The sequence below is a fragment of the Hibiscus syriacus genome, unplaced genomic scaffold (genome assembly GCF_006381635.1).
Source record: "Hibiscus syriacus cultivar Baekdansim isolate YM2019G1 unplaced genomic scaffold, ASM638163v2 tig00111582_pilon, whole genome shotgun sequence".
Lineage (NCBI taxonomy): Eukaryota > Viridiplantae > Streptophyta > Magnoliopsida > Malvales > Malvaceae > Hibiscus > Hibiscus syriacus.
The window spans coordinates 877,207-949,295 of NW_024063126.1; the positions used below are offsets into that span (position 1 = coordinate 877,207).

The 72,089-nt window shown below is 34.4% G+C and overlaps 2 protein-coding genes and 2 pseudogenes across 2 annotated transcripts; 3 read left to right on the forward strand and 1 right to left on the reverse strand.

The window, feature by feature from the left end:
• Window positions 1–4,570: 4,570 nt before the first annotated feature.
• On the forward strand, window positions 4,571–15,061 carry LOC120165165 (annotated as a pseudogene).
• A 2,496-nt stretch (window positions 15,062–17,557) lies between these two features.
• LOC120165185 lies at window positions 17,558–23,545 on the forward strand (annotated as a pseudogene).
• Window positions 23,546–52,263: 28,718 nt separating this feature from the next.
• On the forward strand, window positions 52,264–56,588 carry LOC120165207 (homogentisate phytyltransferase 1, chloroplastic-like). Its single transcript, XM_039174776.1, has 11 exons — window positions 52,264–52,563; window positions 52,714–52,797; window positions 52,885–52,959; window positions 53,327–53,410; window positions 53,876–53,965; window positions 54,521–54,622; window positions 55,201–55,296; window positions 55,406–55,477; window positions 55,565–55,660; window positions 55,807–55,911; window positions 56,356–56,588. Exons 1-11 carry the CDS (start codon window positions 52,264–52,266, stop codon window positions 56,395–56,397), a joined length of 1,146 nt encoding a protein of 381 aa, XP_039030707.1. The 3' UTR covers window positions 56,398–56,588.
• Window positions 56,589–62,756: 6,168 nt separating this feature from the next.
• Window positions 62,757–63,412, reverse strand: LOC120165263 (transcription factor bHLH146-like). Its single transcript, XM_039174820.1, has one exon. It carries the CDS (start codon window positions 63,406–63,408, stop codon window positions 62,857–62,859), a length of 552 nt encoding a protein of 183 aa, XP_039030751.1. The 5' UTR covers window positions 63,409–63,412; the 3' UTR covers window positions 62,757–62,856.
• Between the last annotated feature and the right edge of the window lie 8,677 nt (window positions 63,413–72,089).

Genomic DNA, 72,089 nt, shown 5'->3' on the forward strand with positions numbered 1-72,089 from the left:
AAATTAAAATAATAAAATTATAGGGTCTTAGAGGAAACTGAAAGTAAGAAAATAGAAAAATAGTCAAAACCATTCTGCCATTTAAGCTCTAAATAACGTGGATTAAACTAGAAAAACATAAAGTAATAGTGGAACATAAAGAACATAAGATACAAATATAAGAATCAACCAATCAACAATTAAAATTAAACTAAATTAAATTAAAAGTTATACGGAGAACCTGAAAAACAAATATTAGTAAAAAAATAAGATAAATTAAAGATTAAATGAACATTAGAGTAGATAATAAAGTCAAGGGGATTTAAATAAAATAAATATAAAATCTAATAACCAAATCAAGAGAACTAAAGTGTAGAAAGAGTCAAATCGTGATTGATCGGAAATAAGGGTCGAAACCATTATTTTCCCAAAACTTCGAGACGAAACTACGCTGTTTTGAGAAGTTTATAAAACTCCCTTTTTTTAACTCATTTTCTCATTTCTTCTCTTCTCTCTTTATTTCAATGGACATCGCCATCTACAATGGTCGTTGGGTCTCAAAATACACCGTTGATTTTGTATTGACCTCTTGTCTCTGATCTGGGATTATATTTTTCAGAAAATGCGTTGTTTGTCACAAAATGACTGAAAATCTTTCGGCTTTCTCTTTCCCGATCTAACATCGTCCACCGTTGGATTACCTTGAACTTTTAGTATGTTGTTCACTGTCCTCCCCTCTGTCGTCTCACCGTTCGAATTCAAGAAAGGAAGTCACTATCGGTGGCGAAGGGAAGGTAAGCTTCTCCATCTCTTTTATTTGTTTTTTTTGCTCTACTCACTCTTTGTTGTTCACAGGTTATTTTCGAGATGATGTGTTTGCCAGGGTTTTTTTCGAAATGCAAAAAAGAAGATGCAATACGAGAAAACGAGAAAAAAGTGAAGTAAATTCTGGAAAAAAACTTTTTTATTGAATCTGTTCTTTTTTTTATAGTAGTTGTCTCTATGATCTAACTCTCTGTCCTAACTCTCAGTCCCCATTTTTTTGTGTTTGATTTTTGCATGATTTATACATGAAAATCTTTATAATCAGTCCTGTGGAATCAGGGATCTTGGTTTTTTTACATTGAGTTGAAAGGGATTTAAATCTTGAAAATTCTAATTTTTTAAATCTTTCCCTTTTTGCAAGAGATTTTCTTGCCAAAGATTTGTTGTAGGAACCTAAAAATTCGACGTGTGAAAGGTTGATTGGCGCGTGAATGTGCGGGGGAGATGAACCATTGGCATGTGTCGTGGATGCGCCAGCTGTCAATAGATTCTCCTGGAAGCATGTTGTGTGACGGTTGGAGTCCTGGGAAAACCTTAGGGTTCCTAACATTGTTAAGGTTGTTGGCTTTATTAGGCTTTCCCGTAATGGGTTGACTTGTATTTGAGTTGTCAAAATTATACTATTTGGGTTTATTGGACCTACTAAAAAATAAAAATATTAGTACCCGACATTAATAATTATTATACTAATAATAACAAATAAAGTTAATAATAATAATAATAACAACAACATACTATATAAATTATACTAATAAGTAATAATAGCATATGACACTAATATTAACTACTTAGCAAATATTAAAAAGAAAATAAAACAAGAAAAAGATAAAATAAAATGTTTGAATTAAATCTCGAACAAAAATGAGTGTCTACAACCATTGAACGTAACTCACAAACCTCACGTTCCACACCAATGGTCACAGACCAATGGCGACTCGAGTTGTATTTTGAGGGGCCAAGAACTGGCTATTTAGGCTCCTGTGACTGCTGGCCTGAGTGGTTGAGAGGAGCAAAAGGTAAACGATGATTGCGCTATGACATACTCTCACTCGAGAAATTTCCATTTCAAAATGTTGCCTAAGAGGGCCAATGTGTACTTACTACAATAATTTTCATAATATATTACACAAATAAATTATTTATCTATAATTGAATTTATAAAAGAGATAAATAGAAGAAAATTTAAAATATGTAGGGTAAATTACGCATTTAGTATGTAATACCCCAAACCCTGGATTAATAGTTCGAGCTAACCCGAAACCTTTAATTCAAGCCCAAACAGACCCACTATATTAGTTCTATAAAATTAAGAATTGGGCTTGGTTTGACACAAGTATTGGACTTTTGGGATAAGTTTAATAAAAAGTAAAAACGAAGAGGACCTAAAGTGTGATTTTCCCTTTTCTCAAATCAAGAGCTAAACCCCCTTAATTTTATTTGATATCAACGTGAACCATCATATCTTAACTCTCCAAACACTCTTCCTCATCCCTCTCATCCCTCTCTTTATTTTCCTTTCCTCCAAGTGAAGATTTAAGGAATTCAAATTCTAGTTGAGTTTACCTCATGTAAGAAAGATTCTTCCCCATTCAAGAGTTTCATTTCAAGCCCCATATGTCAAATTTTAAGTTTTGAACTAAAAATGAGTTTTGGGTTTTATGAAATAAAGGATTCTAGTTTGTGTTTAGGGTATGATGAACTTTAAGAAATGTTTCTAGACTTCTAATAGCCTCCTAAATAAGTTAGTAACATCTTTTCCTTATGCATTAGTGAAAGAAGTTGGAGAAGATTCCAAAGCAAGAGGAAGGAAAAGTTGTCACTTGGGTGATTTTGGGGAGTTTTCATAAGTTAAATCACCAAAAACTCCCCAAGGTAACACCCTTGTAACATTCCTATACCAATTGTAAGCCTTACCATGCACTTATGTAGCTTGCATTAGCTTTTGAAGGATTAAGAGCATGTTCATGATAAATCTCACATTTATGTATTTTTATGCTATATGATGACTCTTTATAACCCTTATAAGTTCAAATAAGACTCTAATAATTTTTGGGAACCTCCTTAGGACCTTTAGGATGATTTTGAAAGGTTTAAGATGCCCAAACAGGGCATTTTCGGGTGTCAGTATCGATATTATTCTTATATTGGAAAAAATATATAAGTTTTTATGTGAAAGTATCGATACTAATGTATGGAGTATTAATACTCTAGGTTCGAACTCGATACCTGGAAGAGGGGTTTCGATACCAACTTTCCAGAATACCATTTTGGTATCGATACTCATGGGAGTAACAATACTAGGGGTCGAGTATCGATACTATCTATAGGGATATCGATACTACCCTCTTATTCTCCAGGTTGTTTTAAGCTATTGGTATCGATACTTTAATGGAAGTATGAGCTTTTAGATGAGCCTTTGCTTGAACTGTTTAACACTAGCCGCCATCTTTTGATTACGTCTCAGCTTATGTAATAGTGGGCATGTATTGTAAATGAACATGTGTATGTCGAGTCGAATTTATGTGTAAAATGTTTTGTAAACTTTAACTTCAAGTTATTTTTGGGGGCTCTCGAGTTGTAAACATTTATGTGATTATGTAAGTCAAATTATGGATTTATTCAAATGAATGTGTTGTTTTAAACAAAAAATTTTGGTTAGTCACTTTAGTGGTCCGTGTGACGTCATGGTCCGCCGATCTTCGGGGCGTATTGGATTAGGACGTTACATAGTACCTAAACTATCAATTTTGACCCGTTTTAGTACATAAACTTTCAATTTTTCAAAATCATACCTAAAATTTAGTTTTTGTTTATAGTACTCGCTGTTAAAAACTTTAACTTTTGTTTATTTTAGTACCCGTTAAAAATTTAACATTAAATTTGAAAAAAAAATAAAAGTTTAGGTACTAAAACGAACCAAAACTAATAGTTTAGGTACTAAATGCTTTAAGTTTTTAACGGAGAGATACTAAAATGAAATGAAAACTAATATTAGGTATGCTTTTGACAAAATTAAAAGTTTAAGTACAAAAACAGACCAAAATTAATAGTTTAAATATTAAATGCGTAGTTTTCCATATATATATATATATATATATGACATTGCTAATCTATCCCACTTACCTCAAAATCACTTTAGTAACTTAACTATTAGTGATTCTATATTTTAGTTACTAAATTTTTTAGATTATACGTAATATTACATTTTAATTTTATTTGACCACACTATTATTAAATTATTTAGTCATACATTTTTATTTTTTGGTCAATAATGATGTGATATCATTTATAATAATTTATTAGTATTATCAGTTTTTAACGACGAGTGATCAAAATAAATTAAAATGTAATGTTAAGTTATGTAAAATTTTAAAAAAGTATGGAATGACTAAATACATAATTTATCTTAATAAATTTTAAAATGGTATTATGGGTGTGTTTGGTTCACGGAATGTAAGATTATCAATAAGAATATGATTACTGGCGGGAATACGATTACTGAGAATATTGTATTTTATGTTTGGTTCGTTTAGTAGGAATGTAAGATTAGATTATTTGGTTAAAAGAATAAAATATTATTAGAATGTATATTTTACCAAATTATCCTTATTATATATTTATTTTTTTAACAAGTTAAATTCTACTATAATATTACTATAATTAAAAAAAGGAGTGATTTGGCTTATATAAGCAATTTTAGAAACGGGTAAGTTAAATGATGATTTAAATTTGTATAGGATAAGGAAGGTAGAGCCAAATCCTCCTACTTAGCTGGACTGGAATATTGCTCACCATTCTTTACCCTCCAATTTTCAAACACTTCACTCGCACTCTTTCAACCATGCTCCTCCGCCGTCCTCACCGCCTCCGTCTCCTCTCCTCCACCACCACCAATCGAAGTCCTTTTCCTCTCACCGTCCCACTCTCCCACCCAACTTATATCATCTGGTCCTCCAATACCTCCCTCGGCAAAACCCTAGTTTCCACTGGTATTTCCACCTCCTTCCTCCTTTCCCCTTCCTCTTCCAACCCCAAAAAGCTTCTCTACCTCAAACCTCTCCAAACTGGCTTCCCCTCCGACTCCGACTCCCGCTTCCTCTTCCAAAAACTCTCTTCTCTTTCACTCCGCCGCAAGCTCCCCCTCTTTTCTTCCCATTCCGTACTTCTCTCTTCCCTCCCAGCCGCCAAATCATTTAAACCGAACGATTTCTCTCTTAATGTGTCACATGAGATGTGTGAATTGGGGTTTTATGAGGATAGGAAGGCCTTGGAGGATGGAAATGTAGCTCCGGAGCTTGTTTCGGAGACGCTGTACGCCTGGGAGGGCGCTCTGTCTCCACATTTGGCTGCGGAAAGGGAAGGTGCATTAGTGGGGGATTCTGAGTTGGTTAAGAAAGTGGAGAGACGTTTGAAGACGGATTATTGGAAGATGGTGTTGAGAGGGGAAATTGGATGGTTTCTGTGTGGTGGAGACTGCCGGTGGGGTTGCCAGTCCCGGAGCCTCAGGGACTCTTCAATGTGATCTTTATCGGTATCTGCTTTATTCTTCTCTGACGTTTCCTGTTCATTTCCTTTGATCCTGTCTACTCCGTGCTCGCATTCTTTAGGTAGTGTTATGCTTTAATGTAATTAGTCCTTTCAGGTTCTTAGCTGATTGGAATTATACAATTTAACGTCTTTTGGAATTGTTTTGTCAATTTGAAAATTACTGTTGGCGGATTTATATTTAATTGTGAATTTAAGAATCATCTGCTGAAGTTGTAATCCATATTGATTGCGAATTGTTTTTGTTGGAAAATTGGATCATATTTATATTTATGGCTGTAAATGTTACCTTCTTACACGTGATTTATCCTCATGCATTTCTTGTTGAATGTGTAATCAGGCCCTTACGCTTTCCTGGTGTTCTTGTTGGAGAGGGCGGTTGGGTGGTATATCTGGAACTATTTCAGCTTATGAGAGTTTGAAACTACGAGGTTATGATGTTGTTGCTATTGTTATTGAAGACCATGGCCTTGCAAATGAAATACCATTAATGTCATATTTGCGTACGAGGTAGTTAAAGTTCTTTAACTATGTTTCCCCCCCCCCCCCCCCCCTTCACTGGGACTTCGACCCTTTACTTTTTCTGTTGTACACAACTAGAAGTAGTCAAAAGTTGAGGCAATATCTGCTTTGGTCATGCTATGTAATGGGTTATTAATTTGTATTCTTTATTCTTTATTCTTTCTAGAGTGCCTGTGTTTGTGCTGCCACCCATTCCACAAGATCCATCAAATGACCTAATGGAATGGTTTGATGAATCTTCCAATGTATTTAATTCTTTGAAAGATATAATGCTGGAAGCTTATTTAGAAAGAATACGGAGACTTAATGAGATGCCGAGAAGAGCTGGAGATGTTTTCTGGTGGCCATTCACTCAGCACAAACTTGTACCACCTTCTAATGTTACAGTCATTGATTCACGCTGTGGTGAAAACTTTTCAGTGTACAAGGTTTGTGAAATTCATATGATATAAGACGACCAGTAGTCCAACTCACTTCTATTTTCTGTGTTATACTCTACTTTTCCACTTAGCCTTTAAGTTTTTTGGCTTTTCTTTCTAAAGTTAATTGTCAAGTTCTGATGTAAAATTTAATCCTTGCTTTTCATTTCTACATTAAATTACAGGTTCGGAACAAAGAGTACATAACCCAACAATTTGATGCATGTGCTAGTTGGTGGACTCAAGGACCTGATGCTACTTTACAGGTCATCTTTATGTTTTCTACTCTCTTTATCCTTTCTTTTTCTCTGATGATTTATTTTGTCTCCTTAGTCTAGTATCTCTCACTTTTCCTAATGTTGAGGCCTCTGTTAAACATTTTGCATATATTTTTTTTGCTTGTAAAGATTGTTTGAGAAAAATAAATGTAAAACTCAACTTTAGACTTGGGAACAGAGTTTCTTATTTTCTTTCCAGTGGGTTAATTTGCTATTTAGAATGCCCTCATATTCATCTTGATATAGAATGCTCAAAAGTAGGCATTTTGTATGAAGATATGAATTTTGAAGTAAATTGAAAAACTCATATTGATCATATCCATATTGAATACTTAAAGCTTGTTATCAGCTTATTTTCAACTTTTTATTGATATGGGGATATGACCCTTCAAGGATCCTCCAGTTACACAAAAAAACTTAGATAGATTGAACACAACTGTGCTAGACACATACTTTAATCCAATACTCACACTTGAGTTTGAGTAACATAGTTTAATTCTTTACCAGGCATGAGGTGTAATCTACTATATCTACTTTGCAGCTGTCAGCTGTCTGAAAATTTTCTTTAATGCTGTAATTCATTTAGGTGGTTTCAGACTGAACTTGCAAGAGATATGGGTTATGCTGCTGCAAGATTTGGGCATGTAATGTTCCCTGAGAATGTGTATGAGCCAGCTTTGGAATGTGCAGAACTTTTGCTTGATGGTGTGGGGAAAGGTACATACTCTGTTTCTCTTAGATATTTATTGGCTTTCGCTTCTCTCATGTTATACATTATTGGTTCATCTGAGAACACTGCCTATCACTTTCCACATTGTTTCTTTGAAAAGTGTAAATAAAATAAAGGAAAGAAGCTGATGATAGCTGTCAATATACATATATAAACGGTTGTAAAGAGCTCATATTGTTGATCTCTTTTCTTTGATTTGATAAAGATATGATAATTTGATGCATGGATGTTTTCTACCTTTTTAATTATGTTTGAATGTTGGTTTTTTTATTTAACTGCAATAAATTCATAGGACTTAGGATTTTTTTCTCTGTAGGTTGGGCCACTCGGGTGTACTTTTCAGATAATGGTTCTACAGCAATTGAAATTGCTCTGAAGATGGCATTTCGAAAATTTTCTTCTGATCATGGAATCTTTCCTGAGCTATTGAAGATAGCCCAACTGAAAGTTGTCACGAGCTAATGGTGGGCTTTTTCTATGTTTTGGTGCCTTAACTATGCATATCATGCATTTTTCCAATAGCTAATGTTAGAATGGCTTGTAACATGTAGAATGAAGCAATTCTGCTGATATATTAGTGCATGTCTGGAAAATTCTCCCCCTAGAATATTTTAAACAAAATTTTGGGGTGCATGATGGAGATTGGAGAGGGTTATTTGGTTAATTCTAAGCACAAAGGCGGGTGAATTTGTTTGTTATGAAAGGGAGTATTCAATGTGGTTGTGCTCCTTTTTTTTGTTTTTCTTGAACTCTTAAGTATTGTCTTTTTGCGTGGATGTTCACAGGGTATGTGTCCATGCATGACATTATGCATCTGGTCTGTATCTGTTGTATGCATTGCATGCATGTGTCATATATATATAAGTGCATGTTTGTGTTTGGCAATCATTTGGCCAAAACAGTGGCTATATTATTCTTCACTGCAGTTGTATCTAGAATGCATTCTTGCACGTGACACTGAAACTTTTTCTAACAAGAGCAAGGAAAATGTTAGTAGCAGTTCTAATCTTTTAGTTCTTATCTTTTCTAAGTGCGTGCTTCATGTAGCCTGATGGTAATTCTTCTGGCATTAGCTACATTCTGTATATATAGTAAAATAAATCTTTCCACCACCTGGAGGCAGTTATATGGATCACACTACATTGTTTTGCTCTATTTAGGATTATACCCTGATTAATTAAAGTTTTTTTGTGGCTTTGGGTTTCAGCCATGTTTTCTATTTTTCTCCTTTTTAGATGCCCCCTCCCAAAAAAAAAATCACATCTTACATGCTCAAGAGTCATTTTTATTTTCTGTTGCAGAAGTAGTAACTGAAATGGCCTTATTTCAGGTCCTAGCTCTTAAGGGATCTTATCATGGCGATACTTTAGGTGCTATGGAAGCACAGGCACCGTCATCTTATACTGGATTCCTGCAGCAGCCATGGTATGGCTTTTCTTTCTTTCTTTCTTTCTGTAAAATCATGTGTCATAGTTTTTCATATTTATGGGTATTCGTAATGGAAGCATTTACTTCCATTGCCTGGCTGGATCTTTAACCAAAAAACCAATTTTTGGTTTGATTTTCAATACATTTCTTTTCATGCTTCAAAAGCATTGCTATACATGCAGGAAAGAAATATGAAAGTAGAAAATATTGTATATACCATATGCAATAGAATTATGGGTATGGCCAATGTTTAAGAAGTAATATTCTGAATTCGACAGGTATACAGGAAGAGGGCTTTTTCTAGATCCTCCAACTGTGTTTATGCACAATGGCAAATGGATCCTTTCACTTCCTGAAGTGTTTCATTCTGGAACTCCAGAACCAGAAGATATTAGTAAGAAGAGTTGGTCTTGACACCCGCTTCCCTTCCCTCAACACCCCCCCCCACAAAAAAAAAAAAAAGCTTTGGGGGGGAGAGGTATTGAGTTATCAATACCTTTAAGGTATTACTTTCTAATATATATTTTGGTTGTGGCAGCCTTTAGGTCTCGTGATGAAATATTCCTTAAGAGCAGGGACAGTTCAAATCTTGCTGGCTTGTATTCATCGTATATTTCTCAGCAATTATCTCAGTATTCAACATTATCTGGGACTAAGCTAATAGGAGCTTTAATTATAGAGCCAGGCAAGAAATATATTTCTTTAATTTTACTGTTTGACATTATTTTTTTGTTGTTTGACTAGTTTTTTTTCTCATCAGTTGAGAATTAATGGTTTCATTTTTATCTTTACAACAAATGTTTTGATTCATACCAAGAGTTTTCGCTTAATCTTGCCTAATCCATAATTTTCTATTCATGTGACGTTTAACCTCACGAAATGATTGGATTATTCTATAGTTATCCAAGGTGCTGGAGGAATGCATATGGTTGACCCACTTTTCCAGAGGATGCTTGTCAATGAGTGTCAGCAATGTAAAATTCCAGTAATCTTCGATGAGGTCTTTACGGGTTTCTGGCGATTAGGAGTAGAGGTTTGTCACTTTTAATTGGATTTTATTTATTTGTTTCTGTTTTTGTTGGAAAATCATGTTGCTGAGTCTTGGTACATTAATCACTATTTAATGGCAGGCTGCGGCAGAACTGCTTGGTTGTGTACCCGATATAGCCTGCTTTGCTAAGCTCATGACAGGGGGGATCATCCCTTTAGCTGCCACACTAGCAACTGATGCTGTTTTCAATTCATTTACTGGAGATTCAAAGGTATTATATAGTTATTTAATGTCTTCAGAAATATTGCTTCAACGTTTCTTCTAATAACCAAGTAATTATTCTGTCAATAGTGTTAATTTTAGTATTTAATTAGGAACTAAAAATAGAGTGACATTGATAAAGACAGCATCTCAGGGAAACTAATAGCATGTCAATGAAAACTTGAAGGGAGGGTTCTTAGTATTTCTAGTTTCAGAAAGTTCCATGAAGAACTGGTAGAGAAAGTTGAATATTAGAAACTTGCTTTGTTTACTTTGTGCATCCAAGCACCTAAGAAAGTGAAACTATTGGTCAAAACTAATTTTAGTTTTTGGAGTGGTGGAGGTAGCTTTTACAGAATTGTTTAATAATTAAAGAAAGGTGCATTATGTTTAGAATGATGAAAGCCTAAAAGTCATGCATTTAGCATGAATTTGTCCTTATTGTTTTTCCTTATTTAACATTAGCCTAGGAGTCAGTATGTGCGAATGTATGTGCGAATGTATGTGCAAATGTATGTGCGAATGTGGATTGAAAGCTGACTTGGTAGCTGATTTCATTGTGATTCTTATCAGTATTGTTTTGAATTTTTTATAGTTAGCAGATTCGGATTGTTTCTGGTGGGAGAAACACTAATTATATTGCAAAGCCTCTGCATTTAGCCATAATCCTTATATTTATTTGTATTATGCTGATAGTATAAGTAGAGCTCCTGCATTTATGTGGTTTTGTTGCTTTCAGCTTAAGGCTCTTTTGCATGGACACTCATATTCGGCACATGCAATGGGGTGCACAGCAGCTGCTCAATCTATTAAATGGTTCAAAGATCCAATTACAAACCTTAACATCACATCTAAAAATTCTCAGAAAATTTTGCTTAGGGAGGTATGTTAAAATTTTATCTTTTTCTTTTTAACCTTTTACAAGTTTAGTTCCCATACCTTTCTATATTCTAAGATGATACCGAGGTGAGAACTTTCTAGCAGCGAAGAACATTATGGTATCCTCTTATGGTTGGCAATTCCTCATATTGTTTTACTTGGGGCTTTTAAATGACATCTTTCTTTTGAAATGTTCCTCTAAGAAACAAGGACCGACTGTTGGACATATCAGTGCAGTTAAATTGAAATCGAGGGAAAAATGGTTTAAGCTCCAAATGTTCTTAAAAATAAAGTTTATAGCAAGTTAGAATCTTTTTTTCCCCAACCGTGTGTGATGAAATTATGGAGTCACATGTTTTTTAATCATATGTTCTCACACTTCGCTCAAATTCTTGCAGTTATGGGATGCAGAACTCGTTCAATGGATCTCATTGCATCCTTCCGTATCAAGGGTGGTCGCACTGGGAACACTTTTCGCTCTAGAACTACAAGCAGATCTGATCTGATTCTGGGTATGTTTATTTCTAACTATTTTTTTTGTCTCATTTAATTGTCCAGAACCACTATCCTACTTGTCTAGTTTGCGGTTCTTTAAAACCTGTAGTTTGCTTGAAAATTTGAACAAGCAGAAACTAGATGTTTTCGGATGCTAGACGCTTTCCTTGAAAGGCAATAGCTTAATCCATGTTGTACAAACTTATTTCCTAGTACATCAAGACCATCCTGGAAATTTCATGACATTGATGAATGATAATTGAGTTTGAGGTTATCCTAAAATTTCATTCCCAAAACCGACAGAACTCCAGCTGTGGATCTTGCCTAGGTTTTTTTTGATAAAATGGGAGGCCTCATTAAAACCCCCTTCTTAACCTCAACCTACGAAATAGCTCAATAGGCATTGGAAGGAGGAAAAAAGTACCTCAAAGTTTTATTACTAAAATACCAAGTACATCAAGAGTACATATCAACCATTACAACCAGAATACATCCACAAAACTAATGACCAGAACATATACCAGAAAACACAACATTAACCAATCCCTACATAGCAGCAAACTCATCCGCTTCATAATTTGCAGCTCGCTTAATATGCCTAACAATAACACCCCTATTCGTCATAGTACTAACAATTTCTTTCACCTCGGACTCAAACAATGGAGTGTAAGAACCGGGTTTTTTAATTCACTCTAACGCAACTAAACAATCGGACTCTAATGTAAGCCTCCCTTTTGAAACCCTTCCAGACTCCAAGAAGAATTCCAATCCCCTTTTAATAGCCAGCAGTTCTACCAATATTGGAGGACCGGGACCAACTTTCTCGGAAAAGGATCCCAACACCACACCATTCTCATCCTGGCGCAACTTACTAATGCCACCTCTTTGCCATTGATCATCCATAGCATCATCCACATTGACTTTGAAATAACCTGGAGGAGGAGGAGACCAACATACACGAACAGAAGATACCCTCTTTGGTTTCGGGTCAGCGTCTGCTAAAGTGAGATCCCCCACAAGGCTATCAAAGGGGATTGACAGATTGTGATATTTAGAAGAAAACCATGTTGCCAACGTGCATCTTGTTAGAAAAAATAGAAGAACCTGATCTAACTTCCCTTTATTAACAACAATTTCATTCCTCTGCTTCAAAATTGACCACAATATTTTCCCTGGAATAAAAGTCCATACGGTCGAATGCGGAACTAGCTCAAACTAGGCCGAGATTATAGCAGCAGGGCTATCTGGGACAGCAAAAGAAATCTTCCATAACCTCAGAAAGCTCAACCATAAATCACACGACACATTACAGGATACAAACAAATGGTAAACAGATTCTGGAAACAAACCACACAACGGGCATGATTGATCCTCGATCCCTGGCACCCCCCGCTTAATTAACTCCACTTTAACTGCCAACTTTTTATGGACCACCTGCCAAACGAAAGATTCCACCTGGAGTGGAGCGACACCAAGCCACACATACCTTGACCAAAAATAATTGACATCAGACCTATTAAACAGAAGCCGAAGGCAAAACTTCACCGAGAAACTTCCATCCCCTTTCCCTGTCCAAACATAGTTGTCTTCAATCAAATGCGGGGAATGAAATTGCATAACATAGAAGTAAGTTCAAGCCATTGTTCCATCTCCCAATCTGCAAGGTTCCTTCTCATTTGAATGTCCCAAAACCATCCCGATGAACTTACAATCCTCCCTTCTTTATTAGTCGATAATGAGCAGTCTTGGAAAACGAACTTTCAATGGCACACCATCTAACCAAGCATCATGCCAAAATGAGATAGATTCACCATTGCCGACTCTAGATTGCATATTTCCCCTAAAACAAGCACCAAAATCATCACTCGAAGAGCAGTTTTTTACTACCCCTTCCATATCCATGAGGCTCTTAGGGAAACCAAGTTTTCCATCGCAAATGATTTCGGATCAAGATTGTTAACACAACAAATTACCCTTTTGCACAACGACTCTTTCTCACTAACAACTTCCATATCCATTTCTCCAAAAGTGCTCTATTCATGAAGTCCAAATTGGCTATTCCTAAACCGCCCAACTCCTTCGGTCTACACACCAAGGACCAGTTTACCCAATGGATGCTTCTTCTCTCTTCGAACCCCCCCCCCCAAACATAGGAACTTAGCCATAATGGAATTAAACTTATTCAGCACACAACTAGGAATCCTGAAATTGACAAAAAAATATGGCAAAGACACAATATGATTTAATCATCACTACTCTTCCGCTAAAGACAAGGTCGCCACCTTCCAACCAGCCAATTTCTTCTGAAACCTCTGTATGACAGGTTCCCATAACAACGTTCAATTTCTCTTTACCCCTAGAGGAAGCCCCAGATATTCTGACGGAAACGACCCAACCGAGCAACCAATGATATTTGTCCAATCATTAAGGGTGTCTGCCTCTATATTAGTTCCATAAATCTTACTCTTCAACATATTCAATTGCAGTCCAGGCATCATTTCAAAAATAGTTAAAACCCTACTAACATTCCTCAACTCCCCAATTGAAGCATTGCAAAAAATTTTAAGGTCGTCAGTAAATTGCAAGTGTGAAAGCGTGAAGGAACGCTCGTGGCTGCCAATCTCGAACCCTCTGAATAACCCAACGTTCACAGCCTTTAATAGTAAATTCAACAACTCTCCCACAAATTAAAAGCAGAGGGGAAAGAGAACACCCCTGGCGAAGTCCTTTAGAAATCTGAAATTCTTTCGTAGGAGACCCGAAAACTAAAACGGATATTGTTGCCGAAGACAAACACAAGTCGATTCACGAACACCATCTTTTCTCAGGGCCCATCCGGTCCATAATTTTAATCAAAATCCCCCAATCAACTGAATCATACGCTCTTTTAAAATCCACCTTAAAAAGACACCCTTCATCCCCTTCTTTCTCCAAAAATCGATATCCTCGTTCGCAATAAACGAGCAGTCCATAATCTGCCTTCCTGGAATAAATGCGAATTGGGATGGGTCCAATAATCTTATCAATACATGCTCTCAACCTTCTCGATAATACTTTTGAAAGTATTTTATACGGCCCTCCTACAAGGCTGATGGGCCGATAATCCTCCAATCATTCTGGATTGACCTTTGGGATGATGGTTATAAACGAGTGATTCACCCCTTTTTCCCACCCCCTTCCCCTAAAGAAGTCTGTGAAGAAGCTCATTATTTCACTTTTCAAACTTGGCCAGAATTTTTCAAAGAAACCCATGTTCAAATCATCAAGTCCAGGTGCTTTGTTGCTATCCGAGGCTTCAGGCCTACTTGATTTTGATTTGCTGCAAGCCTTGAAGTTCCAGGCTCTAAACATGATCCTAATGGTGTGCTGATCCCTTTTTCCTTTTTTTTTTCTTTTACAGGTATGCATCTTTGTATGCAAAATCTCTGGTTCAGATGCTCCGGGAAGATGACATCTACTGCCGACCCTTAGGAAATGTCATCTATGTCATGTCTGGTCCCTGCACATCCCCTGAATTCTGCACCCAACAACTCCTCAAACTCCACACAAAGCTTGAAGAGTTCACCCAGGTCAAACCAAATATGGAAATCATTTAACTGGTATCGAACTTCTCTGCTTTCCCCCCTGCTATGCCTATATGTAGGCATTTTCTGATTATGAATTCACAAATGGGACTTTTTGTTGATATTGATATGATATTTATGCCATCCGTGGCATTTGAGCCTGTTATAAAGTTTGAACACTTTTAGCATTTGTCATTGTTATAACATTTTCTTTTCAAAATTTTGAACATATTTGGTAGGGGTTTCAAATAACCGAACTAATTCGGTCAACCGACCAAACCGAATTAGTTCGGTTAATTCGGTTCGGTTACCGAATTAGTTCGGTCGGTTAACAGTTAAGAAAATTTTTAGAATTCGGTTAACGGTTAATTCGGTTCGAATTCAGTTAATTAACCGAATTAACCGAAATTAAATTTTAAATATATTATATATAACATATGGGCTCCGCCCAAACCATTTAAAACTCAATTAATAATTTAAGATCCAATAACTTTTAAACCTAAATCAATATTAATTAATTAAAAAAATTATATAAAATTTTTATTTTATAATTATATATTATTTAAATTAATTGTAAACTGTTTTTTTAATTAAAAAATATTAAATATATTATATATAACATATGAGCTAAGCTCAAACCATTTAAAACCCAATTAATAATTTAAGATTCAATAACTTTTAAACCTAAATTAATATTAATTAATTAAAAAATTTATCTGAAATTTTTATTTTATAATTATATATTATTTAAATTAATTATAAACTTTTTTGAATTAAAAACATTTAATTTTTATATAAATTAGAAAATTTTTAAAAAAATTCGGTTAATTCGAAAATTAACCGAATTAACCGAAATTTATTCGGTTCGGTTAATATGTTCGGAAAAAAATTCGGTTCAGTTAACGGTTAAAGGAAAAAAAAGTTTAGTTAATTCGATTATGATTAATTAGGTTCAGTTCGATTTTAACCGAATGAACAGACCTAATATTTGATGTCATTTTATTATTGCTTTTGCGCTGAAATAGGTTACAATTGCAAAATTGGATTAAACTTCTATAGTCAAAAGTAATGGCATCATCCATAGTGTATTAGCGTGGCAAAGGTGTCATTTTCAGTTATAATGGTAAATTACGCGTTTAGTATTTAAATTATCAGTTTTGATTTATTTTAATATCTAAACTTTCAATTTTTTCATAACCATGCTTAAAGTTTAGTTTTTGTTTCATTTTAATACTCTTTCAAAATTTAACGTTAAGTTTTAAAAAAAATTGTAAGTTTAGGTACTAAAACGAATTAAAAATGATAGTTTAGGTACTAAATGCGTTAAGTTTTGAAAGATGGGGTACTGAAATGAAAGAAAAATTAAATATTATACATGATTTAAAAAAAATTAAAAGTTTAAGCACTAAAACGGATTTGAAACTAATAATTTAGGTACTAAATGTGTATTTTATCTTAGTTATAATTATATACAGGGACAAATATCAAAACAACACATGAACATTTATAATGTATGTAATGTAATATATAAATTTTTTATTTGTGTAATTATACATACAAAACTTTGATTCTGATGTAAGAGTACGCATAAAATTCTAATTTTGATTCGATTATATATATGTACATATTTGAAAATAAATGTATCTATTCATTTTTTTATATTAAATAAATATTATTTTATATAATATGTAAATGTAAAATAGTAATGTATTGATAATAAGCTAGTAGAGCACATTCATACGCTTAGTAAATATTATTTGCTGTAATTGAATTTTGTTATAAACATACTTTTGATGGATTAAAGTGTGTGGAATTAAAAAATTGCAATTAAATAGTTAGCCACTTAGCAATAACATTTATATTATTTTATAATTGAATTACAAAATGAAGAATTAAATACGATTATAGCAAGTCTGGCAACGGTATAGGACAAATTAAACACATGATCGACCAACTCCAAAGAAAGAACAAGTGAAATCAAAGGAAAACAAACAAGAGATGAAAAAAAATAATAATCGATAAAATCAAATTAAAAGAAGAAAAATTAGGAAAAGGATGAAAATCCCCAAAATCTAAAAAAGACTCCCACGTACACAGTTTTTGTATAAGAATGTAAATGAGGCGAGATAAATCGTGAGTTATTTAAATTTGATTCGATCAAAATTTGATAAATAATCGATCTAAATAGACTCGAACTTGAATTAAGTTCTTAACGAGTCGAAACGATCTACTTGATACTAGATTCAAAAAGCTCACAAGCAATTCGAAAAAAATGATATATTAAAATTTTATTTAAAAAAAATGAACTATTAATAATATTAATGTTTATGTATTGTTTTTAAAAAAATGTAATATAGAGTTTTCATGTACTTAAGATTTAGATTAGAGTTTGAACTTTAATTAAATTAAATTTAAGATTTTTTTTTAATTAAAATCTTTTCAAACTTTAATTCATAATTTTGATTTTGAATTCGAGTTTCAAACTGAGTCGAGTTTATTTTAAAATTTTAGAATAGAAAAAAAGTAGAGTTAACATCAGTAAGCTGGACTCGACTCGCCTTAATTTTTTTTCCTTCACCACAGTCGCCGTTATTTACCCCTTAAACATCATCGTATTACCGTGAATAGAGCGGTATCGGATATTACTCCCCGGACCTCTTTTGTCAGCTAACAAGAAGTGGTGCGCACTTGAAGAAAATTCCAAAACCAAACGCAGTTTTTTCCTTTCAATTTTACTTCATTCATCATTCAGCCATCACCACAAACGATTTTCTCTTGGATTTTCCTTTCCCTAAATTCAACTCTTCAAATGCTTTGTAATTATCCACTTAAAACCTGAACTTTATTTCCCACCACCTTTTCCCTTTAAATCTCTGTTTATCAGTTGCTCGATTATAATTGAGACCCGACCGATTGTGGAGTAAGAGCCTAATTTTTTATTTTCCCGATTTTGAGTTTTCAACCTTTCAAAGGGGGATTTTTTTGGGGGGGGATGAGTAGTTTGAATTTGATATTCATTTCGAAGAGTTGATTTTGTTATAACTGCAGATCTGAGGGGGAAAATCAAGGTTTCAATTTGGTGCTCGGAAAATGCAAAGACAGCCGCGGTACATGACGAAGAGTAATAGTATCCCTCGAGGGAAGAGGAGTTTGGAAGGAGATGAGGACCAGGAGCCAGAGCCAAAGCGCCCCGCTTTAGCTAGGTATTTTCTTATGTTTATTCCCTTTTCTGCTGTGTAAGTACTACTTTGTTGCTTGCTAGGTTTGTGTGTATCCTAGTTGTTGCTTTTGTATTTGTATTTTTTCATCGGACGGGAAAAAAGAAGCAAAAAAGCGCGTTTGGATTGAAAGAAAAATATTTTTTTTTGAATAGTTAACAATAAACATTGTTTTCAACAATTGTTTTCTTTCGTAGAACGTCTATGTTAATTCTAATTAAAATTTGTTCATTTTATAGTCATTATGATTTAGCTGCAAGTTTCTAGGGAGCAAATTGCTAGTGGTAAAAGCATTAACAAATCATGGTAATTGGCGAAATCAAAATAATTTTTTTTTTTAATTTTCTTTCATTCGATTCTGTGATACACTGGGGAAATTTAAAATCTTAGTATCATGGTTATGAAATGATTGGGTCTTCTCTCTCTATTCGGCCTAGTGCTTTTCTCAATATATTGCATGTTTATGTTATGCAGTGTAATTGTAGAAGCCCTTAAGGTGGACAGCTTGCAGAAACTTTGCTCATCTTTGGAACCCATTCTTCGTAGAGTTGTAAGACCTAATTCCTACTCTTTGTGATCAATACACTTGTTGTGGAGGATTTCAGGTTATGATAGAGGGTCTATGCATGATCAGAGCATCTGCTTTTCATTTTTTTTCTTTTGATATGTCGTATAACCAATATTAAAGACACTGCATTAATTGTGTCACAATGCTCTTGAGATACATTATTCTTCCTCTGGTTGGAGTTCTTCTGAATTGGAGAGCCTTACATGTTTTGTGGATATAGGCTTACACATGGACATGCATCTATTGCTTTGACACAGTTACTGTTTATTTACACTACACAGACAATTCTTTTTTAAAATGTATGACAATCAACACTCTTCAAGGTTTCAGTTTCTTATGGGACTGGTTTGAATCTTGTACATTTCTGTGATTTGAAGGAAGAATGCTGATTGTCTTGTGTAACTTGTTCAAATGTTTTTGCATATATCTAAATGCCATATAAGGCTTTCCTCCTTTCATTTTGTCTTTGGACTATACCAACTTTCACCTCACTGTTATCTTGTTAGGTATGAAGGTAGGTCATCGATTAGAATTTAGTGTGATTGATCACCTCTTGGTGCCTTCACAAATTGCATGATTCTTCAATATATTTTCAGTTAGATTCATAAGTGTGATTAGACCTTTTAGATGATCTTCTCACAATCGTTAGCGATGGCTATGCCTTTTAGGATGTTACTCAATCTTCCATCTCCAGTCCCCTCTGAAGAGGTCAATTTATGTAAAATATATATATAAGATTTGACCATATTTTCTAATTGATCAATTAATTTACACACAAGTGCTCAATGCCCATCTTTTGAGGGTGATTATTTTTCTATGGTTTTTGTATCGTATACACTCATTGAACAAGGTATGGTGGTGCATGTGTTGTGTATTCAATTTATGCAACCAATTTAGAGCCTTAATTCTAATGCAATTTGAAGAAAATATATTGTGTGTTCTGTTATTTTCCCTTTGGGTTATGCTATTATCCTTATGTCTTATTATGTCTGCAACCGATGCTCTTGCAGGTAAGTGAAGAGGTGGAAAGAGCTTTGGCAAAATTAGCCCCCCCTACACTTAATGGAAAGTAAATAATTAATGTTGATCATATATGATTTAATTATTTATAGTCCTTGCTTTGTAGGGTTGCATTGGTCAAGTAACTGTTTAATTTTGGATGAACTTGAGCATTATTAATGCACGGATGCATACTTGATGAAAGCCATACAATATGCTGGGTTTCGCCATAACTTTTACTAGATTTTGGTTGGTTGATGGAATTCTACTTTTCTTGAATAAGCTCAATCCTTTTACAAGAAGCATAGTGGGAATTAAGTGTAATTTTTTTTCTTTTGCTCTTTTATTTAACAAAGAACCAGTGCTTCTTTAGCATTAAGGTCAAGTATGCAACTTTTTTTCTTTCTTTTTTATGTGGAGAATCTTGTAATACTTTGGTTTTCAGGTCTTCTCCAAAACAGCTTGAAGGTCCAGATGGAAGGAGCTTACAGCTCCACTTCAGGTCCAGGTTGTCCTCCCTATTTTCACAGGAGGAAAGGTAGAAGGGGAGCAGGGTGCTGCCATCCATATTGTTCTAGTGACTCCAACACTGGACACGTTGTAACAACAGGACCTGAAGCTTCTGTAAAGCTAGATGTTGTTGTGCTTGAAGGTGATTTCAACACGAGGATGATGAAGATTGGACACAGGAAGAATTTGAGAGCCATGTGGTAAAAGAGCGTGAAGGAAAAAGACCACTGCTAACGGGCGACTTGCAAGTGACCCTCAAAGAAGGTGTTGGAACATTAGGAGACCTCACTTTTACTGACAATTCAAGTTGGATAAGAAGCAGGAAATTCAGGCTTGGCTTGAAGGTTCCTTCCGGATTCTGTGAGGGCATACGTGTACGGGAAGCTAAGACAGAGGCTATTACTGTCAAGGATCACAGAGGGGAATGTGAGTTCATACTTCTACTCTATCTATATCCATTTGTGTATTTCCTGCAATTTTTTTAATTATGTTGCTTAACAGTGTATAAGAAGCACTACCCACCTGCATTGAACGATGAAGTATGGAGATTGGAAAAGATTGGGAAAGATGGGTCATTTCACAAAAGGCTTAACACTGCAGGAATCGTAGCTGTTGATGACTTTTTGCGACTTCTTGTCAGGGATCAGCAAAAGTTACGAAATGTGAGTTTGGATTTTGGTTCCGAAATCAAAAGACTATTCCATTGTTTGCATTGAATTTTCTGTCTGCTGTGTTTGTAGATTCTGGGAAGTGGCATGTCAAATAAGATGTGGGAAGCTCTTTTAGATCATGCAAAGACTTGTGTGCTGAGTGGGAAGCTCTATGTTTACTATACTGATGATTCAAGAACCAATGGTGTTGTTTTCAATAATATCTACGAGTTGAATGGCCTTATTTCTGGGGAACAGTATTTACCTGCCGATTTTCTATCTGATAGTCAGAAGGTGGGTAGGATTATATGCTTTTTGTGATTTTTAATGAAATGCAGCATTGCAATAGTTCTTTGCTCTTTGGAGGTTACCATGTGGGATTCTCTAGCGGCAATGTTGTCTAGGTGTAAAGAGATATTTCTTTTTGCAGTATTTCTCATATAGTTGATATATAATTTATTTTTGAACATGTTGGTTATAGGGCCTATGTTGCTTTGATCTTAATTTTTCTTGATGTACCAGTGCAGTGTCTGACACTAGTGTTTGACTCACATTCAAGCAGAGTATAGCGATAAACCCTAAAGGGCCCCTTAAATAAATGGGAACTTTTCTTAAAAACTGAACATACTCGTATGTAACACACATAGCTGTATCCAACGTGAATACCTGCATCTGACACATACCCATTCCAAGTACATAGTGTGGGACTTTCTTTACAATTTAACTGTCTTATGCTAAGATAATGGCCTTCTCCCATTTCATGTTGTATTATATACAATAATGATTATCTGCTTTCTTTAGAAGCATTGTATCCAACGTGAATACCTGGTGCTTTGTTCATCTGGTTAAGGAAATTGCCAAGCGCGTGCTGGATTATAATGACTATTAGGCATTCAGAGATGTTTTAATCGGGAAGCATATAGTTTAGCTAAGTCGGGCATAGGGTAATGTGGGGTGTTATGGTTGGGTGTGGGGTTGAGTGTTTTGGGTGTTTGTGGGGAAGGCTGTACTTAAAATGGTTTTACCCTGGGTTTACACTATGTTAGTATAAAATTTTGGGCACTTTTTTCCTCCTTCCAATGTCCGTTGAGATACCTATGTAGCTTGACGGTTATGAATGGGGTTTTTAACGGGCCCTTTTCTTATAAAAAAAAATTTATTGATTTGACGCTTGTTGTTTTGAACCAATGAATCTCTGAGTCGGTTTTTTTAGCTTTGTTTTCTAATTTAGTAAAATAGTTTCATTAATTTAACAATAAAACAATTTCTGCAGGTTTATGTAGATTCAATGGTAAAGAAAGCCTATGACAATTGGAATCAAGTCATAGAGTATGATGGCCATCACTGTCGAACTTAAGCAAAATAGGAGGTCAAGTGCACGAAATGAACTTCAGTCGAGTGCACTGGATTTCATAAGTGCAGTAGATCATCAGCTGCAGTTACCACGGTTGCCAGTTCCAGTTCCCATTGAGCAAGTTTATTCAGGCCTACCAGGCGGAGGTAAGCTTTCAGATTACTGGAAATATTTAGCTTTAAGGAGTTTTCATTCATGTATATCTAAGTTTAATCTTCTTGGGAAATATACCTTAATATTATAATTGCGGCCTTAACCATCCCCTAAAAGACTTGGTTTGCTCTGTCCTCACGTATAACCAGTATGACTCTTGTAATATATCATCGATTCTCGTTTGAGATCTCAGTCTTGCTACAGCTTTCAGGTTTATCTACCTTTTCTTTGTTTCATCCAATCGCAGCTAGTATTCGAGTAACCTCATTTCTTTTATCTCAGGGTATAATGATAAACAGTCCACCAGATACTCGGGGCAGACCCAGATTGGGAATTCAAATTCTCATAAACAACTTGGCAGCACGCAGTTTGCGCCAACTGACAACTATCAGCAATCTCAAGGCTTGAAAAATGATAGCAATGCTGTTGGGCTGGCTCTTGGTCCTCCACAGCCTTGTAGCATAGAGTTCCAAAACAGTGGTTCCTCAATGCAGCCGATATCAAATCCTAATCCTTTGATGATTGGACAAACAACCCGGTGAAGGAGTGGAGGACTTGTTTTCGGAGGAAGAGATTCGCATCAGAAGTAATGAAATGCTGGAGAATGAAGATATGCAGCACCTTCTCCGTCTCTTCAGCAGGGGAGGTCCTAACGTGACAGAAGATGGTGGGTATGGGTTCCCAAATTACATGCCATCCCCAATGCCAAACTTTGTAGACGAAGATCGTTCACGTCCTGGAAAAGCTGTTGTCGGGTGGCTGAAGATTAAGGCAGCAATGAGATGGGGGTTCTTTATCCGAAAGAAAGCTGCCGAGAGACGGGCACGGATAGAGGAGCTAGAAGAAGAATAGCTATGGAATATTTTTTTCTTTAAGCAAAGCCTCTGGTCTCCATGAATGGCACACACGGGAGATGCTGATTGTGTGACATTAGTGGGTTGGGTAACTCCTCCCGATGGCCCTGAATGACATCAGGAATCTCTTGCTGTACAGTAAGCTGTTTTGACTTCCCATAATTACCACCACTGGGGTTTGTGTAATGAATATGTGTTGCTTTCGAGTTCCCTTGCCTTGTACAAGATTGTAACCATTGTTGCCGTTGTGCAGTTTTTCTTTCAATGATGTACCAACAACAATTATTTGTGATTTTAGTTTCTTACGTCAATGTTACTACTTCATCTCATAATTCAACAACCTCTCTTATTTTATTTGATTTCATGTACCTTAAAATTTGTTGCGAGTCGCATTTTAATATCTGATATATAGTATCATCTCATTCATCGAAAGAGACTAGCATCGAATGTTTTTTTTTTAATTATCAAATAATACAGTATCATCTAATTCATCGAGTGGTGTATAGAATTATACACTGTCGATACATCAAATGTAAACCGTTAATAATAATATAATCTCGGGATGAACGTAATAAGCATACCTGCACCTGCAAAATTGTATGGAGTGTTCGATGGACATCTCGAGCCATACCCTTGGCATCCCCGCACACATATAGTTAAGGTAACCTCCCTGTGAAATCATGCTCCGTATATCCCAAGCCTCAAAAGTACAATTTTGTCAAGAAAATAAAATAACAAAATGCTGTTTATTTTACAATCCATAGTAAGATTTTGGAGAATAGTATTAACGACCATTGTTGCGATTTATATATCGAGTTCAAATTTTGATGTTAAAAATAAATTAACATAGAAGTTTTATAATAAATTTGAAATTCATCATAGTCCTGCATGTTACAATTAACAAGCAAGTGATATTATGGACTGACAGGACAAGACAATATGAACCCAATAGTTTAAAATTCTTACAAGTATGGGTTCTTTTAGTTACATAGTTTTAGGTTTTCGGTTTAAACAAAGGCATCTACGCCAACCCAATCATTGAATTAAGATTTCTTCTGAGACTAACCAAAAAAAAAAAAATTGATGTTCACTTTCAAGTTGTAGAGTGTTATAATTTTAGGTCAATTAGTTTGCATTTTCTGCAACAAGTTGAAATGCTGTATCTTTGTCAAATAATAATACAAGATGTATGCCAATATGGAATAATTTAATTGATCGAGTACTCGTTAATATCTTGATAACATTTTAATAGCAAAAACAAGATTTTTAAACTTTATAATAAGTTCATTATAACCTTTCAAAATAAACAAAATCTTAAATTTTGAGCCAAAATGTAATAAAAGTAATCGACTTTTGTTATATCAACGCATTAGTACATCCGGCAAGTTTAAATTGTGAAAATCAGTATCGAAACACCATTCAAAATATCTTATTTTCCAACTCTAAAACAGGGTAATAGCCCTTGGTATAGTGAGATGACAAGAGTTTCGAAATTTGACATTTCGTTATGAATTGAATAAATTGGATTGGAAGAATCGCAATTATAATAAATTTTTCTATACTTTTTCCAAATTATTCACTCAATAAATCAGAAATCGGTAATTAAAAGGAAAAAAAGAGAGGTAATACTTCAATTATTGGACTAACCATACCATTTCCATCTTCCCATTAGTAGAATAACACAAGTAGACCTGGTTTGTTTAATCAGGCTTCACATGCATGGCAAAACAAAATCCTCAAAAAGTCAACTACATACTTAGTCGTGTACAATGAATCAATATCTAAGCTCCTCCCCCAAAAAGGTTGGTTCCTTAGCCATGAGAAGGATCTCGATTTGCTCCGGTTACACTGCAATTTTGCTGCCTTATTTGGTCTACAATACTCCTACTACAAGGACGGATGTAAGATTTCATGTTGGAAGTCAAATTTAAAATTTTTAAAATTTCAGGGGGTAAACTTTAACTTATAAAATTCTATAGAAACGAAAACAAATTTTCAATAAAAAATACATAAAAGAATTTAAAATATATAATAATCTTAAATTTTTAGGAATGATTGCCTCCACTCTGTTGAAAGTATTGTTAAAAGTTAAGTTCAAAGTTTGGCAACCAACTTTGAAAATATGATTTTAAAAGTTTGGTAAATGTTTTTTTTAAAAATGGTTTTCAAAGTTTGGTAAATGTTTCTTTGAAAAATAGTTTTTTAAAGTTTGATAGATGTTTGTTGAAAAATGATAATGAAATCATCACAATTAATCCCTGGACTTTAGGGTATTTACAAGATTAAGTCCTTAAGTTTCAACTATAAATACCCTAGCTCATTTAGCTTCAAAATCATCCCAAATCATTTTCTTTATCCCAATACTAGAGAGCTTTCTTGTGAGTAGTGAGTGTTTTGTAAACACCTGTAAATTTTCTCTCTTAGTAAAAGATCTGCAACAGTCCGGAGACGTAAGCAAAATTGGTTGAACTCCGTTATCAATTTCGGGTATTATTTTTCCGCTTTTATTTCGCATTCTCACTAATCTAGTTATAGGAAAATTACTCGTACTTGTTTATTTCCCAACAACTGGTAATCAGAGCTTTTGGTTGTGAATTTTGTCATTTTTGTGAGGCTACTATTCATGTGAATAGTGAATTTCATGAATAGTAAAATTTTGTCGGCGATACGAATTTGTCAACGGAGGTGTTATAATACACGACGGTTCACGAAAATTGTCAGAAACGATCCAAAGAAGCCAGATTCGAGTGGGAGCGATGGCTGCAGACGAAGGGAATGTGAAAATTGAAAAGTTTGATGGTGCGGACTTTGGCTTTTGGAAGATGCAGATTGAAGATTTTTTGTACCAGAAAAATCTATATCAACCTCTATCAGGAAAGCAACCAGAGGGTATGAAGAATGAAGACTGGGCTCTACTCGACAGACAAGCCCTCGGAGTTATCCGACTGACGTTATCCCGCAATGTTGCTTTCAATATAGCAAAGGAAAAAACCATATCGGGTCTTATGGCATCTCTCTCCAGTATGTATGAGAAGCCATCAGCCTCAAACAAAGTTAATTTGATGAGGCGATTATTCAATTTGCGGATGACGGAAGGGGCATCAGTGGCTCAACACCTAAATGAACTCAACACAATCACAACCCAATTGAGTTCCGTGGAAATTGAATTCGATGATGAAGTTTGAGCTTTAATTCTCTTATCATCTCGACCTAGATAGTTGGAATGCTACTGTTATAGCAGTTAGCAGCTCGTCGGGAAATAGTAAATTGAAATTCGACGATGTTCGGGATCTGGTACTAAGCGAAGAAATTCGACGGAGAGAATCGGGTGAAGCATCAATCTCCTCAGCCTTGCACACAGAGTCTAGAGGGAGAACTTCAGAAAGAAATTCAAATCGTGGCAGATCCAAATCCAAAAGGGGAAAATAAAGAACAGGAAAAAAAGATTTTACCTGTTATAACTACGGCAAGAAGGGTCATTTTAAAAAAGATTGTCGAGGACTGAAGAAAAATATCGGCGCACTGGAATCTGCCAATGTGACAGAGGATACATGTGATGCCATGATTCTAAGTGTCAACAGTCCGATTGAATCTTGGATCTTGGATTCAAGAGCATCTTTCCACTCTACCCCATACCGAGAAATCATGGAGAACTATGTCAGTGGTGATTTTGGGAAGGTTCATCTAGCTGATGATGAAACCTTGAAGATCGTCGAAAAATGAGACATACGATTAAAGTTGTTAAACCAGACCAACTGGATGCTAAAAGGAGTAAGACATATTCCTGGCCTCAAAAGAAATTTGATTTCCGTAGGACAGCTTGATGGAGAAGGATATAACACAACTTTTTCAGGATGTGAATGGAAGATTACCAAAGGAGCACTCGTCATTGCTCGTGGTAAGAAGACTGGTACTCTCTATGTAACCTCAAATTTAGAGAATATCATTGCAGTAGCAGATGCTGATGGAAAATCAAACCTATGGCACCAAAGGCTTGGCCATATGAGCGAGAAAGGGATGAATACACTTTTGTCAAAAAGGAAGCTGTCGGATCTAAAGAGTGTAGATGTCTGACTATGCGAGGATTGCATCTTTGGCAAACAAAAGAAAGTCAGTTTTGCAAAGATTGGCAAGACACCCAAGGCAGAAAAGTTAGAGTTGGTTCATACTGACGTATGGGGACCATCTCTAGTTCCATCTTTTGTAGGCTCATTATATTATGCCACCTTCATCGATAATTCTACAAGGAAGGTGTGGGTTTATTTTCTAAAGAAGAAATCAGAAGTCTTTGATACCTTCAGAAAATGGAAGGCCATGGTGGAAAATGAGACTGGTTTGAAAGTCAAGCGGTTGAGGTCTGACAATGGAGGAGAGTACAAAATAGAAGATTCAGAGATTTCTGCGCAAATAATGGGATCAAGATGGAGACAACAGTTCCCATGACACCGCAGCCGAATGGCGTAGCAGAGCGCATGAACAAAACTCTGAATGAACGTGCCAGAAGCATGAGGATACATGCCGGATTACCTAAATTTCTATGGGCTGAAGCTATCAACACTACAACTTACCTAATCAACCGTGAGCCCTCAGTTCCCTTGGATGGTGGAATACCGGAGGAAGTTTAGAGCAAGAAAGAAATAAACCTTTCACACTTAAGAGTGTTTGGTTGTATTTCTTATGTACACATGGACTCTGCTGAAAGAAGTAAACTTGATGCTAAGTCAAACAAATGTGCCTTTTTTGGTTATGGTGGTGATGAGTTCGGTTACCAATTTTGGGACTAAACAGAGATGTCATTTTCAATGAGAATGTGATGTACAAAGACAGGTCAACCAAAGAATCAAGTAGCTCAAATATCAAAACTGAAACAAAGGAATTTGCTGAGTTCGAGGAGATTTCTGGAAATGATGTTCAGACCAGTCCTGAAGCAGTTCAAGAAGAACCAGGCACACTAGAACTAAGACGCTCCTCCAGAATTCCTAAACCAACCCAGCGTTATTCGCCTTCTTTTCACTACTTGTTGCTGACTGACAATGGTGAACCAGAGTGCTATGATGAAGCAATGCATGTGGAGGATTCAGTCAAGTGGGAGGATTCTATGAAAGATGAGATGGACTCACTTATGTCAAATCAGATGTGGGAATTAGCTGAATTACCACCAGGCAAGAAAGCTCTCCATAACAAGTGGATTTACAGGATAAAAAAAGAGCATGATGGGAGAAAACGCTACAAAGCAAGATTGATTGTCAAAGGTTTTCAGTAAAAAGAAGGTATTGACTACAATGAAAATTTATCTCCAGTCGTAAAACTGTCTACAATCAGATTGGTGTTGAAAATTGTAGCTGCAAAAAATCTACATCTTGAGCAGTTAGATGTAAAGACAGCTTTCCTTCACGGTGATTTGGAGGAAGAAATCTATATGAGGCAGCCAGAAGGCTTCATAGAGACAGGCAAGAAAAACCTGGTATGCAAGTTAAAGAAGAGCTTGTATGGTTTAAAACAAGCTCCTAGACAGTGGTACAAGAAGTTCGATAACTTCATGAGTAGCAGTGGTTTTACCAGATGCCAAGCAGATCATTGTTGCTACATCAAGATGTTTGACAACAACTTCATTATTTTATTGTTGTATGTTGATGGCATACTCGTTGTAGGCTCAGACATACAAGAGATTATAAACTTAAAGCAAAAATTGTCGAAGCAGTTTGCTATGAAAGATCTGGGCGCTGCAAAGAAGATTCTTGGGATGAGGATCAAGAGAGACACAAAGTCGGGGACTTTGATGTTATCATAGGCTGAGTACATCAACAAAGTACTTTCCAGGTTCAACATGCAAGATGCTAAACCAGTAAGTACACCTTTAGGTGTTCATTTTAGACTCTCCAAAGAACAATCACCAAAGACGGAAGAAGAACGTGCACACATGGTGAAGGTGTCGTATGCCTCAGCAATTGAAAGTCTGATGTATGCCATGGTTTGTACCAGACCAGGTATTGCTCAAGCAGTGGGAGTTGTTAGCAGGTACATGAATAATCCGGGCAAAGTACACTGGGAAGCTGTCAAATGGATCCTCAGATATCTGTGGGGTACTACAAACAAATCACTTTGTTTCAAAGGTGGAGATACGATACTGACAGGCTATGAGATGCTAACTTAGTTGGAAATGTTGACATCAGAAGGAGCACTACAGGGTATGTCTATACTCTAGGAGGTACTGCAGTGAGTTGGGTTTCTCAACTACAGAAGATAGTTGCTCTCTCCACAACTGAAGCAGAATATGTCGCTGTTACGGAAGCCAGCAAGGAGATGGTTTGGCTCTAAAGTTTCTTGGAAGAGTTAGGCAAGAAACAAGAAAACAATGTCTTGTATTGCGACAATCAAAGTGCTATTCATGTAGCAAAGAATCCGTATTTTCATTCCAGGACAAAACACATACAATTGAGATATCATTTTATCTGGTCTTTTCTGGAAGATGGGATTTTGAAGCTTGAAAAGATTAGTGGAGCTCAAAATCCGGCAGACATGTTGACAAAGACGGTGACCACTGACAAACTGAAGTTGTGTTCAGCTTCAGTTGGCATGCTAGAATAACAGGACCAGAAATGCTGCTGCATTGATTGAGGTGTAAAGACAGATTAAAATCAGTCTTCAAGTGGGAGATTGTTGAAAGTATTGTTAAAACTTAAGTTCAAAGTTTGACAACCAACTTTGAAAAAATGATTTTCAAAGTTTGGTAAATGTTTTTTTTGAAAATGGTTTTCAAAGTTTGGTAAATGTTTCTTTGAAAAATAGTTTTTCAAAGTTTGATAGATGTTTGTTGAAAAATGGTAATGGGATAATCACAATTAATCCCTGGACTTTAGAGTATTTACAAGATTAAGTATTTAAGTTTCAACTATAAATACCCTAGTTCATTTAGCTTCAAAATCATCCCAAATCTTTTTCTTTCTCCTAATACTAGAGAGCTTTCTTGTGAGTAGTGAGTGTTTTGTAAACACCTGTAAATTTTCTCTCTTAGTAAAAGATCTGCAGCAGTCTGGAGACGTAAGCAAAATTGGCTGAACTCCATTATTAATTTCGGATATTATTTTTCTGCTGTTATTTCGCATTCTCACTAATCTGGTTATAGAGAAATTACTCGTACTTGTTTATTTCCCAACACCCGCCGCTCCGTGCATCCCCGACTACAAATCTAGCATAACTTCACCCTTCATTTTCAGACAATATGTGACCTTGGAGGAAATTTCAAATTCATGCTATCGTTGCTGCTTGGTGTAGCAATATTATATCTAATCCATTATTATTTTTAACATTGTTTTAATAAACAAGTTATCCAAAAATAAATTTTACTTAATAATTTTTCATCAGTGGCACAATTTAGTTTGAACAAAGAAAAATAAAATGTATTACTTATTTTAAATAGATATTATTTTAAAGCTCGTGCAATAATCATAGTTTTATTATTATTTAAACTTATGTAATCAAAATTCAATATTATAAATTCAATTGCGATAATTATCAGAAATTAAAAGAAAAATAAATAGTAAAATAACATTTATATATAGGGAAGGTCATGGATCAGGTTGAGTCGGTTTTTTTACCCACTCATATTCGACCCGAAAGTTAAACCCCTTCACTTGCATTTGACTCGGTTTTGGAAGGTTTCACCCAATTTAAAGCTTAATATGATTTTTAGATCAAAATCTGTACTCGACCCGATATATATAATTCATTTTTAATAGGTAAAATACAATAAGGACTTGATTTTAAAACTAGAAAGAGATATTTTTACAATTATTTCTAAATATATAGGGATAATTATAATATTATGTTGGATCGATTAAATTTTTTTACTCTGAACTCAAACTTTGTCCAATCCAATTCGACCCATTAAAAAAATGATTCGACTTAAACTTAGATTTTTAAATAAAAACTGATTCAATAAGATAAGTTGAATCAAAACCCATCATATCTGAGATGAAATAATAATCCCTATTTATATATAATATAATATTACAATTATTGTTTAAATCCCGGAAAATTACCTTTCCAAAATGGAAATTTAGTCATTAAGGAACAAATTGGAGTAAATAGAAAGAAAAGTTGGGTCATAAGGCTTTAGTAAGAGCACGTGCCATAGAAACCGCCCAACCCAAACACAGCCTTAAATAATCTTACGAATAAAGAAATTGCCCTCTCTTTTTAATCTTTCGCTTGCCTATTTCAAAAGTATTTGCGAACACAAGTCACATGGACTAAACAACTGTGATGTACAAGGTTTGATCAATGCACGAATAGATCGATATTAGTGATTAAAATGATCGTTACTATCTCTAGAGATTTCAAATTTGAACATCAAAGATTACATGATATTTAAACGTTTATTGTCATAATAGATAATACTACTTGTAAATAACCTAGATTAATAAAAAAAAGTTTATTAATAAATAATATAAGAATCAATAATTCCTGACCATTTATTTTGATTAATTAATAAGTTTTTATTATTATTTTCTATAGTTAAATTCTTCACTAATTTCTTTTTTTGGTTGTCATTCGATTCCAAGACTACGCCTTGACTAATCTGGACTGATCCAAATTGTACGCCCGACTTTTGATAAAATTCTTTGCTATTTTAATATCATATAAGTATCTTATTTAACTTTTTTTAAATAATATAAATATCATCATAAGATAATATCTTTTTTTCATCCATTAATAACATACAATTTTAGAAAAGAAAAACATTTCCTTTAAAACACTAATGTTGTTTAATTTTAAATTCAGTAATAATAATGAAAGACGAAAAAAGCAAGTTGGTCAACCGCCAAGACAATACAGGAGCATGTGCCTGTACTCTTTCATCGTCGAAAATGCCGGTAAATTAGGACAGTAATTCCCTACCCTCATATTATATATGTCTGTACATTAGGAGTGTATTAGGTTTGGTTCGGTTCGGTTTTTTATCAAAAATTGAACCGAATCGAAATAAACGGGTTTTTAATATTTAAATCGAAACCGAAACTGAATAGTTAAAAAATCGAAAAAATTGAAATTGGTTTTTTTTTGGTTCGGTTGGTTTTTTTAACGGTTTGGGTTTTTCAGTTCAGTTCGGTTCGGTTTATCGGTTTTTCAATAAAAAAATCACTTGAAACTATAATTTTTTTTACAAAAATTGCCTATTCGGTTCAATATGAAACAAATAGGTTCCATATGAAAAACTCGAACCGAACCGAATCAAAAAAATAAAACTTTTAAACCGAACCGAAAACCAAACCATTTAAAGCCAAACCAAACCGAACCGAACCGTTTTACTCGATTCATATCGATTTTTTAATTTTCTCAATTTCGTTGCTCAACCTTACTGTACATACAGCACTCAATCATTATCATCTCTAAAAAACCTAGCTTTCTGGTATTGCTTCAAACACCTCTTTCTTAATCCAAACAATCATCAACCAATTACTTGAAACAAAATGGATTCCGATCGCCGTAGAGGATTGTTTTCCGGCGATGAAAAGTTCTCCGATGGAATCATCTCAAGAAACTCATCACTCGGATACTCTTCCCGGATATATTACTACCGGAGCTCCCAAGGGATACATTTTAACTGGGAAATGCAGCCGGGCACACCGAAGGGACCTAAAAAGGAAGATACCCTCCCGCCGATCAGTCCGCCTCCGGCGGTGCTTAGCCTCGGCTTACCCAAACCTCGTATCGAAATCGTCGATGTCGACCCTAAGCCTTTCAAACTAAGGGTGTTGAAGTATTGGAAACAAGGGAAAAGAAGCCATGGTAACAACAACAGCAAGAAGCTTGATCAGGTCCATAAGTACTACTCGAGTTGTGAGATGAGCAGCTCCGACGACGGGGAGTTCATGGCGTCGCCGCCACGGATATCAAGCTCTTCTTCGTCGTCGTCGTTCTCTTTCTCGATTGCATCACCGAGTCCATCGAGGGGCTCATCGGTTAACAGACATTACGGTTGCAGTCCCTTGCATTTTTCTTCCTTCCGTCTTGGCGTTTCAAAGTTAAGGTTACGTTGATCATCATTATACGCTTCTTCTTTAACTTGAACTAAATAATATATAATATATCAGTCTGGAAATTTATGTTTTTCCCTTTTCATGAAATGTCATGTACGTAAACTTAAATGTAAAACTAGTTTTGTAACCAAAATGACACTTAAATGTACGTACACTTAAATAATAATAATTTAGAACTTGTTTAGTTTTCATTTTTTTAAATAAATTTACGCTATCTAATTTGTTATGGTCTTCATTTAGATTGTTTCGATGTATAATAATATTTCATCCGTTTATAATTTAATAACACAAATATTTTTTTATTGACAATATAAAACAGATAGCAACATCGACATTTCATATTCACATATAAAAAAATATATAAATTTTGTTTGGACAGACAGTGCAAAAATTTGTAAACCACTGATCCTAGGACACACCTTCAAAATTCAAATCCAGTCACTTCCCAATAAAAGATAGCCAAGACCCTGTGGTGGCAATGTCGAGCGGGTTTAAGTAGACTCGTAGAGGTTGTACCTAGGATGAATATAAAAATTTATGTTGAGGTACAAACATAAAAATTATGTTGAGGTACGAACATAACAAATTATATTAAAATCTTAGGGTACGAGATTATAAAATCTCAAGAGATATATAATTAAATAATTAATATAAAATACAAAATATATATCTAAAATATAAAAAAATCTTAAATTACTAAGGGGTGCGACGGCCTCCCCAAATCCCTGGTTGGACCATTTTCAAGCCCGCCCCGCCTGTTATGGAAATCCACATGGCTGTGTTTTAGTTCTGTTAGCATAAAATTCTTTTGATGATTACGTGATTTACACCATCATCAACCACACCTTCTCGTTGGTGATTTTTTTTTTCATTTTAAAATTATATATTAAGATAAAACATCGTCTTCGGCGAAACAATGGAAAAGGTTGTATTTATAGTTTTTACGCAACACGAAGTGGCATTCCACGCCCCTGCTAATTGCGAATGGGGACACAAAAGTAATTGTGAAACTGCAATCGGTTGTATTTATAGTTTTGGAGGGTTTGTGGTTTGAGAAAGGATGTTCATCATTGAAAGCCTATCTCTTGTGCAAATCCTATTTAGAATGGCTAACCAGACAATAATCGAATGTCTAGGAACATGCAAAGAGAACCAAATTATCTTTTGCCAAGGGACACGAGGTCTCCTTCTCCTTATCTCACCCCACAACCAAGCAGTTGTCACCTACATTCCTCCCACAGATGAAGCAAAAACAGAAGCAACTTCCTCTATCATTTTGAAAATATTCTTCAAGCTCCAACTTAACCTACCAAAGTCTTATCCTTTGAGCACATGATAACGCACCCAAGCCACCCAAAGGGAACCCTCTTGAGCAAGTAAACTTCTCATGATCTGTATTACACATGCTCTATTCCAACAATGCAAGTCCTTAAGGCCCATGCCACCTTCAAACTTTAAAGCGCAGATTTTCTGCAACCCACCTTAGCTCCAATAGCAATTACATCCGACTTCTTCCAGAAGAATCTCATGCACAGATGGTTTATTTTCTTAATCACAACTATTGGAAGAATGAGTTAACGATACCAAAAATTAACAATACTCATCAGGACAGAACGAATGAATTGGAACCTCCATGCATAGCTCAACAAACTCCCAATCTATTACCCCAACTTACCATTTATCTTCTCTAATACAAGACAATATTTCTCAGTGAGCTTATGAGTCACAAGAGGGACAAGGAGATGTCCAAGCTTGAAGCTTATAATAACTTGAATAGCCTGTAGCTGATTATTAGGAACCCCAAAATAGAAAATCTCACACTTCACAGCGTTTAACTTCAATCCAAACATCTCATAGAACTCCGTCAAAATGCAATGAACCCCCGTGATAGAATCTAAAGTGCACTTGCAAAAGATTAACAGATCATCAACAAATCACATATGAATGAGGCCTATCCTCTTACACTTATGGTGAAATTAAAAAAACCCCTTCACAACAGCCAGATCCAGAATCTTAGAAAGAACATTCATAGCAAGGACAAATAGGTAAGGGGAAAGAGGGTCCCCTTGCCTAAGGCCTTTAGCCCTCTCAAAATACCTAACCAAAAGTGCCACTTAGAGAAATGAAAAACCTAGATGAGGTAATCCAACCCTGAAAGATACTAGTCAACCCTATAGCTTCAAGAACACTAAGAATAAACCCCTAATCCAAGAAATCAAAAGCTTTCTAGAAATCCAGCTTAAGAGCAATCCTAAGGGACAATGATTTCCTAACATAGCCTTTTACCACCTCTTGAGATAAGAGGGTATTATCCATAATATACCAAAAATACTACTGAGAGAAATGAAAAACCTAGATGAGGTAACACAAGAAGCAATCCAACCCCGAAAGATACTAGTCAACCCCATAGCTTCAAAAACACTAAGAATGAACTCCTAATCCAAGAAATCAAAAGATTTCTAGAAATCCAGCTTAAGAGCAATCCTAGGGGACAATGATTTCCTAACATAGCCTTTTACCACCTGTTGAGATAAAAGAGTATTATCCATAGTATACCTACCCTTCACAAAGGTTGTCTAATTAAGGGAAATCATGTCAGGGGAAACACAAATAAGCCTTTCAACCAAAATCTTAGTGATTATCTTGTAGATAACAGAGTAACATGAAATAGGTTGAAAATCATTAGCCATACTAGCATTAGGGGACTTAGGTAGTAAAGAAATTATAGTGGAATTAAAAGCAGGATGTATTTTATAAGAAACAAAGAAGTGCCTCAACTAAGCAGTGAAATCCTTCCCCACAACAAACTAAGTTGCTTTGAAAAAACTGTGAGGTATATTCGTCTAGGCTAGGGGATTTATCATTGCCCTGCACAAAGATTACAACTTTGATCTCAACACCAATAACATTTTTAGTTAACACCTCAACAACTCCTGGAGGTAAGGTGTACTGAAGAACACTCTCAAGTTTGGCCATATCACCTTTGAACATTACAGTCCATAGAACCAATAAGTTTACTGAAGAAATTACTGAACTCAACAGTCATGCTGTTGTGGAATTCGGGTTAATTTCCACCAATAACAGATTCACCTTCGAAACTATTATCTAGGTGACTAGTGTGAAAACGATTGTACTAAAAATCACCCCAAGGTATATTCCCAGGAAAGAGGAGGGGTCACAATGGTCCCTCTTAAAACCCACTTTCCTTAGACAGAACTACCAAGACAAGTAATTTTAATAGGACAATAATTAACAACAACTATACCCGATAATAGCTATTAAATAGACATAAAAAGAAAACACCAAAATATTTCACTAATAGAGGAAATATTACAAAGAGAGAAAGAATACAAATAACCTTTAATATAGAAGAAGGCTTATATTTGTGGGATGATTAACTAACGAGGAGGATGGCTTTATTTATAACAAAAGAATTTCCCCTCTTCCTTATACACAACCAATGTGGGACTTTGCCAAAAACCAACACATGCCCTCAAAAGTGTCCACCATCTGCCCATCATCACCTTACAAAGCCCTAACAATATGCATCTTTTGTCTAAACATAACATCAAAGTGGAAAAACTGAGTGGATTGAACCTTTCTTGAAGCCATTAAACATTTTCCCTCTACCTGAAAAACAAACTTTCAACCTTTTTCAACTCGCTCGGCTTCTTAAACAAAACTTTATCCTGAGTTGCATCAACCAAAATGTTCCCAAACAAACTTAACAATTGTTGTTTCTCCAGTTGTTATTTTTTCAACTTCACACGAACAAAAATATCATCAAAGTAAGCTTTATTCAAAGCCTTTAAATTGACTTTTAATCTTTTTAACTTCAGAAACAAATAGTGCAGAAGATCACAATTATGAATAGATTCATTCCATGAATCCTAAACAATATGGAGAAAATCAGAATGGCCAACCCAAAAGTTAAAAAAACTTAAAGGCTTAAACTTATTTACAAGATCATCCTTACTAAGCCAAGCAATGCTAGCACATTGATCAAAAAAGCCTGGGGCCTAAAATTCAACGTAGGAGTCAGGAAGCACAGTAGCCCAACTAGGATTAATAAGAATCCTATCTAACTTTTTGTCCAAGAACCCATCCTCCTACCTATTGGTCCATGTGAATAAAGAGCCAAAATAAGGATGAACCTCTAACGATAAATCATCAAAAACATGTCTGACAAACCCTCATATCGACTGTAGAATGATTCCTAACACTATCAAATTCGAGGCCTCATCTGAACAATAAATTACATTGAAATCCCCACCCAAAATCCAAGGCGATGACTCAACTAACACCTTAGCATCCACTAACTGCTACCACAACAAACGCCTCAAAACCCTATTATTACTGTAGTAAACAACAGTGATGAAGATCCTAGAACCCTTAAAAATACACTGAACTGTGATAGATTAATTAGCCACCCCTACAAACCCAAATTAAATGTGTTTCCTCCAGAGAATCCAAATTATACCATTATAAAGAAACTTGTAATTAGAATAACACTCCTAATCAGTAAACAGGCCATCTAAAATATTTTGCAAATTATTTGCCCTAACTCTAGTATCCATTAGACAAGAAACATCCACTTGCAGCTCAGACAACTTTTGAACTAATGTTCTTTGCTTTTGAGGCTTGTTTAGCCCTCTAACATTCCAGAAACAAACAATCATAAGGATAAAGGCAATGTAGTGTAGAACTACAGATCAAAGGGACATACCATTTTACTTTATCCATAACTACATTTTTCTTAGCCTTCAAATCATTTAGCAATTGTGTAACACCCATACCGCGTATACATCTCGAAATACAAGTTAAAGATGTCACACTGACTTCTTATGCGTTCCATAATTGAAAACCCGTAAAATTTTGTTTCATTTTAAAACTTCAAATTATCAATTAAAACTCATTTAATCATTCGTGTGAAAACTTAAAATAATAATTTATCATCAAATTTTAATCTAATTTTAGGCAACAATTAGGCAGTTCGATATTGTTTCTCAACACCTATGAAATTGCCAAATGATTGCTTAATAAAAAAATCAACCATTACTTTTCAAAATATTTTATCAAAACAACCAAAACATTTATAATATACATGCCACTAATAAGTAAAAGATGTCTTACTAATACTGTAGGTCGATATGATTTCCTAAGAAGATATGCTTTCAGTGGTCCTCACTTCATGTTCTTTTCTTTTCAGAACCTACGCATGAAAATTATCACGCGCTAAGTAAAAACTTAGTGAGGTAGTAACACAACTATGGTGAGATAAAACATAAATATCATAAAAAAATTTAAAACATAAATCTGTAATTTAAATTAAAACATTGAAACTCTCAAACCGAGATATTCAAGCCATTTTCCTATTTGAAAACGTGAAAATCATCATCTCATGATTTTATCAAAAATCATGTAAATCAACATCAGATATAACAAATATTTCATGTTCTTTTCATTTGTATATATTTCAAAACTTTCATTTCATTTCCATATTCTTTTCTTTTAGATACTTGTCATAACTTTCACATTTACTTCCATTGCCCAATGTATATGTAAGAGAATGCAAGGTACGTGAGTCATACATAATGTGTGCACTTGGCACTTCACGGTGCCAATCATCATCATAGATACACACCAAATGCAAACCATACGTAATGTACATGAATGTACTATAACTTAACTTAACTTGAACTTTACTCAACTTCCTAGCATGCCAAGTGTACCTACAACTCTCAATGCAACATACATTGAGCTTCCATATCATTTATATTCATTTAAATCAAACATTTCCAAATTTAAATCATTTTCCATTCATTATCGTACAAATCATAACTTGGACAATTCATACCCTAAATTAATTCAAATAACATTTCTAAAATCATTGAGAAAATATTTCCATCGTTAACAATAAATATCATTCTTTAAAATTAATTTAAAAAAAATTCATTTGAATACCTTTTTTTCAGAAAATATCATATAAAAACGTATTGGGTAATTTCATACCTGAAATAATTATAAATCCTTTATATTTCATTATGTAAATATTCAATAATTAAAATAAATTATACTTTTAAAAAATAATATGAGGTTGACTTATCGTAAGTATTTCTCAATCAGAATAATTAAATAAATAAATTAATTTCACTCAGCTTTGGCTCACTAGTAAATATTATCGTCGATTTTACTGGTTCTTTGTTTTCTCTTTTTGCTCGAGTTGACTTTGGTTACGATAACAATCTATCCAAGAATAAATTATCCTACAAAAATAATTTCAAAATATATGTTAGTATCTAACTAACATATCAAATATGCATTTAACTAAATTCAAAAACACGACCATCACAAATTCTATATTAATTTCTATAATTTAATCAATTCTATCTCAACTTCTTAAAATAATCCTTCTAGTCCTTGAAAATATTTTTTCTTGAATTTAAACCATTTAACTTCTACAATCTAACATTTATCCCCCAATAAAGCATTTATTACTCTAAACCCTTATATTTAGAAAATTTTCATATTAATAGCTTCATGAGTACTTTCATTCCAATTTAATTATCATATTCACAATTCTTCATTAGTTCTAACTTAGTATCTCAACCTCGCAACTTTGTATTTTTATCACTAATATTTTTCCCAAGCCTTTCAAATTGATCCTCAATCTTTCATCACTTTCCAAATTAACCCAATTTAACATTCTAATAAAATTTCCATCATAGCACTTTACTTTTATCCTTTGACTTCCCAAACCTTGCAAAATGGTTCCTAACAACTCAACAAGCCTCAACTAATCCAAATCATCATTTCAAGTATACAAGAACATTATAATACTCCGTCTACCCATAGAATATTTTATAAAAAGTTTCCTAATAAACCTTCACCGTAACCGAATTTCTCAAAGTAGCCCCCTAAAAATTTCCATTTGTTTTCAAGCTTGAATTATCTTCTACATATCTTTTCCATTATTTCAAAATCATTTCCATAACAAAACCTATCAAATTTCAACATTTTCTTCTATTTATTCATGATGGACAAAAATTTCAAGTAATTTCTTTTAGTCGTTTTTATTCAATTTTCATGTTTATTTATCCTTCCATAACACTCATAAGATCCAAATTCAACCTTATTTCAAACAAATACTTCCCCTTCATCCAATAAAAATACCCATTTTCATATTTCAACATGAAACAATGCAATACTTATACCAATTTGTAGAGAATTTAGTGTAAAACATTTTCTTATTTCACAACTTAGTCCTAAATCTCACTAAAATGGACCAAAAATGAAAAAGAGACTTTTCTTTACCTTGGCTATGGTGTTTCGTCCAGCAGCTGAAGAAGGGGATTTCTTGAAATTTATTTGCAAAATGTCTCCTAATTTTAACTTAAAAGACAATTTAAAATGAATTAAAAATTCATTTTGGCCCAAAAATCAAAATTGCCATTAATGAATCCTTATATTTACCCCATGCCATCTTTTTATCTCCAATTTAATAATCTTAAATAAATATAAAAATCCTTTTTATGAATTTCTCTCTTTACTCTTTCAATTTTCCAAAAATTTAATTTAGTCACTAAATTGCACTATTATACTTTATAGAGCAATTCCACTAATCCACATCAAATTCCACTTATTGAAATTATTAGCATAATTTTTATACTCCAAAACTACTTTTTTCAAATTTTTGTATGCTTCCGATTTGATCTGGTTATCGGATTCTATACCGAACTTTATTGCTTTATAGCTTTTAATACAAACCATGAATCAAAATTCGAATTCTCAAAAAAACCATTATTTCGGGACAAATTATTTATTTACGGCCAAAATATGTAATTTTTTAAAATTACATTTTTGATCCATAAACTTTTATAAAATTTACACTTTAATCACTAACAAAAAATTGGGGTATTACAAATTGAGTGACACCCACAGCAGCTGGCCTGATCTTCCTAGGAGCAGCATCCATATATTGCTTAGAATCAATTTGATATAGAATAGAAAACTTGCTATAAGAGCCCACAAAATGAGTTTGCCCCACTACACTTCTGTTACCATTACTCTTCTTCTTCTTTTTCAAGGAAGACTTAACAGCAGGAAAGGGGGGGGGGGGAATTATCAACTCCCCCAACCATAACTGGACACTGTAAAACAGCACTATCCAGCAACAGAAAGAAGAACCTCAGTCATCTTATCGACAGACTCAACTACCTGAGTGTCAACGCTAGGAACCACACATTCCAAGTCCCTCGATCACTAACACCCCTAACACAGGACCTAGTAACAGGAAGAACAACCTCAGTCACCTTGTCAACAGACTCCTGCTTAATAACATGCTGAGCAGGTTATTTAGGTCTCTAAACTTGCACTTCCTTAGCATTGCGATGAACACAAGTTCTATCCGAGTGAATAAATATTACAACCAATAACTTAGCAGTCATCTAAGGTACAACTACTCCAACAAAAACAACAGTATTATTATGTAGCACTACATCGATACTACGGGGAAAAACAAAGCTAGGAAGTACCTCAACACGTACCTTAGCTGTAATAACCTAATTTTGTATGGATTATCAAAAGTTAAAAAGGTTCTGATGGAGGGCCAGTGCAAACCAGAGCATCAATGATTTTGGAGATGATGGGTTCTATTTGATTCCCAAAAGTTTTTGGATTGAGAGCTTATTCAATTTGATTGAATCATGTCAGAGCTCATTTCACTTTCATTTGAACCATCGATAATGAATTTGGATGGTGAATGATCAAATTTGGGTTATCATTTGGAGCTTCTAAATTGGGTGAAGGGGCAATTGACGTGTTAGTGAGATTCAAATTTGCCAGTTGGGAAGCCAAACATTTACGCTATCTTCGTCTACATGGCTAAACTTCAGAAAACAAATTGTCCATGTAAACAAATTTCCATTATTTTTCCAAACAAATGCACAACCCATCACCCCAACCTAGGCCTACTTGGCCCAAATTTTATGGTTACGAGAAATCCTAATGAGGGTTTTCTACAGCCGCCTGCCCCTTCGCCCGAGCCTTCCATATCAACGTGAGATTCCTATCGTGGTCCCCTGCCAGGCGAGAGTCATTAGTCCACTTGAGAAGCCTCCGAGCAGTACACAGTATGGACCCAAACAACCTAAACCGCTAAACGTCCCACGACAGCCTCGAACATCGCCAAATCAGTCTCCCAGCAGCTTCAACATTGCCAACAAGCCTCCACAGTGGCACACAAGCCTCATCAGCAATTACAAACAACAAGAAGAAAAATGTATATTTTTTGTTTGGATTTTAGCGGTTGTAACCTGGGTTAATATAAAAACCCCTAAAACAACTGTAAAGGGGACCCCTCCTTTCGAAAGCAAGAAAAACAATTTCTTCCTATTTGAAATAGAGAAAACACTTCCAAATCTAGTATTCATTTTCTGATTTTTTTTAATTTCGTTTTCGTTTTATTTATTTTCAAAGTAACACAAGGGAAAGATAGATTTATTTTCCTTTTACCTGAGACGTTCGGATCTCCCCTGAGGAATCCATATCACCTAGGTTCGCCACCATGGGTATTTATAGAGAATATCATAATTATTCAAGTAATTAGATAAGAAAAAGATGTCATAACAATTACTATTTACCTTAGCTAGAGCTTCAGCTCATCACAATTACCTGCCAATAATTGAGTAGTAAGATGTTGTAAACAACGAACCTCTAGTCTTTTAGGTAGAGTCATCCCATAAAGACTTTTATTCACTCATGCTATTCAAAACTATCTTTCATACTCAGCATTCACTAAGCATACTAGACTTGTCTTAGCAGCGGAGTGTTCTAAAGCTAAAACATTGCTGTGAACAATGTATTTGGCTAGAGCCAATTGAGAACCTCTAGCAATTAACACAAAACTTAAAAAAAATTATTATTATTTTTTTGGTTTTTTTCATTTGTTTGGTTTTTTAAACATGAAAGATAACTAAATATTCTCTAAAATACTCACAAGTCAATCAAACACGACATTCGGTAAATAACTATAACATCACAAGAATCATTAAGGCAATCTCAAATTATCTCTAAATCATAAGATTATCGGTATTAAAATGCTATCGACATTTATCTCATCATCGGTAAGTGCAAAGTCTCGACAATTGTTTATTTATCTAAATGTTATGAAAAATAAATGTCATGGAAAGCTTGAATGAACAACACAAACAATGCAAAACACAAAACATGACATAACAAATGCAATATGAAAAAAATGAACAACACCCTCAAACCTAAGATGCGCATTATTCTCAACGCATGCAAATAAAGAAAAAAAATTAAAACAAAACATGGGAGAAGGGACAACAATACTCCCTTAATATATATGAAGATACTATACAGTAATAACTGTGTAGATGTATGACTATCACTACAACAATGACAGTCTGGAATGCAAGAAGATGTTGGGCAACATTTAATGATTGATGGTGCGACAATCGATGTGGGGGCATTACCTGAAAAGAGAAAAAAACTCGAGATAAAAGCATAAAATACAAAAATCTAATCTAATGTCATAAAATGACTTATCGAAAGCATGTAAAAAATGATTTCACATAGTGCAATTGAAGTTTATGGTAGCTTCTCCTGGATCCCAGTAAAACGATATCCCTTTTTGCTTGTCAAAGGTTATTGTGACATAATCATGCAACTTTATGTCTTTTGTTCTATTGGGATCAAAAAATTGGTCGAAACAGAACTCTTACTTGTTAGAATCAGTTCTTGACAACGAACAGAGAAAGGCGACAATTTATAGAGTATAAGAAAAAAATTTGGTAAACCCGAGAAACCAAGAAGGACTGGGAGTGGGAGTTCTTCTCACCATGGAGCAGAACAAGAGGCAATGGATAATATCCCACCAGAATCTTTTTATCACACAATATCATTTAATCAAGTGTTTGGTGATTCTGGTGTTATACCCTACACTCCTCAGTTTGTTCCTCATCAATCACCCATGTTCTCTCCCATGTTTGGGGCAACAAATGATTTTGATCAGATGACATCTATGATGACAAATACGAGTATTTTTCCTCAGATGAGAGAGCATAGTGGTGGTGGGAATATATTTACAACGCCAGAACTTATGCCCTCGGTGAATGAGCAGGTTGGTTATGATGAACAAACTCCTGAACAAGTGCAACGACCACAACGAAAACGATGTGCGCCTCGACATTATTATTCAACAATACACCGACACCGTCAAGAGTTGTAAACACTTTATATATATGTTTGAATTATTATTAAATAAATGAGATATATTTATATATCGTTCATGGTACAATGAAATTTATATTTAAATATTTAAATAAAAATTAAAGATTTAATTTAAATACTTAAATATTAAGAAAAATTTAAATATTTAATATTATTAAATCATTATTAGTAAAAAAAATTAGCTGACCCTTATTCCCCTATGTAATGGGGTAAGGGGGAGATAAGATAGTAGGCTGCCCCCAACTCCAGGTTGAGAGCAGCTTCCGTAGGAGACGTCCAAATATTAAGAAAAATTTAAATATTTAATATTATTAAATCATTATTAGTAATAATTATTAAATCATTATTAGTAATTATTATAATTTCATTATTAGTAATCATTATTAAATCATTAGTATCAAATCATTAAATATTAATAATAAAATATTATTAGTAATCATTACTAAATCATTAAATATTAAATCATTAAATTAATAATAATTAATAAATCATTATTAGTAATCATTATTACTAATCATATTATTATTAGTATAAAATAAAAAATAATAATCATTATTAAATTATTAGTATCAAATCATTAAATTATTATTATTAATAATCGATACTTCCTGCATAAAATTAAAATATTCGACGATTGAAAAACAATGATATCGATACTATAGAAAATGAGTATAGATACTATATAGAGTAGTATCGATACTACATTATGGTATCAATATCATTTTGAGTAAATGAGTAATCATTATCAAATCATTAAATTTTCATTTGACTAAGGATTGAGTAAAAATTGAATCGAATATAATCTACAAATTTATAAAAATTAATTAACAAATTTAAATAATTGAATCGAATATAATATAATATAATCTACAAATTTAAAAAAATTAATTAACAAATTTGTTTGTTTGACATTTAAAAAATCTAAAATGTTATAAAATTAGAAGTAATCATTATTAAATCATTAAAGTTCAAATCATTATTAAATCATTATTATCAAATCATTATTAAATCATTATTATCAAATCATTAAAACATTATTAATAAATCATATCATTACTATTAAATTGAGTCTTTTACTATTAAAGTTCAAAACCTTTAGCAAAAAATTTTCATTTTAGTAAAGAGTTAAAATTGACGTTTTAAACTTTAAGTAATATATATATATATATATATATATATATATATATTCGAGTAATTGAATCGAATATAATCTATAAATTTATAAAAATTAATTAACAAATTTGTATTGCTTCTTTAAATTATCAAAAATGTTTTAAAATTAGTAGTAATCATTATTAAATCATTAAAGTTCAAATTATTATTATTAATCATTATTAAATCATTATTATCAAATCATTAATATCAAATCATTAAATCATTATTATTAAAACATTAGTAGTAAATTATTAAATCATTATTATTAAATCATTATTATTAAATCATTAGTAGTAAATCATTAAATCATTATTAATAAATCATATCATTACTATTAAATTGAGTTTTTTATTATTAATGTTTGAAACCTTTAGTAAATTTTTTTCATTTCAGTAAGGAGTTAAAATTGACGTTTTAAACTTTAAGTAATATATATATATATATTCGAATAATTGAATAGAATATAATTAATAAATTTATAAACAAATACAATTATTCATTATCAAATAGAAATAAGATTACTGCTGAGGCCTGTACCATGGAAGGTTTGGACAATTTTTTTTTAATGACCTTCACCTCTACATAATCCACATTTCTTCGGTTGGCCTTTCTCTCTAATATGGATATCCGATATCCATACTGGTATGAATACGAGTAGATTTCGGTCGACCCGTCGGACTTCTACGAAGTAGTGGATTTGGCAACCATTCATCATGATCTCGATTCTCCCAATAAGATTCATTTGGGATCGGTCTGAACTCATGACTGTATATATTTAATATCCTTTGTAGGTGAAAGCACTCATCAACATAAGTGTATGAATTGATTCCACTATGTATACATGCAGCGACTGCATGAGCACACGGATATCTCCACGCCTGAAAGCGGCCACAATCACACCATCTTTGTCGTAAATTAACAGTATATGATTATCGATTTTCTCCTTCGTTGCAACGTATGCATGCGATGACAACAAAAGTATGTCTAATTCTATCGAAGTCATGAACAAACATTGAGATTGCCATACGCTCATTTGCTTCTACCACCGTCGGAGCCCAGATTTTACCTCGATTTATCAGACACTCGATCTCTTTCCCTTTATCAGACCAAACTTTAGCCAACCTAAAGTATGTCTCTTTCACCACACTCGCTATTGGGAGATGGCATGTACCTTTTAGTACTGAATTAATGACCTCAGCAAGGTTTGTAGTCATGTGTCTGTATCGTCGACCACCATCGTATGCTTGCGACCACTTCTCCTATTCGATTTTCGACGCTCACTTCCAAACGCGCTCATCTATGGCCTTCAAATCCTCCAATCTCTTATCAAAATTTGGTTGGCGTAATTCATATCATGTTTCAAAATAGATATTGTGTTAAAGTTAATTTATAAACAAACACATAAATGGGTACAAATGCTGAAAATAAAACTTACCTATGCTGAATATCTCCCTACGAATACGGCCGTTATGAAACTTCTCAATATAATTCTTACTAATATGACGTATGCAATATACGGGATATACGTGCGAAGGTGTCCAACGACTTCTCAATTGTTCAATTGCTGCCAAAAGGCCTGTCCCTCGATCGGATATCAAGGAAACCCCTTCTTCTCGGATGACATACTTATATAGATTATTCAGAAAGAAGTCTCAAGCCTCTGTCGTCTCTCATTCAATGATGGCGAATACAATTGGGAATATATTTCGTTGACCATCCTGCGCAATTGCTATCAATAATATATGTCAGTATTGACCGTATAACTACGTACCATCTACTTGGACCATACTTTTGCAAAATGGAAAACCTTCTATGCATGACTTGAATGCCCAAAACAATCTATGGAATATTCTCTTCCCTTGAAGAAGTTGACCTTCTCGATCGTATACAGGCATGGTCTGAGACTTCACGATGGTTCCAGGTATGAATTGTTTCATAGCTCGTAACAAATCTGGTAACTCATTGTAGGATGTATCCCAATCACCATATATCAATCTCCTTGCATTCTCTTTCGTATGCCAAACGGGTTTGTATTTAACATTGTATCCGATCTGGTCTCGAATAGATGCAGCTAATACCGAGAAAGGGATCCTTGGATTTTGTTCAACCAAAACCTACACATATTGACAAATTACATCAGAGTCTAGTAGTTGGTGGTCTTGTTCGATAGAGTTTTGCAAACATGTGTGTGGACCATTGTACCTTGTGATGACTCAAGCATCTTGCCTCTGCATTTTGGACACTCTGATCAGTCACTTACACTCGGGCCCATATTTAACACACTTCGCGTACACAATTTTCTGGTTGGACTCTGCAACCTTGCAATCTATATGGCCTCTTATGCAATACTCTTTAATCGCTAGTGTAGCTTCTTTTTTTCCTCTGTATTGCTTCCCAACTGATAATTCACCAGAGTTATTAGACGATTCAATCATGTAGCCTGAAGTTAAATGTGGCATCTCCGGGAATTCTGGTGCCCTCATTGCTTCATAATCAATCTCCTGCATGTGAGGGGTAGGTTGATACGGTGTCAGATATTCATCAATATTGATATCATCTTCATCACCATCGAACATGGCTTCATCCTCAGCTAAAAGATGTTCCTCAATTTTTTCATCTTCAATGGAATCTTCAAGTATTTCTTCCCAGCGGTTTTCAGCGTCATACTCTGCGGCTCCAGATATTCCACCAACTTCATTTGCACTTTCCAACATCACCATAAAGCTGTTCATCGACCTATATGTCGGGTTATCGAAATGACTCTCGAAACCCATTTGAGATGAAGTTCCAACCGTATTTCTTGATGACCCAGACACATTAGATATATTACACAACTCAACAAATAACTCAATAATTGGAATATTTGTTGAGTCATGTAATTCAACCATAGTTATAATATCATCATCTTCTTCAAGTGGTACTATAACATACCTGATCGTATTAGGACATACCATAAACCTGTACCTCAAACCATCAACTTTAGCACAAATTTTTCTTTCTATCATCTCCTTCATCTCTACAAATGTGATGTCCCTTTTAAACATCATATTTATAGGTGATTCAGACTGAAAAATAACCCCGACCTCATTTTTCATCATATGTCCATTGTAATGGACAATCGTGAAAAATTTGTTGCTCATTTTCTCTACACGTAAAAATATAGATATTCAGAATAAATTACATTCATAATTATAATGAAAATTAATTATTTACAAAATTATAAATAATAAATGTAAATATGTTAACAATTTTTTAAAAAAATAATGCTTAAATACTATGATTACATTATATTAATGATTAAATTTATTACTTCATATTTTTTATACCATCTAATTATTACTTCGAATTAATTACTCACAAATTCATTATACTTTCCTCTGCAACCACCAACCTACCGAGATAGTACTGGATAATTAATAACCACCAATCACTAACCTACTTAAGTTATTAAAAGATAATTATTACTCAATAATTAAATATTCCAAGTATATTATTAATCATAATTAAAGAAAATTTAAACACAAAAATCTGTTAAATCAAAATAACTAGTCTCATAATTTATTTTACTCAATAACAAAATCAAAAATATAGTTCATTCTGTAAAATCAAAAAAATTATCTAATTAATTTCTATTTAAACGTAAAATAACAAAACAATAAAATTTACATAAAACTTACCAAATATTCAATTTATTTCTTCCTTTGTTCGAACTTTTTTATCTCATTTTTTTCCCGAAATAACTCTCGAACATGCAAGCTTTTCTTCTCTTCCCTTCTTTTCTAACTTCTCCCCGAACTCACTCTCCCAACCCAACACCACTATCCTCCTATTTATAAATCATATTCGGTGCATTATTGCTTCACAATAGCACCATTATTGGTGCCCATTGTGCATCCATTATTACTGCCCATTTCTAAACGCTTGCAGAGCATCTTTGCATGCATGCAGAGATTCCCGTCCCCGCCCCATGCAAAATGCAGAGAAATCACGTTCACGCAGACAGAGTTGAAGACGCCGAGCATTCTATATTCCCATGGAAATTTTCTCTTGAAGTCGCCGAGCATTCCACTATCTTTCTATTTATACATCATATTCGGTGCATTATTGCTTCACATTTCTAAACGCATGTAGAGCATCTCTGCATGCATGAAGAGATTCCCATGCAGAGATGCCCGTTCCCGGCCTTCCATGCAAAATGCAGGGAAATCACGTTCACGCAGACAGAGCTGAAGACGCCGAGCATTCCAACGAAAATTTAAACATGAAGACGTTGAGTATTCCACAAATGGGTTACATGAAGACGCCGAGAGATCCATATTTGCATGGAAATTTTTCTGTTGAAGACGCCGAGAGATCCCTTGAACGAATGCAACACTGTAGATTTCACCTTATTTGAGGAAATAATAATCGTAGTGGATTATTTGGGGACGATACAAAAATACTTTAAGGAATAACTCAATAAAATATGTATAGTTCAGGGGGCTTTTAGTCCAAACTTCTATAAAAACTACGAATTGTCATCTGCCGAGCGCTTACCTGCACTGAGGAGGGAATATACAGAGATGACCAAAAATATAAAAAAGAATCTTACCGTCTTCCTATAAACAGTGCTATTTAGTGAGGGAAAACACTGAGCATATATATTTTTGGCAAAAAGCATAAGATGTTCTTTTACTTTTGAAATTTTTTTTATCATATTATTTTTTCTTTCGATATAACCCTCTAACTAATAAAATAAATTTAATGTGACTTTTTTATTAACGTTTTTCTTCGTTTGACCATTTTGGTATTGATGAGGCAGTTCAGAATGTTGATATGACGATCTACGATATTGACGTGGTAATCCATCTGACATGTTTGAGTTATCAATTTAGCTCATCTGTCATATTATCTGTTACATTATCAATCACTATAGATTGCCACGTTAACACAGTAGATAGTCATGTCAGTTATGTGAACTACTACTTTAATATCGTAACAGTCAACGATAAAAAATATTAGACATAAGGACACATTAAATTTATTTTCTGAATTAGAATTTCATATTAGGAAAAAAATAATACAATATCTACGTTAATTATTTTAGAGTAAAGAGGACGTATGAAGCTTTTTTCCCCTCTCTTTCTCTCTCCGCGAATGACACGTCAGACCAGGTTAGATTTGGCTCACATGTTGGGAATAATGGGTTCCTACATTTTATTACATCCAATTTTTATACAAGACTTAAATTATTCACAACATTTTATACTCTTATATCGAAATTTGAACACACAATCTCTGTTGGATGATTCAAGGAGTACAAATATTGTGTGAATGTTTAACTCAATAGAATTAACATTGAAAAAAAGCTCTAAAAATTAAATAAATAAGCATATATGGAAGTTTTTCAATTTATCATCAACATACAAATCAAATTCCTAACCGAAATGTTTATCGAATCAAAACAAAATAAAAAGCGAGGTCCACTGAGCTTTCCCGTTTGTGTACAATAGGAAGAGTTGAGGGTAGCTACGCCACCATTATATGCCGCTGTCTGTTCCTCTGTTGCAAAGCAGTAACCGATTTCTCTTTCCATTCACAGTCAACCCATCTTCGTTTACTTCACCTGAAATCTCTCTCCCATAAAAACCCCATTTTCTCCTTTCGTTAAAGCTCCCTACTTTTTCCATTTGATTCGATTGTGTGAGTGCAGAAAGAAGGGTTTTTTTTTTGCTGGTTTCGACACTTCCGATGGATACTTTGATTCTCGGGTCTTCTATTGGAGGACATTCTTTGTTCATCCCTGGTCTGTCTCATTTGTTTTTGTTTTTGAATTTTTTTTTTGCGAATTAAATTATTGTTATTATGTGAGCTATTTTTTTAATTTCATTTCCTTCCTGTTATAGTTTGGGCTAATTTGTTTTACTTATGGAATCAACACAATTTAGGAAGGAGTAGCTGGAGGAGAAAAGACTTGAAACCTGGTAAATTTCCAGTTGTTTTTCTGCTTTATTTTGTCCTTTATAATCTTTCGCATGATTTGTGTTATGGTTTGTTTTAGCATGTTTCAATTTTGACAGAAAAAATTAGAAATTGTTTCGCTGCTGTAATGTTTAAGGTTTTTCTACATATTTAGTATAAAAAATGAAAAATCTTATTCCTTTGTTTTTATAGAAAAGTGAGAAATTAAGGCCGAAGCAAATGCAAAGAGTAAAAGGTAAATATATTTAAAAAAAGAAGAAAAAAATTAAGAAAGAATCAAATGAAGCCCAACTTTTTTTTTAAGGATTTCAAATTGTGTATTGGTGAAGGTTCTACTTAGATTTAAGAAAATAAAATTGAAGTCAAACACTACCAATGGTTATTGATTGATATCAATGTATTTACAAAACGATAGTTGAATATTTTAGCTGGAGATTGGTATATGTTACGAAATCGGAAAGATATTGAAGAGTAAACGAATGAGATCACTAAGCAAGAATACACAGATTTAAGTGAAAAATCCTAGAGATAAATCACGGGTAGAAGGAAAGAAAATCACTATCTCAGCAAATAGGCTACAAGAGAGATTGTGGAAATCACACTAATCGCAATACATGCACAATAATCTGCATGTTATTGGCTGCAGGTTTTTCCAGACGAGTGCAAGTGTCGACATGCAATTCACATAATATCATAGAAAACTTTTATACTAAAAGGTTTCAGCAACATGCTGTCAAGCATCATGCTAGAGGTATCCAGGAAACATCTACAGCCTCCCAGAAAAGTAGTACAAAGTTTCTGGCGAAGGCCACTTCTGGTCACCCTCTTGAATCAGATCCTGGTGCTTACCCCAATACCCCTTGGAATTCTGTTAAAAATGCATTGGATGCTTTTTACAGGTTTTCACGGCCTCACACAGTTATAGGAACAGTTAAGATTTTGGTTTCAATATAGATACATGGAAATTATGTTTGGATTTGAAACCTTTCAGTAATATTGGTGTAATAAAATGTAAATTCATTTGCATTTTTCTTGTATTTGCTTTTTATATTTTGGAGCTCATTTTCTTTCTCTTAGTAGGCACTCAGCATTGTTTCTGTTTCTCTTCTTGCTGTTGAGAAGTTATCGGATATCTCTTCCCCGTTTTATACTGGGGTATTGGAGGTGATCATGCTGAACATCTGCATCATTTTTACAAATTTACTAGTAAATTAGTAATAATATTTACATATCTATTATAATTTTTTTCAGGCTGTGGCTGCTGCTCTTATGATGAATATTTATATTGTTGGTCTAAATCAGTTGTCCGACATAGAGATTGACAAGGTAGTTAGATATGAAAATACAACTACTAGAAGTTCATGTATTTAAATTGGAACAAAAGAATTTGCATTTTATCTTGCTCAGATCTTCTTTCTCTATCTTGCTTTGTTTGAATCTCCTCTTGTCAATATTGATCTGATCAAATAGGCTAGATGCCTTCTTATTACTTTCTGTTTCCTGCATACTTGTTTGTGTTTGGTTCTATTGAAAATTCCTGCATTTGCACCTTTTTAGGCATATCATGCAGTAACTTCTATTCCGTTTTCTACAAGCAACTTATGTACGTAATTTACTTGGATCATGATCCCAGAAATGAGAGTGGATGGATAAATTATATGAACTTTCTAACCCCAGATATGTTATGTTGTAGGTTAACAAGCCTTATCTTCCATTAGCATCAGGGGAGTATTCAACTTTGACTGGCATCTTGATTGTCACATCATTCTCCATCATGGTATTCACAATCTGTTCTATGCCAAAGTGTTCTTGTCGTATTATCTTCTGTGGCGAATATATCTTTGCATTATAAGAAGTAATGTGCAGTATAAGAAAAAAATCATATTGTCCTCATGGAAATTGAAAGACTTTTTCTTAAATACATTTGAAGAACATCAAAAAGGTTACTATCAACTGAAATGAGTAAGGCTTTAATGTCGAGAAGTGCAAGTACCTGCATCTCAGTGATTATATGCACATTAGATATCCATTTTGAACTGTTTATTTGGATAATTGGACATATCTCGAAAGGGAAAGCATGTTCAATTTGAAAATGGAGGGACTATTGACAACTACTACATCGTTTATAAGTGTATCTAGTCTTTTTACCAATAATCCAACTTATTAGTTATTTGTTTTTAATGTTTAACCCTACCAGTTTGGATTCACAACTAAGAGCTTGTTATATATCCTTTGTCTTCAGAGCTTTTGGCTTGGATGGGTTGTTGGTTCATGGCCATTATTTTGGGCTCTTTTCGTCAGTTTTGTGCTTGGGACTGCATATTCAATCAATGTGAGTTGAACTTTTGAGTTTTCAATCAAATAGATACATGAAGCAATAATTATATCATACATCATGGTAGTGTGGTTATAGTTTGTTCTTGAACCCCTTTGTTTCAAATTCTTTTGCAAGTAGCTGCACAACACGCTTCTCAACATTGCTAGATGAGGCATATTTCTATTATTAGTACAGTACTTTGTTAACAATTTTATATTCATAGTAGTGATGGAAAATGAATAGGTGTAGAAGTTTTAGGCTTCCCTGTGCCCTAATTGCTTTGCTTTGCCGTGCATATGTCACTATTCCTATGTGCCACCTCCACTCCTTCAAAAAATTGATCCATAAATTTCCTTGAACTAGAGTAATAATAAATAAACTGTTCTCCTAACAAAACTAATACAATCATAATTCTCAATTTTGCGTAGAGAAAAAACTTTTCAAGTAAAACCCTATACAGATGCTATAACAAGTTGCAATTTTTTTTTGCAATGGTATGACTTAATGATATTTAACAGTGTTTTTTATTTTTAACTTTTTAATGATACTATAAACTTTCTGTAAATTCAGTTGCCGCTGTTGCGATGGAAAAGGTTTGCATTGGTTGCAGCAATGTGCATCCTAGCTGTTCGTGCTGTGATTGTTCAACTTGCTTTTTATCTGCACATACAGGTGGCTTTTTCTCTTCTTTTTTGCTTCCTTCTTTTCCCATTCTCCCTTAAAACTCAATAACACCATCTGTTTTTTTCTCTCTCCAGTGTCATGTTAGATACATGATTGCTTGATTGAGATATGCCATAGCTACATCTAGATTGATCTAGTTAAAGTATGTCTTAGCTTGTATTGGTTCCAGTTCCACCAATCATTGATAGAACTGTTAGTTAACGGCCAACTGATCAAATATCGTAAAATGTGTAAGAAGAATAGTTCCAACTTTGATGTTTGAGAACTCCAAAAGTATCCTTAATATGCTTGAACTTGGTCTCTAAAAGGCATATCGACAATTACAATTTGAGACTTGCCCATGGGAACGTTGAATTTGTCACTATAGGATGAGAGGGTTCCCTTGGGAAATCAAATCCCGACACAGGGCTTACATACAATCCGAAATGTTTTATCAATTTCCAAAACTAAATTTTGACAAGCATGTTTGCCTCTAGTTCATCTGCAGAAATATTTCTGAAACGTTGACGGTTCTTCTTAGTGGTCTGATAAATTAAAGTGCTTTAATATTTTGTGTGATGTTTCAGACCCATGTATTCAGCAGACCAGCTCTCTTTTCGAAGCCTCTAATTTTTGCTACTGCATTCATGAGCTTCTTCTCCGTAGTTATAGCACTTTTTAAGGTAAATATTGCTTTTTATACTAATGAATTGCTGTATCTTCAAGTACATTTGATTTTTGTCCACTATTCATTTAATAATTCATGATCAAATTGTGATGGATGTTGTGCAGGATATACCTGATATTGAAGGAGACAAGATATTTGGAATCAAATCTTACACAGTATGTCTGGGTCAAGAACGGGTGAGTTAAAGCGCATAAACATTTCGTACACGATGGCTCTCCCATTTAAAGTTTCTATTATTCTTTGACCGTCTTACTTTTACTTAGGTGTTTTGGACCTGTATATCACTTCTTGAAATGGCTTATGGTGTTTCTATTTTGGTTGGAGCAACATCTTCTTACACCTGGAGCAAAGCCATCACTGTATGTAACCAAGATATCCATTATATCTGTTATTTATCGCTAAACAATGTGTAGATTTTTTGATAGATGATTGCTTATGTCTCGTTCATTAAACAAGTATATAAGCAATGTCTGATATGCAATTGTTTCTCCGTGAAATGGTTTAGGTTTTTGGTCATTCCATCTTGGCTGCAATTTTATGGATCCGTGCCAAATCGGTTGATCTGAAGAGCAAAGCTGCAATAACATCATGTTATATGTTTATATGGAAGGTAATCCTCTATCTTGTCTTTTGACAACATTTGTTTCTAAAAGATTATGCGAGTATCTTGCATGACAAATATGACTAACCTCATCAAATGGATGATATCAGATTCATATGATGGAATGCTAGGTTCATTTTTTCCATTTGCTTGTGTGGGAAAAGTATAATCTTCATGTTAATATTTTTGTTGGTCTTAATTAGGGATGGATTGATTTTGAGGCATCTAACTTCAATATGTGTGTTAATCTTGTTTAAACGATCTGTGTCGTATGCTTATTAAGCGTGCCATGTTTGTGTTCTATTTTTCTATTATGTCCAAAGTTACGAGCTCTAGCAATTTGATCGAGAGACTGTCAAATGTATACCGAGTTCTTTGATGTCCTTTTCATCGAAGAAAACTGCTTGAAACTTTTGTTCATTTTCTAAATAACTATTTGCTTTCTCATTGTAGCTCTTTTATGCGGAGTACCTTCTGATACCACTTATAAGGTGAGTGGAGCGCTTTATGTAACCCTAAAGATGGATCATACACAAGTAAGGATCGAAAGATGCCGTCGAGTCGAAGATATAAAATGAATAATCCAAGATCATTTGTCCGCCGAAATTGTAGATTTAGACGTACCAAGTGACGCCTATAAACAAGTACTTGGTATGGTATTGTGGTTGTTTGGGGGGAAGAGTGACTCTTTTGTTGGGGAAACAAGGTTATTTTTCACTCGAACGTAGTTTCAAAATTGATCTAAAATGTCAATATCAAAACCACCAAATGTTGCATAGCGGATAAACCCGTCAAACTATTGAATATTGAAACACAATGGAAAAATCAAATAAAAAACAATAAGGGAGAGAACACACCAAATTTACGAGGTTCGACAAGAATATCGTCTACTCCTCGGGCACCACACCGGATGATAACTTCACTATCAACAAAATATTACAACAAATAGAATTATTTAGAATTCTCAAAGTGAGAGCATGAAGAAAACAAGAGGAAGATAACTTATTTTTGGGTTGATTTTTAATGAAATACTTGGTCTATTTATAGTTGAGGTTTAAGGACTAAATTTATAAATAATCTAATATTTTAGGGACCAAAGATGAAATTCCCATATGCAAAGTTGGCCAACTACTAAAGATTAATTTTCCAATAAGTTAGCCACAAACCAAGATGAATTTTCTAATAAATTGGCCATAAACCAAGATGAATTTTCCAACTTGCCAAATTTGATTTCAAGCCAAACATAACAAATCTCCACATCGACTTGAAATTACTAAGCATACTCAACTTCTTCAACTCCCCAAATTTGATGTTGTGCCTCTAATTGTGCTCACAAGCGCCACACACCCAAATGTGTTCATATTTTCAGGATGTTAACCAAGTTCAAACAATGATTGAACTTGATTACTGTTACTACCGGTCATCATATCTGCATGATTTTCTGCTGTCGCAATTTTCTGAAGCAGAGTATTTCCTTCTTCAAAGATCTCCCGCACAAAGTGATACCTCACGTCGATATGCTTAGTCTTTGAATGGTATACTTGATTTTTCGCCAAGTGAATAGAGCTTTGACTGTCACAACAGAGACTAATGTGACTTTGAACAACTCCCAAGTCTTCCATCAACCCGTTAAGCCAAATTGCTTCCTTCACACCCTCTGAAACTGCCATGTATTCTGCTTCTGTAGTAGACAAAGCCACCATAGATTGCAAAGTAGACTTCTAACTTACTGAGGCTTTAGCAAGAGTAAACAAATACCCAATAGTTGATCGACGCTTATCCAAATCACCAGCATAGTCGGAATCAACATATCCAACCACACACTAACCAAGTTCTTCATCATGTTTAAAAACTAAACCAACATCCACGGTTTGTTGGAGATACCGTAGAATCCATTTCACATCTTGCCAATGTCATTCTCTAGGATCATGCATGTACCTGCTCACAACTTCAACTGCTTGTGAAATCTCAGGACGCGTATACACCATTGCATACATCAAGCTCCCAATTGCATTAGCATATGAAACTTTTGCCATATACTCTCGTTCTTCGTTAGTTTTAGGAGATAACTGAGAACTAAATTTCAAATGAGAAGCTAGTGGGATACTTACATGTTTGGTATTTTCATTCATGACAAAACATTGTAATACCTTTCTCAAATATTGCTTCTGAGTTAAACAAAGCTTCACTCTCTGTCTATTTCTACTTATCTCCATACCAAGAATTTTCTTGGCCTCACCTAGATCTTTCATCTCAAACTATTGATTCAACTGAGCCTTTAATTTGTCTATCTCCTTTTGACTCTTCGAAGCGATCAACATATCGTCAACGTACAAGAGAAGATAAATGAAAGATCCATCTTTGAGATTTTGCAAATACACACAATGATCATATTTGCTTCTAGTGTACTTTTGCCTCCTCATAAAGCTATCAAATTGTTTGTACCACTGCCTCGGAGATTGCTTCAATCCATATAGCGATTTGTTCAGCTTACAAACTCATTTCTCATAACCACCATCTTTGTATCCTTATGGCCGAGTCATATAGAGCTCCTCTTCTAAATTGCCATGCAAGAAAGTCGTCTTTACATCAAGTTGAGCTAGCTCCAAATTCAACTGTGCTACCAATGCCAACAATATTCTAATGGAGGAATGCTTCACGACAGGGGAAAATACTTCATTGTAGTTGATTCTCTTCTTTTGAGTGTAGCCTTTAGCTACCAACCTTGCCTTGTAGCGAACATATTTCTTGCTATGAGATCTATCTTTCTTTGCAAATACCCACTTACATCCAATTGCTCTTTTACCTTTCGGTAATTGTGCCAGTTTTCAAGTGTTGTTCTTTTGGAGAGATTGTATTTCTTCATCCATGACACTTTTCCACTTATCACTTTTCAAGCTTTGTATTGCTTCTTGGTAAGTGATAGGGATATCATCATCAACAATTGGAAGAGCATAGGCCACCATATCAACAAATCGAGTTGGTCTACGAATTTCTCTCCTTGGCCTTGTAACTGCTACTGGTTCTGGTGTCTCCAATGGTTCTTGGGTTTGAACCTCTTCATCTTATGATTCTTCTATTGGATTTGAAGAATCAGGTGCATCAACTTCTGAATCACCGTTTGCTGAAACTCCACATGTTTTGGAGTATGCTTCACATGCTGCGGAGTACTACTTGTCTGGACAGCTTCATTTGTTACATTCTTTACTAGGACAGATTCATCAAAGGTAACATCTCTGCTATAAATTATCTTCTTGGTGTCTAAACACTAAAGGCGGAACCCATTAACTCCATGGGTGATTCCCATAAAGAGAGCCTTATTTTCTCTTGGATCAAGCTTGGATTCCTTCACATGATAATAAGTAGTGATCCAAATACATGTAAGGAATCATAATCAGTAGCATGTTTTATAAACCATACCTCCAATGGTGTTTTTTCTCCTATCGCTGATGATGGCAGATGATTGATGAGATGGCCATCATATGTCACAACCCCAGCCCAAAATGCCTTAATTAACCCAGCATTAGACAGCATACATCGAAATTTCTCCAATAGTGTTCGATTCATACGCTCTGTTACCCCATTCTGTTGTGGTGTATTTCTAACAATGAAGTGTCGAACAATACCATACTCATGGCAAACGTCAAAGAATGGGTCACTTTTATATTCTCCTCCATTGTCCGTCCTAAGACGTTTGATATTTCTACCAGTCTGGTTCTCGATCATATTTTTCCATTTAAGGAAAATTCGAAGCACTTCATTTTTAGACTTCATCGGATACATCTTTAGACTTCATCGGATACACCAAACTCTTATGGAAAAGTCATCTACAAAAGTTACAAAATAATGGTTTCCTCCCAAAGACGGTGTCTTTGAAGGACCCTATACATCTGAGTGAATATAATCCACAATACCTTTTGTATTATGTATAGTGGTGCCAAACTTCACTCTCTTCTGCTTTCCCTGAACACAATGCTCGCAAAAGTTCAATTTGCAACCTTTAAAAAATCCTTTATTTGCCAAAATTTGCAAGGATTTCTCTCCAGCATGTCCCAACCGCATATGCCACAACTGGATTGTGTCCAAATCATTACCTCCGGAAGCTGCTGCAATTGCTCCAATAATTGTACTACTTTGGTAGTAATACAAATTATTTTTCCTGATGCCCTTCATCATCACAAGTGCGCCAGATGTGACTTTTAAAACTCTATCTCTCATAGTGACTATTGAGTCTTTGGATTCCAAGGCTCCTAACGAGATGAGATTTTTCTTCAAATTGGGCATGTATCGGACATCAGTCAGAACTATGGTTGATCCATCTTGATTCTTCAATCGAATTAAACAGATCCCAACAGTTTTACAGGCATTGTCATTGCCCATATAAATAACTCCTGTATTTAGTGCAACTAAATCGGAGAACCACACCCGATTAGGGGACATATGATAGGTACAACCCGAATCTAATATCCACTCATCTGAATGGAATGTTGTTGATGAGCAACCAATGATATGTCAGAGTCATTTGCATCATGCTCTGCAACACATGCATCTGGAGCAACTTTTCATTTCTTCTTCAACTTCGGACAATCTTTCTTCCAATGGCCTTTCTCATGACAAAAGGAACATTCATCTTTTCCCAGTATGGACTTCGACTTTGATCTCTCTCTCCACTTTGGCTTTTGACTTTTCGAGCGACCTCTTGCCACCATGCCTTTCGCTGCTTCGTACTTGCTCTCCTTCTTGGTTTTCTTTCTGAGCTCATAACTATACAAAGCAGCAGTTACATCTTTAAGGGTAACATTATCCTTACCATGAAGTAACGTTGTCTCAAGGTGCTCAAATTCATCTGGAAGAGATGACAACAACATCAAATTCAAATCTTCATCTTTGAAAGTTTCATCCATGCCCAATAAGTCTGCCACTAGCTCATTGAACGTAGTGATGTGTTCATTCATACTGGTGCCTAGTTGATAATCAAATCTGAACAATCTTTTCTTCATGTGGAGACGATTCTGAGAGCTTTTCTTTAGGAATTTTTCCTCCAATTCTTTCCACATCTTACTTGCAGAAGTCTCGTTCTTGTAGCCATACTTCTGCTCCCTGGAAAAACAAGATCGAATCGTGCTGCACGCCAAACGATTGATTGTTTCCCATTATTTCTCCTCCATATATTCAGACTTTTCTTCCTCAATGACGATGTCTAGACCTTGTTTAAATAAAGCGTCTAACACCTCGCCTTGCCAGATGCCAAAATGACCGGATCCATCGAATAACTCAACCGAGAAATTTGCATTTGACATCCTCCTCCTCACCGATCCAGATGAAGAGCTTGATGTCTCAACTGATCCGTATTTTGGCATTTTAATTCTAACGAATAATATTCAATAGCACAAACTGTATCTTTTCAGCAACGGGACCACCAGGATAACCTCAACCGAAGCTCTAGATACCAATTGTTGGGGAAACCGAGTTATTTCCCACTCGAACGTAGTTTCAAAATTGACCTAAAATGTCAAGATCAAAACCATCGAAGGTTGCAAAGTGGATAAACCCGTCAAATTATTGAATATTGAAACACATTGGAAAATCGAATAAAAAACAATAATGGAGAGAACACACCAAATTTACGAGGTTTGACAAGAATATCGTCTACTCCTCGGGCACCACACCGGATGATAACTTCACTATCAACAAAATATTACCACAAATGGAATTCTTTAGAATTCACAAAGTGAGAGAATGACGAAAACAAAAGGAAGAGAGAACTTATTTTTGGGATGATTTCTAGTGATATACTTAGGCCTATTTATTGTTGAGTTTTAAGGACTAAACTTATAAATAACCTAATATTTTAGGGACCAAAGATGAAATTCCCATATGCAAAGTTGGCCACCTACCAAAGATTAATTTTCCAATAAGTTGGCCACTAACCAAGATGAATTTTCCAATAAATTGGCCACTAACCAAGATGAATTTTCCAATAAATTGGCCACCAACCAAGATGAATTTTCCAACTTGCTAAATTTTATTTCAAGCCAAACATAAAATCTTTGCCCCCACGAATCTTGGTATCTTCAATATATAGCGCTTGTTGCAAGGCAATGTGATTGAAAATCGTGTTCCTAAAGCCTATTGGGAGCATTTTATTTGGATGGGGCAACTGTGTAAGGCAGGGTTAAAAGGAGCTAAGATTGAGTCTTAATTCACGACTCGACTCGAAAAAAATTTAAATAAAGTTTAAATGATATTCGAAAACTCAAGTAACTTGATTTTTTTTTCACTCGGTTCAATTAAATATTCATCTTTAATGCTAACCAATTTAAAAACATGTATTCATTATAAAACTAACCATGCTAACTAAGTTAAAACATTTATTTATAATGTTGGATGTAATTTGGATCTAAAACCTGATCCAGTGTTGAAAACAGCAACACCAATGATTAAAATAATCCTTCAACTTATTAAAATTTATCACTATTGTATAACATATAGTGATAATTTTATAATATTTCATTAAGTTTAATGATTATATTTTTATAATTTTTGAAACATCAGTGACTACAAATATATTTTAATATAATGTAATAACTATTTTTGTACTTTACCCCAATTATTTTCCTCGAAATTAAAGGGAAACATGGAGTTAAATAATTTTTATTATCGACATAAGTCTAGTGATTATTTTGAAGATGATTTGTAGAAGAGAAATGGAAGAAAAATATGCAGAGAAAGTAATAGTAGGCACGGTTGGTCTTTGCACTAGTTAAAAACCCTTTAAAACATATAATTAAACTTCTTGGAGACATTAAGAAACTAGTGATTATATATATATATATGCGCGCGCGAGAGCTAAAAACTATAGTATTATACTATATAGTTTGCCTTGGGGATCCACATTGATTGCATATGCCTCAGTGGAGAAATTAAGGAAACTAAAGAAGAAAAGATAATTAATTAATTCAATTGAAGCACGGATCTAAGAACGTTCACCTGTAACTCAAGACATGAAACATAACTTCCCAACTCACTTAACAATATTTCATCATCCAGCATCATCTCACCACTCCCTCCTGGTATAAGCTTCCTCAGATACGTCAACCGCTCCTCCTCCTCGGCGGCGGCTTCCGTTCCACTTCTTTTAGGATTCCCTTCCAATTTCTCCGTCGCCGGCTCATGGTTTACCGGCATTGTATTCCGATAACCGTCGTGAGATAAATAACTTTGGGATTTGCCTACCTGGTTGTTATTGTTAACGTTTAGTCGAAGCTTGTGTTCCAAGGCATGGCTCCAAGCGAACCCTTGGGCTGATAATGCCAACGCCATGTCGACTTCGTACCTCACTGTCTTCTCTATTTCTTTATCGACGTACCGGTCGACCGACAACGATGATGCCGGTTTACCGATGTTGGCTAGCTCAGGAAGCAAGTAATTCAGATATGTCTTTGCGAAACTGGTTTGCATTATCGTCCTGGGTTCCATAGGATAAACACGTCTTTGTTCCTTCATGTATCCTTCCTTTATTAACAACAAGAAGAATAAGAAATCAATCAAAACAAATAAGGTTAAACAATAATGTTTGCAATTGCATGGGAATCGAATGTATATAGTAATTGTTAAACCAAAGATATAAAGCCGACTCGATAAACCCTAAAGTGGGGGAGAGAGAGAGAAAAGAGGGTTTTGGTTTTGTATTACCCTAACTGTGCTGTGGAGAAGAAAGTAACTGCTTTTGGACGTCGTACAGACAGGGCCGTGGCTAGGTTGAAGGAGGCCCTGTGCAAATTCTTATAAAGGGCCCTTAGATCTCGAACTTATTTTTGGGACCCCTATTTTTTTGGGCTTCTTAATAGCAACAACTGATAGATATACTCGATTTTGGGACCCTATTTTTTGGGGCTTCTTAATGGAAACAACTTATAGATATAATCGATTTCGGGGCCCTATTTTTTGAGGCTTTTTAATGGCAACAACTGATAGATATACTCGATTTCGGGGCCCTTATTTTTTGGAGCCCTGTGCCGTCGTGCACTTTGCACACCCTCAGCCACGCCCCTGCGTACAGATATGTAGGAATATCTTATATTTATAAACAAAAGGACTTGGTCATTAGCCGATATTCATAGACATATGTGAGTTACAAATTATGTTGATTCACCTTATAGATATTATTACCATAAATAATAAAAAAATTAAAATATTATTAAATAAAATAGGTTTACGGCTGTAAGAAGTCCTGTACTTTTGATAAAAAAATGGAGTAACTAAATTTTTAATATTTAATTAAGTCTTAAAATTTAAAAGATTAATTAATATGACGACATCGTCATTGATTTTATAGTACTTATGTGATATTTCACATGTAAATAATGAAAATTGTTGTATAAGTACAGACACGTGATTTTATTTAGAGGGAACAAATTTAAACTTTTAAAATTTTAAGTGACAAACTTAAATTTATAAAATTTTCAGGGGATTAAAGATTAGAATTGATTTTTAATAAAAAAAATACATAAAAAATCTAGAAGGATAATTTTAAGTTTAAAAAGAATAAATAAAAAAATTTCCCGAAATGTTGGGACTCCTAACACATTTTTAAGTCAATAAAATAAACAGCTGTTTGAGTTCAGGGTTCAATGATTTACCAAACCGTCTTTGGCGTAGACCCACTAAAAAATTGGAGGGTTGGGAAATGAGAGAAAGGCCAAAACGGAGGAGCAAATTGCGGATACTAAAGCTAACACTTCTTTCTCTCTCATGTAAATAACTCATTTATCCATTTTTTTTTTGTTACACTCGATTTTTATTTGGTCACAACTCATTTATCCATTTAACATGCATCACAATATATATATATATCTTTGTTGAAGTAAATTCAATATTAAGTTCACCTATAATTCGAAGATATATAATTTTTTTCGAATAGTATGAGATAATTATAAGTCAATATATGCTTAAAATCTTTCTTAATTATTAATAACACATATCCTACAAGCGCAACTGTTCAAATTCAAGACTTTTAAAAATAATAATATTTACTTTAACTATTAAAATCACCTTAATCAAAATAGAGAGTGAACTTCCAAATTAAAGGTTCATGCCAAGGAAAAATCTTGGAAAAGGGGGGGTCTTGAGAATTGAATAATTGACACATGGTCTCACATGCTTGATTCCCCCCACCCCTTTTGCATCCCGACTCTCTATTCCCATGTGCACACTAACCTACAAACAACACTAAATAAATGCTCCTCACATGACTCTCTTCCTACTTTCCTCTCTTTGTTTTCTTTTTCAATCCCATCAATCCTCTCTACACCCACAATATAAGATACCTTATGATAAACGATTATTTTGATCATATTTATAATATTGTATCTTTTAAATTTCGAAGACTTACTAAAAACAATCAATGCTTCTCCTTTTGTGTTTGTTTGGCATTTTAATAGTTTCGAAACTTCAATAAAACTAGTTAATACTCCTCCTAAAGTAACAACAATTAATTGTTATGTCACAATTCAATTAAAATTGTTTGTATTATACATTCATTTATGGATGATTCTACCACACTCGACGAGCAACGATAAGCACCACTAACGATAAGTAACGATAAATTAATTTATAAAATATTAAAATTATAAAGTACCCAACGTATAATTATAATTTAGTTGAAAATCTAAATGTAATTTATTTAAAATAAATATTAATTACAATTATAGTAAGCCCTAGATTAAAAAAAACTCTAATTTGTTTTAAAGCTTTGAAGTTTCCGTAGCCGCTGTCGTCGGTATCATCTGTCACTGTCGATTGAATCTTTTATGTTCATCTCTCCTGACATGGATGTCGTTCACCGCCGTTTGCGCAACCAATCCGTTAAGGTAAGCTTGATTAATTTTATTTTTGTTTCGAACTTGGTCTTTCGTCTAAGTCGTCACCGGTGGGTGGTGCCTCATCGGCTGTCGGTGCCTTCACCAGCAGTGGTTGTGGATGCCGGTGTGGGACTGCCGTCTCTCATCATCTTTCCCTATTCCCTTAATTCCTAAACCCTAACTATAACCCTAACCCTAATTAGTGTAATTATAAAACCTTATTTCCCAAATTGATTACCATAATTCTCAATTTAGAACCCTAATTAGAACTATTGAACCTTAATTCCTATGTTCAAACCATATTTTTGAAATCCAATTTCGATTTCCCAATTTGAATACTACAAGTCATACCGATACCTTGGCTCAGTGTACCGGTACGCGGACATCCCAATATTGGTACAGTTAGTGTACCAGTACCATAATAGTACACTATTTTTTAAGTTCAAATATGTGTACCGATGCACTAGTAGAGGGTATAAGTACGATATGCTTGATTTGTACAATTTTTTGTTAATGCAATTATAATGTCATTAACCATTTTAACAATGTTGGGTTTGTTTATGTTTGTGAAAATATAGATTTTTTCAACATGATTGATAATAAAGATACAAAAAATTTAAATTACAAAGTTGGACGATTATAATCAGGATGAAGATGCCATAGTCAGGATAAATATGGATACAACAATGAATCAGATTGTGAAAGTAATATTGAAGAAGAACAAATTGATTATCCTATTGATGATGACAAACATATAGATGATGAGAAGATAATTGACAACATCATTGACGAAAGCATATGAGATAAGATTGAGAAGGAATTAAAACATTACGATGAGAATGACACGAAGATACTGAAGTGGAAGACTTTAGATGATTGTATTGAATTTTATCGTACCTATACAAAGGTGAAAGGTTTTAGAGTTCAATTCAACCAAACAGTGAAAAGTCAAAATGGTGGTCACATAATTGCAAAGAAAATTGAATGCCATAAGGAGGGATATAGAGAGAATAGGCGGGTAACACTCAAAATAGAAAACGTGAACAAAGAACGACCATCCGAGTTGGGTGTAGAGCATTTATTAGATTCAAATTGGATGAACGTTATCAATATTGGAAAGTTGCTAAATTCCACATAGAACATAACCATAAAATTGTTTAGCCAACACATGTCGCTTACATCCGGCATGTAATTCATCCAAAAGAAAATTGTTGCATGCTAACTTGAATCTTATATATACATATAATGTTCTTTGATGACATATGTTGTAGGTTATTCTGAAAAATTAGCGGGTTAGATCGTGTAACACCCATCTCCCGTATACCTTTCCGTACGCGAGATACAAATGTCACATCACTTTTAAAATATTTACTCATTTGAAAACCCGTAAAATTTTGTTTCAAATTTTAAAACCACACAATTTAACACGATGATTAAATATTCATTTAAACATCTTACTAAAACTACCACTTTAAATACTTTACAAAATATTTTCTGAAGTTCAATTACATGCCAGCTAAGTTTTCAAAACAAATAAGATTGTCCCAATGTTATTGACGAGTCAACCTTTAATTGATGATAGTTGTTACTGCTGCACTCTATACTTGACAAATCTTTGATGGTTACCTACGCATGAAATCAACACACATTAAGTATTTACTTAGTGATGCATAATCTTGTAAAGGAAATACAATTATATTCATAAGCATATCCTTACTATAACACCATGATATTTTGTCTACTTCGTGAACCTTCTTTACAATTTTTTAATTAAATCCATAAATGACACCATTTATGTCAAAATACACTGTTAAGCATTTAATCTTTCATCTAACTTGCAATATTGGCACCTTTCTGCCAAATGCACAGCTATGCCATTAATCTTTTACTTAAAGGCATTTAGCCTTTCATCTAACTGGCAATATTGGCACCTTTCTGCCAAATGCAAAGCTAGGCCATTAAACTTTTACTCAAAGTCATTTAGCCTTTCATCTAACTGGCAATATTGGCACCTTTCTGCCAAATGCACAGCTAGGCCATTAATCTTTTACTCAAAGAGTTTTAGCCTTTCATCTAACTGCAATATTGGCACATTTATGCCAAATGCACGGCTATGCCATTAATCTTTTACTCAAAGGCATTTAGCCTTTCATCTAACTGGCAATATTGACACATTTCTGCCAAATGCACAACTAGGCCATTAATATTTTATTCCAAGGCATTTAGTCTTTCATCTAACTGGCAATATTGGTACCTTTCTGACAAATCCACAACTAGGCCATTAATCTTTTACTCAAAGGTGTTTAGCATTTCATCTAATTGGCAATATTGGTACATTTCTGCCAAATGCACAGTTAGGCCATTAATCTTTTACTAAAAGGCATTTAGCCTTTCATCTTACTGACAATATTGATATATTTCTGCCAAATACACAGCTAGGCCATTAATCTTTTACTCAAAGACATTTAGCCTTTCATCTAACTGACAATATTGACACTTTTCTACCAAATGCACAACTAGGCCATTAATCTTTTATTTTAGAATAGTTCTTACCCTAAAAATTATTCATAATATCAATTCCACACACATTATAAACATATATCATGTAAGGTAAAGCAGACATTAATTTAAACATTTGAGGCAGACTTATTGTGAGTTTCCCTCAACCCATATAATTACAATATATGCACTCGCCTGATATGCTTCCCTACTATGCTGTGGGGATGTCCAACTACTCGGCAACTTTGTCCTTGCCCTTTTTCTTGCTTGACTCGGAAGCTTGGTTATGATCTACACAAGCACCCATTTAGTACACATTTCATACAAATGTTAGTATATTATCTAACATTTATACTTTAATAATACTCATAAGTACTATTATTTTAAATTTCTATAATAATTTTAGCCTATCTTATAATTCCTGGCTCAATTGTATCGGTACCCTTACCATGGTATCAATACTTCTATACTATGGTACCAATACTCCCTTTCAGTATCAATACCATTTTGGCATTCTAGAATCCATGGTATCGATACTTCTCTTTTAGTATCGATACCCCATCAATATCGATACCAATTGCATTTGTACCGATATTGTTCATCGTATTTCTACCCATTTAAACCTATAGTATCGGTACTGTTCTACCAATACCAGTACTCTTATCCAGAGTTTCCATTTTCCGCTCAAACAATACTATTAAACTCTTCCTTACTTATCTCAACTAACTTTCCTTCATTAAGCTTCTTATAAAATCTAAAATCTCCCAAGAACATCTCAAACCAAGAATCACACCATTTTTTTCTAACATGTTTTTAATCATAACTGGAGCTTCTAATCTCTAATTTACTTCTTTGACAAGTCAAATATACAAATAAACATCAATAAAAAACCATATCTTAACATATCATTCAAAAACCCATTTCCTTAAATCTCAAATATTTCAAGCATCTCTTAATTTTAATCTTATTTAACCCTTTCTTAAGCCTCTGTAATACTCAATAATCAAAAACCAACCAAAAACGAAAGGAAAAACTAGCCAAATGAAAATTTACCTTTGGCTATGGAGGAGAGCCTTTATACGATAAGAAGAAGAAGAAAAGAGATGGCTTTTATGACTTAACTATCCTCTTTTCCCTATTAAAATCCCTAATAAGAAAATGTATTTTAAATTCGTTTCTCCCTTAAAGACCAAAATGCCCTCTTAACTCATCTATTGTTACAACTTAGTTTAATACAATATTCCACATCATTTTCTCATCTTTTACCATTTATTCAAATAGATACTCAAATTTTAAATATTTTTAATAAAGTCCCAGACCTTATATTTGGGGTATTAAATTCTCCCCCTTAAGAAAATTCGTCCTCGAGTTTAATAAAGTACCTGGAACGAAGAGGTGTGGAAACTGCTTCCTCATGTCATCCTCTCTTTCCCAAGTAGATTCTTCTACCTTATGATTCTTCCAGAGCACTTTAACCAAAGGAATCTTCTTATTACGCAACTCTTTGCTTTCTCTAGCCAAGATACTCAGTGGTTCTTCCTTATAAGTTAAATTTGATAGTATCTCTATCTCTTCAGGCGTGATGATATGGGATGAATCTGATTGTACCTTCTAAACATTGATATTTAGAAAATTTATGGATCTTATCCATATCCAGAGGAAACGCTAATTGATAAGCTACAGGTCTGACCCTTTTCGAGATCTCATAAGTTCCAATGAATCTCGGACTCAACTTTCCTTTTCGTCCAAATCGTAATACCTTTTTCCAAGGCGATACCTTCAGAAATACTTTGTCTCCCATTTGATGATTTCTTTCTTTTCAAATCAGCATAAGATTTCTGTCTATCGGAGGCTATCTTCAAATTATCCTTGTTAATTTTACTTTTTCCTCCATTTCTTTCATCAAATCCGGGCTAATTAGATTTCGATTATAAGTTCAAACTAATTTAATGGTGTTCGATATTTCCTCCCATACAAAGCTTCATACGGGGCCATCTTAATACTCGATTGGTAACTGTTCTTATAAGCAAATTTAGCTAAAGACAAATACATTTCCCATGATCCTGTAAATTACAATACACAGGCCCTTAGCATATCCTCTAATATCTGAATGGTTCGTTCTGACTGCCCATCTGTCTGTGGATGAAAAGCTATGCTGAAGTTCAATCGAGTACCCAACGCCTCATATAAGGACTTCTAGAATCTTGAAGTAAACCTTGGGTCTCGATCGAGCATTATCGATATTGGCACTCCATGCAGTCTAACTATATCTTTTATATACAACTCCGTATATTTATCCATCGAGTAATCTACTCAAACAGGAATAAAATGAGTCGTCTTGGTCAATCTGCCCACAATTACCCATATCGAGTTTTTACCTGGTGACAATGGTAGCCCTAAAACAAAATCCATTGTAACTCGCTCTTACTTCCACTCAGGAATGGATATCAGTTGTAGCAATCCAGAGGGCACTTGATGTTCAACTTTCAATTGCTGACATGCCAAACATTTTGCCACAAACTCCGATATAGCTCTTTTCATACCAGGCCACCAATAACGACTCTTTAAATCGTAATACATTTTAATCCCGCCTGGATGCATCGTCAAAGGGCTACAATGAGCCTTGTTAAAATATTTTTCTTCATATCTTCATTATCGAGAATGCAAAGTCTTCCCCTATAATATAAACATCTATCAGCCCTCATTTCGAAGTCTTTGGTTTCTTCTTTTTCTACTTGTGCCATCCTTACCAAACAGTTCTCATCTTGACCTTGCAACTCTTTTACCTGATCCAAAAGCATCAATTTTAATTTAAGTTCACCAATCAAGGCACTATATTCCTTTAAAGACATACGCGTATCTAAAGCCTATAAAGCTGCAAAAGTCTTTCAACTGAGTGCATCAGCTACTACATTAGCTTTTCTTGGATGGTAATCAATGATCAAATCATAATCTTTTAAAAGTTCAATCCATCTTCTCTGTCTCAAATTCAATTCTTTCTAAGTCAGTAAGTACTTTAGACTCTTGTGATCTGTGTAAACATGAAAACACTCACTATATAGATAATGTCGCCAAATTTTCAAATCAAACACTACCGCTGCCAATTCCAAGTCATGTTTCGGGTAATTTCTCTCGTGATTCTTCAGCTGTCTTGAGGCATAACCTACAAATTTTCCTTCTTGCATCAACACACATCCTAGTTGTGATGGGATACATCACTAAAAACAACATAATCTTTACCTGATTTAGGTTGCACAAGCATTGGGGCCTCTGTTACTATTCTCTGTAGCATTTCAAAATTTTCTTGGCATTTCTCCGACCAAACAAAAGGCATATATTTCCAAAAAACTTAGTTAGTGGCAAAGCTAACATTATGAAGTTCTTCACGAACCGTCTATAATAACCAGCAAGCCCCAAGAAACTTCTAACCTCAGACACATTCTTTGGGGGTTTCCAATCCACTATTGCTCAGATCTTTTTAGGATCTACTCTTATGCCTTCTGCGGAGACTATATGACCAAGGAAAGAAATCTCAGATAACCAAAATTCGCACTTGGACAATTTGACATACAACTTTTTCTCTCGAAGTATCTGAAGAACCAGCTGAAGATGGTTAGCATGTTCCTCTCTGGACTTAGAATACACCAAAATATCGTATATGAATACCACCACAAATTGATCCAAGTAAGGTTGAAATACTCGATTCATCAAGTCCATAAATGATGCAGGAGAATTAGTCAGTCCAAATGGCATTACCACGAACTCATAGTCTGTACCGAGTCCAAAAAACTGTCTTAGAAATATTCTCATTTTTTATCTTTAACT

Bases quoted from the DNA above. Each gene is read 5' to 3' on its own strand.
- LOC120165207 (XM_039174776.1), top strand. From the start codon at position 52,264: ATGTTATTGGCTGCAGGTTTTTCCAGACGAGTGCAAGTGTCGACATGC. The intron at 52,564-52,713 runs GTTAAGATTTTG...TTCTCTTAGTAG, and splicing joins CTCACACAGTTATAGGAACA to GCACTCAGCATTGTTTCTGT. The intron at 55,297-55,405 runs GTAAATATTGCT...GATGTTGTGCAG, and splicing joins TAGTTATAGCACTTTTTAAG to GATATACCTGATATTGAAGG.
- LOC120165263 (XM_039174820.1), bottom strand. From the start codon at position 63,408: ATGAAGGAACAAAGACGTGTTTATCCTATGGAACCCAGGACGATAATG.